Genomic DNA, 71,224 nt, shown 5'->3' on the forward strand with positions numbered 1-71,224 from the left:
TACGCACATAATGCTATGTAAATACATAAAAATGACATATGCATATATATGCACATATCTGAAAAGATTTATGACAAAAGCATTTTGCTAAATAACTAGATTCTTAAAATGATAAGAATTTGTATGCCCATCTCTCATACAAGTTTTGGTGAGGAAATTTTTTAGTCCTATACTCATATAAACAAAGCATCATTGTAGCTAACCATACAGAAATAGCCTCATTATACAGACTAGATAGTATATAAGACTCACTAAAATCAGATACTACTTCTAAGCCACTTTGATTTTCTGTAAAAGAAATATAATATTGAAAGAAACAATATCAAAAATAACAAGATAAAAACTAATTCAAAATTTGAAATGAGATTGTCCTATTTGTTATTAATAAGGTGCATTTTCGACCAACCTCATGTCTAGCTGTTACGATGAATGCATTAGATAGCAATCTGAAATGTTTCTAACCAAATGATGCTATGTATAGGTATTCAAGTTCATGTACATGTGTGTACCTGAATATTTTAGAATAATATTGTCCTCTCTGGTAGTGCCAGAAATAAAAATACTGAAATTCTTCCATGAAATAGATGCCTTCTCTCAGAATTTAACTTTGTAACAAGCAACTCATTCATGTTGATGCCTTCAATTTCTTTTGAAAGAGGATAACAAATGATAAGTCCCACTTATTAAACACCTACCCCATCTCAAGCGCTTTGCCTACATTTTAAAAAGAGCTCTAGTCAATGGGCAGCATCACCCGCGTTTTACAGATGAGGAATCCAAAGTAGCAGGTGCAGCCTTTGTGATTAAAGCTGGGATTTGAGCCAGTCTTTGTCACCACACTCACGTGACAATGTAGCCTCTATACCTGTCACTTGAAATCTCATTTCATGAGTCCCAGATGTTCTCCTGAGATGCCTCAGAGGAAAAGATGATGCAGTTGCTGAGCAGGCAGTGCTCCAGCATCAATCCAAACAGCCTTCCAAAACTACTGAAGCCCACTTCTCAGCATGCCCTTATTCTGATCCTGAGCGTCCCCAAACCCCAGGCCTGACCTGACAGTCAAAAGTTGCTAGAGCTCCTCCACCTGCACTCCACCTCACCCATTTGCTCACTGATCAAACATTTGGAAAGTGGGGCTCCTGGGTGGCTTAGTCGGTTGAGCGTCCGACTTTCGCTTAGGTCATGATCTCGCAGTTCGTGGGTCCGAGCCCCGCGTCGGGCTCTGTGCTGACTGCCAGTTCAGAGCCTGGAGCCTGTTTCAGAGTCTGTGTCTCCCTCTCTCTCTGCCCCTCCCCAGCTCGTGCTCTGTCTCTCTCTGTCTCAAAAGTAAATGAATGTTAAAAAAAATTTTTTTTTAATAAATAAGACATACACAGGCTCCTCAAACATTTGTATGAACTTGGACCAGGAATCTCAAACTCAAAAACCTTTGAAGTCCAAGTAGATAATAAAAATGACTGAACCAAGGCAGATGTAAGCAGTAGGGAGTGCTGAAACACAGGGTGGAGAGGCAACCCAGGCATTTAAAACTATAGGAAACTGCTCCCACCCCTTGGCTGAGAGCAAAGGAAGAAGGTGTTATTAGAACCCCAGAGCCTGGGCATGGGAGCTAGATCTGCAAAGAGGGGACACCAGCGGAAGCTGGAACAACAAAGGAGACACAACCCAGTGGCTTTCTTTCTCCTCCCTTCCTACAGCCTCCCACCATGTCCACCTATCCGCCAAGCCTAACTGGAAGCCAATGAGTAAGGACGTCTGAGAACACAGTGTGTAGAGGGCAGGCCCTGTGACACAGAGCAGAGTTGGAGAAAAGCAGGGATGGATTCAACAGCACATGGGCAAGTACCCATACAATCCAGGATTCTGGTTCCCAGGCCCCCACCCAAGTGCCCTTTCTGCCAACCTCCCCACCGACACACCGACACCCTGCCTTGTACTGCCTTTGTTTGCTGCAGATATTATCTTACTGACTTCCCATCCCAACAATAAATCCCTCCCTTGTTTGACTTGCTTTGCTCTGAGGAACTCACATGGCTCCAAGCTTTGGTTCCACCTTGTCATCTACTACCAGAAGGCCCTCCTCTGTGCACCCTGCCTCCAAGTTTTTCAGTCAAGATTGAAGCTGTCTGCCATGGAGACTGTCACAGCTTCATGTTAATTCTAAGCATGCCGCCAGCAGGCATCACTCAGAGGCTGACATTTTGGAAATATTCATAAGGAACTGAAATAAAAATTAATGCTTCCTCTCCCTCACCAGGACACAATAGAAAAAAAAAGTGGCAAAATACAACCATTTGCATTTAATGAATAATTTATTTACTTTTGACACTAGAGTCTGGACTGTGATAAATCCACTAATTACACATTAAAATAAGGCTTATTCACTTTAAAATTGTTCCCAACTGCTTAGCCCAATTTCCACCTGAACTCTGACCTTTGATCTTCTGTTGAATAGCATTGATGGATCTTCCAAGCAAGAAATGTCACACTAATTATTTTACATTAATGAAACACAGAACCATGAAGGAGAATGTAGACATTATTTTTTTCAAAGTGCATTGAGTCAGAAATCAAAAGGCTTATTAGCAAGTATTTTCAAATTTCATACATAAGAATGGTATCAACCAATATCTTTTCTAAGAAAAAAAATCACCTGCTTAGTATCTTTTCGTACCTTAAAGAATATGGTAATCAACTCCTTCCCAAATTGTTCCTCTCCTGGAATGTTCACTTCCTAGCAACAGTACTCCAAGCACAGGCCACTTCTTCAAACTCCAATTTTAGAGCTTTCTAATTTTTAATTACTTTTTGGCTTATGGAAATAACTCCTTCACAGGTGCACTGAAATTGCGCCTAGTAAAAAGGAACTTGGACAGGAACCATCAGACTGCACAATCATCAATGAAATTCAAAAAGGACAACTCACTGACAATTGAGAAAAACTGAAATTGAGGCAGTTACCTACAAATTTAAGAAATTAGTAGCAAGTGACTTCTTGCATCTATAGGTCTTAGCTGATGTGTTTAGAGGCTCACTCTGGGGAGATAAGTATTCAATAGCATTGAGACTCCTTAATCAAGTCACAATTATGGTGTTTGGAACTCCAATGAGACAGCTACAAATTAAATATAAGTTCCCTTAGTATGATACATATTAGTGTATATCGGTTCAGATAATGTAATGAAAATGCTTCTCTTGGTTCTAAGAAAGGCAAACCCACAGGGTGTACTGATGTTTCTCCCCAAGTCATGCATCCTTCTAATACTTCTGCAGCCTCTCTCAGGAATAGAAGTTTTCTCAGTGGGAAACATTATATCTCATTGTACTTCCGAACTGTGGGGAAGACACTCACCCTACCCTCTGAATCATCCAGAAAAGCATTCCCTGATGTGCATTCCACAGAACTCTGGTGCTTCAGGATATTAACAGGTATCCTACATACACCCCTAAAAATACACACAAAAGAGAATAGTCAAATAATTCCAAGAAATGTTAGATCAAATAGTTAAATGGGATTATTATTTTCCTGCGGACTTCTCAGGGATTTTAATATGCTAATGTATCCTGTGAATCTCCACAAATAGAACATAATCAACCTTGTTTATTAAGACTGACCTTTCTGTCACATGGCATCTCTTAGGACTAATGTGCTATGGAAACACTTTGGCAAATGATGCTCTAAGATCCTGTTCCATAAGGTAGGATAAAGAAGCTCACACAAAAATCATGAAAACCAACCAGTAGGCACACCAAGTAAAGAGAATAATGGAAAGATGATCAGGCTAAACGTAAATAGGGACAAATGAGGAGTATCGATAAAAAGGGCTCCATTTATTTAGTCCCTCCTACATGCTCAATATTTTGTGTGTATCCTAATCAATACTTCCAACAACACTCTAGTGTAAATCTCTTCTCCATTTTAAAGATAAGAAAATTGGGGCTCAGAATGATTAAGTGGATTGCACAAGATCACCCAGCTTGCACATGGCAGACCTGAAAATTAAAACTACATGTGTCTTGACCTCTAGTATGCCTTCTCTATGCCTTTTCCCGCTAGGAAAAAATAGAAGGCAGAATAAAAGTAGAAAGTGGTGGTAAAGAAGCAAAAGAAAAGACCATTTCTCAAAAACAATGTAAGTTGCTTCTGGCTAGACTATTTCTAAGCCTGCTTTTTAGGGCTCTCTGAGATTGGAAACCTTTCAAGGTCCATCGTCTTCTATCCCCAAAGGGAGCAGCACGCAGCCATCCTTCTCTGAGGTGTGGCCAGAAGCACAGTCAAATCCCATGCTTCTCCTGGAAGCATGGGCTTCCCCCTTTTCAACTTTCAAAAATCTAATTTTGAAGTCAGATAAAAATGCTTCACCCATCCTATTTCTCTTAGAGAAATAGTCATCGACTTTATACATTGGAATCACCTGGAGAGCTATAAAAAAAAAAACAAACACAATACTGATTCCTGGTTCCTGCCTCCAGAGATACTGACCTAAGTGGTGTTCAGTGTGGCTGGGACGAGGGCTTTCAAAACTCCCCAGATGATTTAAACATGCAGCCAAGGTTGAAAACTGTCATTAATTGTGACAAATATATGAAAAAATGTTAACAATTTAGGGAAACTAGGAATGAGTATGTAAAAACTTTGTGTACTAACCTTGAAATTTTTCTCTTACTTTAATACCATTCTAAAATTAAAAGTTGGCTAAAAATAAAAACAAAAAAGCAAAAGGCACAATACCTCTCTCTCTATATATAGATATATAGATATATAGATATAGATATAGATATATAGNTAGACACATAATAAAAATTTTTTCAACTATTACGAAAGGCTAAAAAATGAAAAGTAAAAGTAGAAATAAACACAAACTCTATAGTAAAGGAGTGAGACATCAAAAATTATGTTGTTTTTAAAAAGTTTTTACTCTTAGAAAGTACTTTATGCCATTTTAGAAAATTTGTGAAATGCAGTAATATATGACAAAGGTCATCTGTATTTTGTACTTTTGTACAAATTATATAATCAAATGTTAGATAAAGAAAGCACAATCCAGCGGTGCCTGGTGGCTCAGTCGGTTAGGCATCATACTTCGTGAAGAACATGATCTCACGGTTCGTGGGTTAGAGTCCTGTAATGAACCCTGTGCTGATAGTTCAGAGCCTGGAACCTACTTCAGATTCTCTCTCTCTCTCTCTCTGCCCCTCTTCCACTCATGCTCTGTCTCTCTCTCTTTCTCAAAAATAAACATTTAAAAAAGTTTTAAATAAACATTTAAAAAAAAATTTTAAAAAGAAAGCACAATCCACAAATGTATTTACAGTCATAATCCCAGCTATATCATGAGGTTATATATCTTGAAATTCTACTGTGTGTACTACACTCAATTCACTTCATTTTAAGAGGTTTGTTTTTTGGGGGGTTTTTTTGTTTGTTTTTTGAGAGACAGAGAGAGAGCACATGCAAAAGTGCAAGCACGGAGGGCAGAGGAAGAGGGAAAGAGAGAATCTTAAGCAGACTCTACTCTCAGCACAGGGTGCAGGGCTCCATCTCACACCTGTGAGATCATGACCTGAGCAGAAATCAAGAGTCAGACTCTTAACCAACTGAGCTGCCCAGATGCCTCATCAACTCACTTAATTTTAAATATTTCCATTTATCTCTCAAATACGCATCACTATAAAAAGAAAGTTAAAGGGGGCTCTTCATGAAGTATGGAAGATTGCAAATGAAATGGCATCTCTTACCTCTCACTTCCAATCTTTGGTCCTCTGGATAGGATACCCTCAGATCCCAGACAGCTCTTTCCTCAGCTAGGAAAAGCCTGAGGGGTTGGGCTGAACCCCACGGCACCTGCAGCCACAGCACTGCCCCCACCCAAAACCCAGTAAGGGAACTCAATCCTTTTCTAAGGTTCCATATGCCTTCCCCACAGCCCATCAGAGCAGAGCCAACCCCACCCCCTCCATACACACACACACACACACACACACACACACACACACACACACACAGGCTCATCTCTCCAAGTTCCATGTCAGAATAGAAGCTAACTTTTTTGGGTATTTTGACTCCTAACACACATTCCAAAAAAACAGGGGCTTGATTTATTTTCCTTAAGGATGCAAAGTTAAAATAATGCTAGGAATCAAAATATTTTATGTGACCAGGTTATGATGACCAGTACAAAATTGTCTGTAATTCATTTTTCAAAAACAGCACATCCTAAACCAAGTAAATTCTGTGTGACTTTTAATTCTTATCCTAAAAAAATAATAATCTTTTTCTGTAAATTCTTATAATCACAGTTTTCCAGGGATCCCTTCCTTCACTTGTGCTGTTTCATGAATGTCTCAGTTATGAATAGATCGTCTTTTATGTACCAGAAATTCCTTAGTATTTTCTTCTCTTCTGACATTTCTTCTCTTCCTGTGACCATCAGTGTGATTAATTGAATTGTATATTTCTTCTGATGATTCAAAGCTAACTGTTGGGGGAGAAGGGGTAAGTGAAGAATTTACCTGCTGATCTGGGCATAGCTGATTCTCACTGAGAGAGAACTCTGGCAGCAGTAAGAATGAGTGGCTGGAATATAAGACTGGGGGTGAGAAACAGTGGCTATTGTGACAATCCAGATGAGAAATGGCGAAAACCAGAATTAGAGCCACATCAGTGACATGAAAAGGAGGGAACATACTGTCCCCTGTTTTTGAGGAAATTTACCATATTGGTGGGGAGACAAAACACAACCTGAGTTTTCAGCCCTTAGATCATATAAAGATCACACAAAGAGTAGTATCTCCAATTTCACTGGTTTCCCTACCAGGTCAAATAAGATCTCTACTCTGGACAAAGTTTCCCTTTGTTATCCATAGAGTTGCAAGGGGTGGCTCCCATGTGCTCACAATGTGTCTATCCCTGCCAGACCCCATTGCTCCACAGAGTGGCTTGAAATAGTGCCCAAGCTGTGATCAAGCTGGAGCCCTTGACAAACCAAGCTTTCTTATTAGGTCTCCTTAGAATGAGTTCTTACCTAATGGGCACGCTCCTACACTGTTGGTGCGAATGTAAGCTGGTGCAACCCCTCTGGAAAACAGTGTGGAGTTTCCTCAGGAAACTAACAATAGAACTCCCCTATGACCCAGCAATAGCATTGCTAGGAATTTACCCAAGGGATACAGGAGTGCTGATGCATAGGGGCACATGTAACCCAATGTTCATAGCAGCACTCTCAACAATAGCCAAAACGTGGAAAGAACCTAAGTGCCAATCAACTGATGAATGGATCGAGAAGATGTGGTATACTTATACAATGGAATACTGCATGGCAATGAGAAAGAATGAAATCTGGCCATTGGTAGCAACATGGATGGAACTAGAGGGTGTTATGCTGAGCGAAATAAGTCAGGCAGAGAAGGACAAATACCATATGTTTGCACATATAGGTGGATTAGGAGGAACTTAAAGGAGGACCATGGGGGAGAAGAAGGGGGAAAATAGTTGGGGAGATGGAGGGAGGCAAACCATGAGAGACTCTTGAATGCTGAGAACAAACTGAGGGCTGATGGGGTTGGGGAGAGGGGAAGGGGGGTTATGGGCATGAAGGAGGGCACTTGTGGGGATGGGCAGTGGGTGTTATATGGAAACCAACTTGACAATAAACTATTTAAGGAAGAAAAAAATAAAAAATCTGAAAATCTAAATCAAAAATCAAAAAAAAAAAAAAAAAAAAAAGAGTTCTTACCCAAAGAACTTCAGATCTCATGTAAATAGATGTCTGGTATGATACTATTCCCCCCCCAACCCCCACTGGATTTACATGGACATAGCTGAATCCCCTTCAGTTCAAACTGTGACCTCTTGCCTCACCTCCAAAATACACATTTAAAATTATACAAAATAGAGATGATAGGAAAGATATGGCTCTTAGTGAACATGTACATTATATGTGGAATTGTAAGAAGCTGATTACTAAAAATTAGCCTCGACTTTGAATCTGAATAAAAAGGAAACTATCAGAAACAAATCAATCAAAACAAAGTGGTAGAGACAATGTAGGTCCTTCCACTACATAAAGACATCAATCTGATGACAACATTCGGTGCTACTAACTTCATCTTACAGAGGATGATATAACATGCCCAAGTTAGGGAAAGTGCTCAAAGGCACACCTTTTTTTTTTTTTTTTTTTTTTTTTTTTNGTCTCATGGTTTGCCTCTCTCCCTTTCCCCCACCATCTCCCCCTTCTTCTCCCCCTTGTTCCTCAGTTAAGTTCCTCCTAATCCTCCTATACGTGCAAACATATGATATTCGTCCTTCTCTGCCTGACTTGTTTCACTCAGCATTAACACCCTCAAGGTCCATCCATGTTGCTACACATGGCCAGATTTCATTGTTTCTCATTGCCATGTAGTATTCCATGGTATAGATAAACCACATCTTCTTGATCCATTCGTCCGTTGATGGACACTTAGGCTCTTTACATGTTTTGGCTATTGTGGAGAGTGCTGCTATGAACATTGGGGTACATGTGCTCCTATGCATCAGCATTTCTGTATCCCTTGGGTAAATTCCTAGCAATGCTATTGCTGGGTCACAGGGGAGTTCTAGTGTTAATTTTTTGAGGAACCTCCACACTTTTCCAGAGGGGCTGCACCAGTTTACATTCCCACCTGCAGTGTAAGAGGGTGCCCATTTCTCCACATCCTCGCCAGCATCTCGTGTTCTCTGATTTGCTCATTTTAGCCACTCTGACTGGTGTGAGGTGGTATCTCAGTGTCGTTTTGATTTGTATTTCCCTGATGAGGAGGGATGCTGAGTATCGTTTCATGTGTTTGTTGGCCATCTGTATGTCCTCTTTGGAGAAGTGTCTGTTCATATCTTCTGCCCATTTCTTTACTGGGTTGTTTGTTTTTCGGGTGTGGAGTTTCGTGAGTTCCTTATAGATTCTGGATATCAACCCTTTATCTGATATGTCGTTTGCAACTATCTTTTCCCATTCCATTGGTTGCCTATTAGTTTTGTGGGTTGTTTCCTTTGCCGAAAGGCACACCTTTTTTAAACTTGGTCTTAAAACCCTTAAAGAAAGGATCACCTCATCTTAAAGTCTTGCCTCTCTGCAAATAGTAGTGTCCCAGGGAAAGCCTCTGAATTACACATATTTCCCTCAAGTTGGACATAGCCTGTTGGGCATTAGGTGGAAGAGGGATTAGTTCAAAATAGCCAAAAGATAAGTTGGAAACTCTCACTTTTGCCCCTTACCTCTCTGCCTCATCTTCCTATCTAGCAGAGATCTCTCCTTTTCTCCCTGCAATGTTCATCCCAGGACAATTGTTCATGCTCTCTGACAGTCCATAATAGCTCCAGCCCAGCTGTCAGGAAAAAACAAGCCTGGTTTACACAGCACCTGAAAGATAGCACACTTCCGCAATCCCTTGGAGAAGGTGAGAAAGGGGCACAGGAATCATTTCAAGCTGTTGCAGCCCTAGCCCACATTTACCAATGGAACTGCTACTGAATGAAAGTCAAATTTGCTTTGTTCTCAGTCCATGGCTTCCTTTTAAACATCTGCTTTAGAATCAAGCAGTGAAGAGAGGGAGGGAAGGACTCAAAGCAAGACTCAGAGAGCATATTGGGGGAAAAGTGGGGAAAACGGCTTTCATTTTTCCTATGGCAGACAGAAGAAGAGGAAGCATTCTCTTCCAATTTGTTGATCTTAGCTCTTTAGAAAATCTTTCAGGAGTAGAGCTTTGTCTCCTTTCTGTACTTAAGGAGAGCTGTTTCCTAGGTGAAATAAATTGATCATATTGAAGAAGCCAGTTTAACATTTTTAGACAAGTTTAGATCAAAGAAGCCAATCTGACACAAATGTTCTATATAAATCATGTGAGAAAATACAAACTTTTTGGTTTAGGCCAGTTTATTGTTTTCCATATGAAAATGCAGCAAGCAATTCTTTAAATTGTTTTTGTAGACATAAAATAAATAAAACAATAAAACATGAATCAAACAATGTTTTTTGGAGGGTGACTTTCTATATTATATGGAGTTATACTGAAAGAGAAACAAAAGCCTGCTATTCCTACAGCACTCTTGTATAGGTATTGCATTATTATACATAATGTACAAGTTACATATATAGAAAAACCCCCACAGAAATACAAATTGCTGGAGTATTGTTGAGAGTAAATTATATTTTAAATTCTTACCAAATGTTAGCTAACCAGCCACCCACCACCAGCTGAGAAGCACTGGAGAAACTAACATCCACATGGAGTAAAAGTGTGAATGGAATAAAGCCAGCCTGGTATTGGTCCTGTATTCACTAGGGTCCAGTCAGGAAAGAGAAATATACCAGGTATTTTAGCAAGGAGAATTTGACACAAGGAATAGCTAACCAGGTATTGGAGAACTGGAAATGAAACAGGGTCTACCCTGAGGTAACACAGAGATGTGACTGCAAAGAACAGCCCCCACCCCTAGAGCAAGGGCAACAAAAGGAAGAGTTCAGAAGTATTAAAACTCAGAAGCTTGAAGAAGGGACCCCACAGAGCTGACATCCAGATCTCTGAGGAGGGGGTGCTGCCTGGCTGAGCTGTCTCCTCCCAAGGGGTGCACTGAGGTTGAAAGAATTGCCTACTGCTGGAATCAATGGTCACTGCCAAGGTGAACCATTGCAGACAGAACACTGACAGGAACAGGAAGAAGCAAGTCTCAATTTCCAGTCTCTTTTAGTGGCCCCTTTAGACAGAGTGTAAAAGAGATCCCGTTGGCAAAGAAGTTTGCAGGGTCTGAGCCGCAGCATCACAGAGCAAAGTGTAGGAAGAATGGGGTTAAAGGTCAGTGACAATGTACCAGCCCAGCCTTGTCCCACATTTTTAAAGCATTCTAATATGCTTAACCTTATATTTCATGCTTGTAGAAAATTTCCAATGCAATTATATTATTGCACCGAATCATGCGCATCCACCTATGTGAAAACAGCTCAAGGGGCACCTAGGTGGCTCAGTCTGTTGAGTACACGGTTAAGGCCATGATCTAGTGGTTTGCAAGTTCAAGCCCTGCACCAGGCTCTGCACTGATGGTATGGAGCCTGCTTAGGATTTTCTTTCTCTCCCTCTCTCTCTCTGTCTCTCTGCTCCTTCCTCACTTGCACATTCTGTCTCTCTGAAATAAGTGAATGAACTTAAAAAAAATAATTTAAGAAAACAGCTCAGGAAGGGATTAAAGGAAGATGAGATATTGCCCCATCATAAATAGAAGAGCTATCCTGGGATTGTATTTCCGTGAGACACTGTTTTCATCTTTAACATTTGCCTTAGACTTTTCCACGTAACTTTGTGTCTGGGGTTAAGGAGAGCCCAGTAACTTAAACTTTCATTAGCATTTGTTTATTTATAAAAATTGGCTTCCAGGCTACTGAAAAAAAATTTTTTTCTTGGTTCTCTAGAATCACCCCTCCTCCATTTTTTTTAAAGAAATGTTTACTCATGAAAGAAATGGATGCTGTTGACAAGGCTGCAGCCAGTAGTGGCAGCCCCCACCTAGTTCATCTTACAGGTTAAAATTTTTTTGTCACCCACGAGGATGGAAGTTCTAAGACCCTGACATGTCATCCCAAACTCACCTCACAGAAATTTATAATGAATAAATCTTTTTTTAAATGTCTCCTAATATATAATGTTATCAAAGACATTGCCAATATTAAGTGAGAGAAGAAAGCAATGGGTACAACACAATCTCATTTTTTGTGCAAATATGTATAGAAAAAAGACCAGAAGAAAATATACCAATATTAAGGGATTATGTTAACTTTTACTCTTCTATATTTTCTTATTTACATATTATAAATAACAATGTGATAGTAATATAGCTATTTGTGGAGTGCATTTTATGTGCCAGGTGTCATCTACTATTGAGACATCTTAAGTCTTAGTTGTACCATTTTACTTGGGGAAGAAATGAAACCTTGGACTAGTAATTCGCCCTGATTCTTCAGCTAGTGAAGACAGAGAGGGATCCCAGTCACAGTCTATCAGCCTCACAAGTCTCCACACTTAATTACATGTATAGCTTTTGGAAGGAGAGGGAAAGAACAATTTTTTAAAGAATTTTGGTGAATAAATACAAATTTTAGCTAAATGAAATAGACCATTTACTTTATTAACATTATATATTTATATATATAATGCAGAGAATATATAAATGATATATATAATGAAATATTACTCAGTTATTTAAAAAAAGAATGAAATCTTACCATTTGCAACAACATGGATGGAGCTAGACAGTATAATGCTAAGCAAAATAAGTCAATAAGAGAAGGACAAATATCATATGATTTCACTCATATGTGGAATTAAGAAACAAAACAAATGAACAAAGGAAAAAAAGAAAGAAGAGAGAGAAACCAAGAAACAGACTCTTAACTATAGAGAACAAATTGATGGTTATCAGAGGGAGGTGGGTGAGGGGATGGGTGAAATAGATGATGGGGATTAACGAGGGCATTTATGAGGAGCATTGTGTGATATATGGAACTGTTGAATCACTATATTGTACACCAGAAACTAACATAATACTGTATGTTAACTCTACTGGGATTAAAATTAAAACTTAATAAAAAAAAAAACAACTACAAAAGCTCACTCAAAAGAAATAAATAGGACATCACTGGGAATGGATGAGTATGAACCTCCAAAAATCCTCTCCTCTTTTTTAAAAATATTTATTCATTTTTGAGAGAGAGATAGAGTGCAAGTGAGGGATGGGCAGAAAGACAGGGAGACACAGAATCCAAAGCAAGCTCCAGGCTCTGAGCTGTCAGCACAGAGCCTGATGCGGGGCTCGAACCCACCAGTGGTGAGATCATGACCTGAACCAAAGTCAGACTCTTAATCGACTGAGCCACCCAGGTGCCCCAAATCCTCTCCTCTTAAAAAGCAACAAGAATATTGGCAAAAAAAATCAAAATTTCGGGGCCTGAGAGGCTCAGTCGGTTAAGCTTCCAACTCTTAATTTTGGCTCAGGTGACGATCTCATGGTTCAGGAGATCAAGCCCCACATCAGGCTCCAAGCTGACAGCACAGAGACTACTTGGGGTTCTCTTTCTCTCCCCTCTCTCTGCCTGCTCCCCCTGCTCATGTGCACTCTCTCTCAAAATAAATAAACTTTTTTAAAAAATCAACATTTCAGTGCTATGGAAATAACCAAAGGCTTGTTATAATCTGCAGAACATTTATTCAAGAGAAAAGGCTGAATATCAGTAAGAACAGTGAGCTTTGTAGCATTTTAACTTGCCCTATTTCCCAGCCACCCCCTCCTTTCCACAGTTGTGCAGTAGCCTTATAAACTTAACAGCCCACAATTATACCTGAAAGTCACTAGAGAGGACAGAATAGGTTTGAAGCTCCTCCAAAGCCCCACTCCAAGAAAATTAACATTATTGTATCTGTCTTGTGGTTCCATTGAAGACCCCACTCACAAGGTTTGTCTTTATTTGACCTGACTCAGAGCTTACCTACTGCAAACAGTCTTTTCTCGCAGGGCATTTGTCAAGAAAAGTCAGCAGCAATTGTTTGACATCATGGCTGCCTGATCCAGTAGATCACAGTTGGCCACAACATATGCTAATCGAAAAGCTTAAAAGGAAATCTGGGGAATGATGTCATAGGAGATATTATGGACTGAATCGTATCTCCCCAAAATTCATATATTGAAGTCCTAACCCCAATACCTTGGCTTGTGTATTTGGAAATGGAGCAAAAGGGAAAAAAAGAGAGAGAGAGAGAGAGAACAAGACAACCAAGAAACAGACTCTTAACTATGGAGAATAAAGTGATGTTTACTTGAGGGAGGTAGATGGAAGGATGGGTGAAATCAATGATGGAGATGAAGGAGCACAATTGTGATGAACACCAAGTGTTGTATAGAAGTGTTGAATCACTGTATTGTACACCTGAAACTAATATTATATTGTACGTTAACTGTATTGGAATTTTCTTAATTTATTTTAAAAATTATTAGGTGTCTGGAGCGTCTAAGTGGCTCAGTAAGTTAAGCATCCAAGTTCAGCTCAAATCATGATCTCACAGTTCATGGGTTCAAGCCCTCCATCAGGCTCTGTGCTGACAGCTCAGAGCCTGGAGCCTGCTTCTGATTCTGTGTCTCCCTCTCTCTTTGCCCCTCCCCAACTCACAGTCTGTCTCTCTCAAAAATAAATAACATTAAATAAATAAATAAATAAATATTATTTGTCTTACTGGTTTATTATGTCTGGCTCCTGTAACTGATCACTCTCCAAAAAGTTTGGCTACATTAATTATAATTTAATTTTTAAGTGTGTAATTGGAAGCTAATTCCAAAGCCAGCTATTGCTACCAATTAAGCAGAAAGCTGGGAGCCCTTTTTTTTCCCAGGAGTGTCTTTGTTCCCACTGAGATGCTGAGCATAAGACAGCTAAGGATCAAAAGACAAATCTTGACAAGCTAATTAATAATAATTGACTTGTTCAGAAATTATTTCTCAACCCAGGATATTAAATTGATTATAATAAACATCTGCAACTTTCCCTCCACCTCTCTCATCCATTCATCCATCTGTCTAAATTCTGTTGGATTTATGAATTTTTATTATAATCATACATGTACTAAGGACTTTTAACTTAATCAGAAGCACACACATTAACATGAATTTATTTAAAACAAAAATATTGCCTTTTTGTCATCTTTCTTCATTAATTCCTGACTGGTTCAAGTTAATAACATTAATGCAAAATACATCTTTAGTTCTTTGCAGACATCAAATAGACTGAGAAAAAAAGCATTACATTAGCATGCCTAAAGCATTTCATATTCAGTCATAGAGAAATGAATAGAAGCAGTTTGAAAATGAGAAGAAAGCAGCAAGTAGGGAATGCAACTCTGAACATTCTCTGTGCTCATTCTCAATCAGAGTTGATGGAAATGAATACTGCACCATACTTAGCCCCAGATAATAGATGAACCTGCTTTCATCTCACTGTTAGAGAGACAGTGGCTTTTTTTTTTTTCTGATTCACTAGTAGCAAGAAAATGTCTAACTGCATTTTACCTCTTTCTTTACCTTCTTAAGAGCTTAAATAAAATGCTCCATCAGCTGGGGCCTCTTTGTGACATAAGGTATACTCTTTAAGAAATTGTTTAATAAACTCTTTGAAAATCTTGATTTATGTCTGAAGAAAGGTACTAAGCCATAGCAACGTCTGTTGGTGGCAATTGCTGGCCAGCTATTGGTGAATGAGATATGGTCTAACGAGATATGGTCTCGTGCTGATTTATACTAGTTCTAAGGATCCACTCCCTCTGTCCGCTAGCTCACAGACTGAGCCCTTCTCTCTTCTGTGGATGGAAATGTGCTTCCCTATTATGCTGACCCAGGAAGTTTACTAAATTTAGCTTAAGGCTTTACTCACATTGTGGACTACACAATAAATGTACAACTTCTATTCTGTCATTGAGAATAGGTGGAAATTTTAATTCAACAAATATTATTGAGTATATAATTTGTGTAGTGACTTGCAAGGATGCTATAGGGCGTTGTAAAGAGAAATAAGGCTTCATGATTTTCTTAATCTTTTCTTAAGCTTAAAAAAGCCATGTATGTGGGGCGCCTGGGTGGCTTAGTCGGTTAAGCGTCCAACTTTCCCTTGAGTCATGATCTCGTGGTTCGTGGGTTCGAGCCCTATGCCAGGCTCTGTGCTGACTGCCAGTTCAGAACCTGGAGCCTGTTTCAGAGTCTGTGACTCCTTCTCTCTCTGACCCTCCCCTGCTCACGCTGTCTCTCGCTCTCTCTCTCCTAGAAATAAATAAAATTTTTTTAAAAAGCCATGTATGTGAAAGCATTTTTATAAGATGTAATATAAAATTACAATTAATTTACTGAAGACTTAAAAGTTATACATGAGAGACTGCAAATTAATGGCCCATTGACTTTTTTATTTTTGGTTTGGCATGCAGATGGTTTTAAAAATAAGAACATATAGGGGCACTTAGATGGCTCAGTTGGTTGAGCATCTGACTCTTGATTTCAGCTCAGGTCATGATCCCAGGTCATGGGATCGAGCCCCACATTGGTCTCGGCACTGAGCATAAAGCCTGCTTAAGATTCTCTCTCTCTCTCTCTCTCTCTCTCTCTCTCTCTCTCTCCCCTGCCACCGCTGCCCCTCCCTACTCACACGTGTGCACTCTCTATATATAAAATTAAAATTAAAAAATTAAATTAATAAAAACAGAACATTTCAAATAAAAATCCATATTTTCAGTTTCTCTTAAATAATAAGACCTTACCTGCTGGCCCCACAAACTCACATGGCAATGATGGGCTCAGCTAAAGAGCAGCTGGTCCTTAGAGAGATCATGGACTCTCTAGCTTGCAGTACACCAACTACTCCCTATTCTCTTAACCCGAACTACTCCAATCACATTGCTGCTCCACTGTGGGGTTTGGTGATCTCTGTGTTAAGTGGTCACCAACTAAGGAATGGTCCCATCTGCCCAGCCATCATCAGACATCAAAGTAACCCCAGCCAGATCCTAAGCCAATGGTAACCAGCCTAGCAATGCAGTGGGAGCTCCGTCCTGACTGGTGATTGGAGTTTGGTGAGTCTGTGATTTACTTAAACCTGAGTGGCTGAATCTCTGTTGCTTATGCACACAATTATGCTGAGTGGACTCACTTCAGATTTCTGACCACAAATCTCAAACAGGCTTACAATTGCCAGAAAATTCTACTTTGTTTTCTTGGTAATTACTCTCCTGCTTTCTAAGTTCTTTATATCCATCTTCATCTTCTTTTCGATTGCCAGCACCCCCTTAACCACACCTTGTAATCATTCTCACCAATTCCACCAGTCTTTCTGTAGCTGAACCCATGCCTGATGTTCCTTCTATTACAGTAGAAGTGTCCCTGCTCCTAAATCCAACCCTCATCTAAGCACACAATCCCATCCCCTCCAGCTTCTTCAAAGACAGTGCTGCTTCAATTATTCCCTCTCTTGCCAGTATCATCAGTTTCATTTACATTGGTGTGATCTCTCTTTTAAAAATAAAAATAAACATATAAATAAATTTTAAAACATCTCACTTCATCCCATGTACTGTTCCAGCTACCATCTCATTTCCATAGTCTATTCAAAACAAAACTCCTCCAAAGAAGTTTCTCTACCTTCTAAACCTTCCACTGTTTCCTCAATTCACTCCCATCAGGAAATAGTTTGTGACACCACCAAAGAGATGGTTTCAATTAAAACCACCCTGATGATCTCATCTTGTCAAAACCAATGTTGAATTCCAAGTAGTCAACTGACCTGACTTTTCAGTAAGAGTTAACAGAATTAAGCGCTCCCTCTCTAGGCTTCTCTGATACCTCACTGATCTAATATTCTTCTCATTCATTGCCTACTCTTTCTCATTTCTTTTTCTCTACTCCTGGACCTATAAATGGTGAGAAGTCCCAAGGCTCAGTTCTCTAGGTACACTTCCCCATTTAGTTCTATGGATTCAGATATCATTTATATGCTAATAACCCTCAAATGCATATCCCCCTCACCAGCTATCTCTCCTGACCTCCAGACTTATATATTCAACTATCTACTAAACATATCACTTTGGATGCCTAATAGGTACCTAAAACTTACTATGGATAAAACTGAAAAGTTGATTCTCCCACATCAAAATTTAAAACTATACCTAGATTCAAATATAGATGAATATACAGAGATGTAAGTAGAGAAATAGACATAGATAAAGCTATATCTATATACACATTCCCACCACCAACCCTTCCCCATTCATTTATTAAAATATTGGGGTGCCTGAGTGGCTCAGTCAGTTGGATGTTCAGCTTTGGTTCAGGTCATGATTTCACAGTTTGTGGATTTGAGCCTTGCATCAAGCTCTGTCCTGACAGCCCAGAGACTTGAGTCTGCTTTGGATTCTGTGTCTCTCTCTTTCTCTGCCCCTCCCCTGCTCATGCTCTGTCTCTGTGTCTCAAAAATAAATAAACATAAAATAAACTATCACCTATAGCACCTATCATCTTCCAGATATGTTCTAAGTACTTGAGATATAAAATAAGGAAAGCTTACACTCTATAAACACACCAATATCCATCCAGTTGATTAAGCCAAAAAGCAGGATGCATACTTGATTTTTCTTCCTCTCATATGTTTCATATACTTGTCAGCTTTAACTCTCAAAAAGCCCAACTCCAACCACATCCCACCAACTCTCTTGCCACAACCTAAATCCAAGCCATCATACTCTGCCACCTGGGTCTCTGTCCTAACGGGTCTTCCTAACTGCAGCCTTCCCCTTACTTTCCATTCACTACACTGAAGCCCTAACAACTCTTCTAAAGCATGAATCAGATCACATAGCTCCCCTGTCTAAGCTTCCCCAGGTTTTGCATTACTTCTAAGAAAAAATACAAACTCCTTATCATGCCCACCAAGTTCTGTATGATCTGGCTCCTGTTTGTTCAGATGGGAAACTTAGAGATTGAGTAAACTAAGATCACACTGCTAGCAATTTGTAGACCCAGGTAGTCAGGCTCTAAAGCCTCCTTTATTGCTACACTATACCATCTCTCTGGATACCTTTTGCTTCTTGGATGGCACCTGCCCCACAATCAAACTCCATTGTGTGTGACCACTTGTCTTGGATGACCTTCTTGAACCATGTCTTTTTAGAACACAGCCCTCATTCCCGTCTCCAGTTTTAGCCACCTCTTTTTCCCAGGCTGCATCTAGGTCTGGTACCTTTCACAGTTAACTTAGATGGACCCTAATCTTAGACTCAGAGACTCAGATACCAAACCCTGAGTGCTAATAATCATTTATTTCTAGAAACTTCAGCTTTTAATGTCCATGACTGATTCTGTACTTTTCATTTAGATTCCGAAGAGTGAGAATCTGAGAGACCTTTTCCACCAAGTCAAAATAGAGGTTGTTGACCAGCTATAGATTGTTTCCTGGATCAGATGTCTTAAAGTCTTCTGCATCCAGCCAACAGATGGACAAAAACAGAGTATAGTCATATTCATTTCATAGTCTTGGCCCAGAAGTAACACACATCAGTTTCAATAATATCGCATTGGCAAGAACTGGTCAAATGCATACTTAGATGTATTTATGATCTTACCACAGCAATTGTTACAAATTTGAACAACTCCCTTAATTATTTTATTTCATGACTTAATAACTTTAATCATAACTTGTTTCCATGAGGTTAATTCTTATTTAATAATCCAGATGTTGCCCTTCAGTAAACTTCTTTTATTATCAACTAGTAAATGGTAAAGGGAGTTGCCATTTTGTGGACCTTTGGTTAATGAAACAGCGGTTCAAAGACTATTTGACCTACTGATCCTGGTCAGATTTATCAATTTGATATTTGGTAAAGAACTACCAGAGACCTGTCACATGATAAATGTTTACTTTTAACTTCTTTTTATTATGTATTCCATAATACCAATAGCACTGTCTAAATACCACATTTAAAAGGCAAAAACAAAAAATCAAGTCACTTTTACTGGTCATTGTTCTATCTGTCATATATACCCATCTCCTGATTGTAATGGCAGGAAAAGAATCTTAATTATATCACATTTTCATAAATAATTCTAAGACTGTAATAGTGGGACTTTTTATTAAGGTAAATATTCATATTTTTAAAGGCAATTTTCTGAACAAGGAAACCATGTATCTAACTGTAGTAAGTCTCCTTTTAAAGCCACATTAAGCTTTCTGACTAAAAGTTGTTTTTAAGCTATACATGTGGAAGAGTTAATATTAGTTCTTGAAAATTATCATGTATTTGGGTGCCTGGGTGGTTCAGTTGGTTAACTGACTCTTGGTTTCTGCTCAAATCATAATCTCATGGTCTGTGATATCAAGTCCCACTCCGGCTCCACATCAACAGCACAGAGCCTGCTTGGCTCTCTCTCTCCCTCTCTCTCTCCCCCTCACTCCCACTCACTCGCTTGTTCTCTCTCTCTCTCAAAATAAATATACAAACTTAAAAAAAAAAGTTTGAAGATTGGGTGCTCTTACCTCATTCCTTTTGACAGTTAAGCATAATTAAGTACACAGTGATTTTTTTTTTAACTTTATTTCTTTTGATAGAGCACACAAGCAAGCGTGAGCAGAGGAGGGGCAGAGAGAGAGGGAGAGAATCCCAAGCAGATTCCTGCTATAAGCACAGCTTGAACCCATGAACCATGGAATCATAACCTGAGCCGAAATTAAATCACCCAGATGCCCAACACTGTGTTTAAACTCATACAACACCTCTCCCAAAAACTACTGCTAGCATTTCCTCTGGGGAAGTAGATTGTTTTATCATTTTATTCTAAAGCAAGTGAAAATTATTTCTGGCTTACTTAACAAATACAATCAGAGTATCTCATGCCGTACTACCTGATTCAGATATATGATTTGTAATCTATGAAGCAATGCACCAATCATCCTTGATATTTGGCCAAATCTCTGTTTGTTTGTTTGTTTGGCTCCAGGCTTTGGAAGTTTGAAGAGCCAAATGCCCATTTGAGCATCAGTTCAGTTATCCCTGAATTTGTGCCTAGTCAATGATCACAAGATGACATAGGTTAAAATATCTAGCCAGCATGACAACATCAGTAATAGCTATGAGGCATGTCATTCTGATTTATCATTATTATCTGAAATTTTACTTCCAAATATAGATAAAACCTTTAGATATAAATTAAAGTGAAAATCTCTTTATATGCTTTTATGCTGAAATTCTATCTAGTTAATCCAAAAATGTATGTAATTGCAAAAATAAAACTCTACAATAATTAATGATAATTGAGTAGACTGTTAATATTACATATCAAAATAATTAAGGATATTCCAATATCAAAACTGACAAGGAAATTGATTTATAGTTAATGTGAATATTAGGAGTGTGTTGACTAAATAATTTAGTAAAAATATTATATCATTTTTGAGCCAACAAATGTTCAAAAACTTAAATAATAATGAATGAAGAGTAGATATACAATATAATCTAGGGGCGCCTGGGTGGCTCAGTTGGTTAAGCATTCGACTTCGGCTCAGGTCATGATCTCATGGTTCATGGGTTCAAGCCCTGAATCGGGCTCTGTGCTGGCAGCTCAGAGCCTGGAGCCTGCTTCAGATTCTGTATCTCCCTCTCTCTCTGTCCCTCCCTTGTTTGCTCTCTCTCTCTCTCTCTCAAAAATAAATAAAACATAAAAATTTTTTAAAAAAAGATATAATCTAATTGTTTGGTATTTAAGCAGGAATAATATGGAACATAAATGTTAGAAAGGTATTTAATTTATACTTCTAAAAATGTCATTCAGCTCCCGAGTTTTTTAACAAAAAGTGCTTTTTAGAATTTTTTTTGAGAGAGAGAGACAGCATGAGCAGGGGAGGGTCTGAGAAAGAGGGAGACACAGAATCCGAAGACAGGCTCCAGGCTCTGAGCTGTCAGCACNGCCCCTAGAATTCTTTACATCTTGTGACAGTGAACTAAGAATGAACATAACTTTGTTACCTCAAATTTTCATGAAGACAAAAACTAGCAAAATCATATATGACAATGTCCATGACAAATTATCTTTTGTCCAGATATCATGAAGAATATAAAGAGCATGAAGGAGGAAGAAAGGAAAGTGTTAGAGAAAAATAAGATTAGACAAGTATTTCTTCTCTTCTACCAGCGTTACTCAGATGTGACAGTCTTACTTAGTATTACTAAGAAAGAAATATGCAGGATAAATCTCTACTGCATGCTAAAGTCAAAGATCATGCTATCATTACTAAAAATTTTAATAATAAAATTTTAACAGTAACTATTTTTATTATAAAATTCCAGAATTATCTTTTGGATGCCAGAAATTCATTCTGTTCAGCTTCAAGCAAATATTACTTTCCCACTCAGCTATTGGACACTGTGAATCTCTGTAACTATTGCCAGAGAAATAAATGAGTCCCAAAGAGGAAAGTCACAGGAGAAATATTAACCTTCTTTGTACGTGCACTTGGCTCCTAGCACCTGCTGAGGTGTATCTTAGAGTAACTGAGCAAGAAAGAAACTGCAATGCAGATAAAGATCCAGAAGAGTATTTCCTTCTCTTTGCAAGTCATTATGCAAAGAGGTAGAAATTTCCAGTTACAGGATCCTAAACAACCACCCACACTCAAAATACCTTTCACAAGAGGAATGAAGGAATCCAGGTGAGAGAGTACAGTGAAAATAAGACACATTGAAGATGGTAGGAAGGTCAGTTTCACATTACCCACATCACCTCTGCTCCAAGCCTGCATAGAGAAGCACAGGGAGAGATACTCTCCATGTGGCAAAGGAGAGTGAAGTGAGTACCTGACCTTGCTGCAGACCCTATCCCAGGCCCTCCTGAATGAATCCTAGTGCAGGCCAACCCCTGAGCCCCAGGCCTTAGACGAGTCCCTGGGACCCCAGAATCCAGGCCCACCCCGGCTCTAAGCCATCACCCATGGACTCAGGCTCCACGACTGTCCTAACACAGCAGGCCAGGCTCCCTGGCCTCAAGTTCCAGTGGACCCAGGCTCCAGGCCCACCCCAGCAGACCTACAACCCGCCCACCACCCATACACAGATTCCAGGCCTGCCCTCAAGGGCCCAGGCACCAATCCTGACCCTTAGACCTAGATACCAGGTGGACTCGAGCGTACTTCGGCACCAGTCCAGCCCCTACAGACTCAGAACAAAGCCCATCTCCTTGCATCCAGGCTTCCAGGGCCCTGACTGCACGTGATCCATCACAGAAATATAAAGGGTACAAGGTTTCAGTTACACAGGATAAACAAGTACTGGAGACCGCATGTATGCCATTTTGACTATAGTTAATAATACTGTATTGTATACTTAGAATTTGCTAAGAGAGTAGATCTTAAATGTTCTCACCACATACAAACTATGTAACTATGAAGTGACAGATGTGGTAATCTCACATTAGCTTGACTGTATCATTCCATCATGTATATACATATCAAAATGTCATGTTGTATACTTTAAATTTATACAATTTTTATTTATCAATTATACCTCAATAAAGCTGGAAAAAATTAAAAATTAAAAACAATATTTTTAAAGTCTCTATCAACAGATGGGTGGTAATGTAAAAAATAGAATACAAGGGGAAAGAAGAGAAGCTACACTTGCAGTAAAGAAGGAATTCAGCATAAATTGTTGAAGAGGATAAATACAGGTGTCTCAGAAAGCTCAGAGAGCAAGTAAATAGTAGAGGTGACGCAAAGGCAGTACTACGATCTGGAAAGAGTTTCTGCAGAAAGTCTGAAAGGCCAAGAAGATAAAGTGACAAGTTGATTAAGTGAGAATTCTAAAACTGGGTCAGATTACAAGGGATATAGGAGTGCTGATGCATAGGAGCACAAGTACCCCAATGTTCATAGCAGCACTCTCAACAACAGCCAAAACATGGAAAGAGCCTAAGTGTCCATCAACGGACGAATGGATCAAGAAGATGTGGTTTATCTATACCATGGAATACTACATGGCAATGAGAAAAAATGAAATCTGGCCTTGTGTAGCAACATGGATGGACCTTGAGGGTGTTATGCTGAGCGAAATAAGTCAGGCAGAGAAGGACAAATACCATATGTTTGCACGTATAGGAGGATTAGGAGGAACTTAACGGAGGACCATGGGGGAGAAGAAGGGGGGAAATGGTGGGGGAAAGGGGGAGAGCCAAACCATGAGAGACTCTTGAATGCTGAGAAACAAACTGAGGACTGATGGATATGGGGGGGAGGGAGGATGGTCACGGAGAGGGGCACTTGTGGGGATGAGCACTGGGTGTTATATGTAAACCAACTTGACAATAAACTATTTGTAAAATAAATAAATAAATAAATAAATAAATAAAATGCATAAACCTTAAAAAAATGGGTCAGATTAGAACCTTAAGACAAGAAGTACACTGAGAAACTTAACTAATCTATCTATCTATTTTTGTTCTTAAGTACCCAAATCCTTAACCTGGAATTCCTTTCACAATAGTGAAAGTCAGATTGTCAGGATGTGCGGTGTGACCGCGTGAGGAGACAGAGAAGGTGGAACATGACCAGAGGTGAAGAATGGACCCGTGCAGCCACAGCCACATGCCGAACTTGGCACCTCCTCCCTGAGAGATGGGAGAGTGCCTGAGGGAAGCCAAGGCGCTGCAGAAACAGGCAGAACAGTGGGGACTCCCGCTTGTCACACAGCAGCCTTGTGCACAGTGGGAGAGCAAAGCCATAGATAAGTTCCGGGTGACTGTCTCCGAGTCAGCCAATGAGACAAATGAATCAGAGTCTCTGGGTAGAAGGAAAACAAAGATTGAGAAAGCCTCATGAACAAAACAGAAAGTGGATGAGAGCGATACCGATTGTACTTAAGTGGGTATTTTTTTCTTTAAATGATGCTATCACTTATAATATTAACTATACTTTTGAATTCACTATACAAAATTATTATGTTTATTATTGACTCAAAGTTCTATGACTATAAAAAATAATAATAACAAAAATTAAATTTAAAAAACAGGCAGGATGTCTTCACCTCCCTGACACCATAAGCCCACCATTTAGGCCACTTGTTCAACTCTGAGGAACTAAAGCTGCCTCTTAAGCACCTCCCCCAAGACTCAGCTTCAGTTCTTAGGAATGGGAACAGCCATTCAGAGGGCATCAATTACTCCAAATACATAAGGACATGATGAAGCCCTCACACCAGTGATGCGTTTATTCCAAAGGTGACCACAGAACAGTCTGAGGGAGACAGGAGCAAGTTCTTGATTTTCAAGGATGAATCTGGTGACCATGCGCAGGGCCACCTGGGAAGCAACACACAGGGAACAGACCTCAACCTGACTGTCTAGAGTCAAGTCTAGAGTCCAGCTTGGCCCAGCCTAGATCAGCCAACCCATAGCCAAGCTGCAGACCCGTGATCCTGGAAACAAAGATTTAGTGTTGTAAGCCACTGAAATTAAAGTTGATAGTTACATAGCAAAAATTAAATGTTATAATTCTCACATGCATATAAACCATGACCCAGTGTGGCAGGTTCCATAATGGTGGATTATCGCACTGAAATTTTCTTAAGCAAAGAATTCTCTTTATCCAATTACTATAATTCAAAATGACTGGGTTTGTGGCCTTCCAAAAGTGTGGAAATAGCTTGTCTTTTAAAGTTCTGTTTTCTCAACAAATATATGAGATTTGACTTAGGAAATAATATAAATGATTTCTTAACAACTTTTCCAGAATTTATGTATGTATCTAAATTATCATGAGCTTTCCAAGATCTTATTCCAGTAAGGCTGCCATGACTGAGAAGATTTTCAATTTTTTGTCATCACCATTACTTTTAGGGCCTATGGGACATTTATTACCTCTATTTTCAGATGAAGGGACTGAGAACAGAGAGAGATAACATAATCACCATAGGCCAGTCACAAGCATCAGGACTTGAATGCAGGCAGCCTGGTGATAGGTCTGGTCTTCTTGACTACAATCCTATGCTCTCCCAACCAGAACTCCTAACCCAAAACTTTCCACTTGGATAAATTCCACTGTAGGCCATGATTAATGAGTAATTGGAACTGGATTTACCTTCACACCCTAAACCACTATGAAAACAGACAAAATAGGAGAAGAAATGTTTTTCGGGCACTGGACAATAGGCAGCATAAAGCAGTGATCCCAGTAAAAAGGGAAACATGTGAAGTAAGTCAATCAATTACAGCTCACAGCCTGGGGGAAACATCCAAACTGCAGCTCAGGTATGAGACACCCAAATTGAGCCCAACAGTTTCCCTGAGCTGTGGAGACAGAGTTCAGAGTTAGGGACTTGAAGATGGGTAGAACTCATACAGGAAGGTAGCAAAGTGGAGAGAGCTCAGAGATCTGTTGGGGATCCCCCTCTTTGGCTGAGTACTCAGAGCACATGCATGATGAAACTCCCAGAAGCCAGGAAACAACTGCTCCAAGGAGGAAGCAGAACAATTCCTGAAGGTTACATAGGACCAGAAATAGATAATGTGCTCCAGAGCCATGGTGAAAAGACCCCCTAATACAGAGCCATCGAATGGAGTCCTTCAATAAGTATTCCTCAGTAATGAGGCCAAATTAGCCCTGCCTAAAGACTGATCTAGACAAGCCTAACAAACCTTAAATGCCAGCTTCTAAAGGATCCAACTGTTTCCAAGTAACCTAATTGCATCTAACAGCAAAACCCAAAAATATTTAAAATGATGCAAAATCTTTGGCACCCAAACACATAAAATTCACAATGTCCAGCATGCAATCAAAATTGCCAACACATAAATAAAATCACTCAGACCTAATAAAATGATGATGAAAGACCTTTAGTAAGTCCTAAAGGAAAATCACACAGAAAATATTCATTTTTCAGAATTATCAGAAAATTATCAGAGATCACATTTGAGGCAAAGGCAAGTCATTGGAAACAAACTGTTCTTTCTTGGGAGTTGTGACCAGGCTCATAACAGGAGAGGAGGGAATAAGAAAAATCAGCTGTGCCCAAGAAGGGACAGACCAACAACCTTCCCAGGATGAACCATGAAATTCCCTGAGTGGTAATGACAGTGGTAGTTCAGTAATTAACTGATTGATAATGAACTGGAAGAGAAGGACATAAAACAGAAAATAAATATCCATTAACTTGTTGGGAAAACGGACTTATGTGAGTGACAGGAAGCTAAAATCAGGAGCACCATGTCCACCAGTGCCGTTTACACGGTCCCCTTAGCAAGCGTACAATTGTTTCTTTGTTCTGCTCCCTTTTTCTTGGTTTTATGGAGAATCTCCAGGGTAGGGACCTCAGGGTTTCTGTTCCAGATGGAGACTTTCAGCAGCTAATTGACAAGAAGAGCCTTCAAAAAAGGAGTTAATATAATACTACTGTGTAGGAGTCAGGACATAAGAGATGCTCCATTCTCGTTACAATTTTCCTCATACGAATATAGAAACTTCCGGACTCCAGAAGAGAGGACTCTTGCATTATATCAACAATTCAATAATGCCTTCATGGACTCCCTGAATAGAATCCTTTTATGTGTGGGTAGACATTATCAAGAGCTCATAGCACTTCTGTGACCATCTCCTAAGAATATAAAATATTTAGCTTTCCTCCCTGCCTTTTTCATTTCATTTTTTAAAAATGTCTTCTAAAGGAAATAGCATAAGCCCTCTGTCAGACATTGATGAAGAGGTGCTTCCACTCACATTTGGCCTGGTACTGCTTTCATTTACTACCAGTGTGCCATGGGAGGAAAAACTCATTGTTGAATCCAAAAAGATGTCTCTGCAAACTATTATAAAAGGACTCTGGGGGCGCCTGGGTGGCTTAGTTGGCCCGGCGTCCGAATTCGGCTCAGGTTGTGATCTCACAGTTGGTGGGTTCGAGCCCTGCATCAGCCTCTGTGCTGAGAGCTCAGAGCCTGGAGCCTGTTTCAGAATCTGTGTCTCCCTCGCTCTCTGTCCCTGCCCTGCTCATGCTGTCTGTCTGTCCCTCTCTCTCTCTCAAAAATAAATAAACATAAAAAAATCTTTAATAAAAAGAACCCTGTTCTGCCACTAGAATATTCAGTACAAACAGACGTAACAAGTGAGGTGGGTGGCAAAACCGCGTAAATTCAAATGAGACGGTAACATTTTATATCCAATTGGTCACAAAGTGTTTTTAAAAAGCCTCTTCAGAAATGGATTACAGGTATAGATTAAAAGGTCGATAAACTCCAGTGGTACGCTCTACTGGGGAATTTCAGCAAGGAAGCATGCCAAAAGTCATTGGCTCACAGTCCAAAATATTGTCCTCATGTCTGAGGACAGAAAATTGTTTGGCTGGTTTTCTCTAGCCCTGCCTTCTATTTATGTTATATTAGTATCTAAAATTTCAGTTTCTGTTGTTTTTCTTTTACATCATCTGCAATTGCAGAATGAAAGTAATTATTGCTCCCTGAGGCCTAGTTATTTGCTAACATTTCACAGGAGTTTTATAAGTTCACGTAATAAATCCTTCACTACAATTATCAAGCCTCATCCGCCCCACTGCTTGCAATGATTTCTCCTCAGCTGCATGATATTTAGCTATGACAACAGCTGTAAGATGAAACAAGAAGGGCAGGCTGTCCCGTCTGCAACACACAGTGTGGTTGATCAGAGAATATGGATTAGTCTGTCATTCTGCTACTTGTTCTTATGCCAACAGTGATGGGGCTGGAGAAACTGGCTTTCCCTTATGGAGGTTTACTGACCGAGTAAGCAGTACTCGCAACATCATATGAGGGACAGACAATCCAACTTTTACCTCACAGGGATGGATGTTCAATTCAACTTCATGTTTCCTCCATACCTACTAACCAAGCCCTGTGCCGGGTCCTGGGGAAGAGAATGGTTGGCTGGACACAGCGCCTGTCCTCAAGAGGCTGTCAGTCTTATAATGCAGATATTGAATAGGGAAATAATTATAATGCACTACATATAAAATTATAAAATGATGTGCCAGATCAAAGCCAGCAGAGATGAGAGGCATATGACTCCATTTGAGAGAGAGGAAGCATCTCAGAGGAGATTGAGTTGAGCCTTGAAATTTGGGGGAAAAAATTTTGAAATGGGTAAGTGTGTTTGGTGGGGGTGCTGCTGGAATTCTGGGCAAAGGGACCAGATGTAGAAGAACTCAGCCTCATCGGGAATCTACACATGCTCAACACTGATGAAACTAAGAAGGGGGGCTGCCCAGGAGAGACGGGTGAGAAGAGAACGAAAGGATGTGTGGGCTTGAAGAGGGCAGGAGGAAGAGCCAAATCATGAAAGGCCTTGACTGAATTCCTCAAAAAGTCATAGGGAACCATTAAGCACTTTCTGCAGAGGAGTAACATGATGGGATTTGCCTTTTAGAGACACTTTTGGCAACACTGTGGAGGCAGGGCCAGACTGGAGTCAGAAGGGCCACGGGAGATTGAATGCAACAGCTCAGGAGAGAGCTGAGGGCCTGAACTGAAGCAGGAGTAGTAGAGGAGAAGGGTGGAAGTGGATGGAGAGAACTTTAGGGGTTAGAATCTAAATAAGTTGGTGATTGGTTGGACACTGAGGGTTGGAGAAGAGATTCAATGAGAATGGGCGCATTTCCAGTGATAATGTCCATGTTTCCCGCTTGCGTTCTGCAGATGGGTTGGTGGCAGCATCTGAAAGATATATTCCATTCGACTTCACCCCGGCACCACCAGGTGGGAATACTCGTTTGGCAGTGGGTAGGTGATGTCACGACTGGGAATGTAAATCTGAAAGTCCACATTATGGGAGAGAGTCGAAAGCGTCGGTAGTAGACAAAGGCACAATGGTAAGGGGCCCTAGAATAAAAATAAACAGTCAATGACAACTCCCTGCGAACCTCAACATTAAAAGATGTAAACCAAGGAAGAGAAACTGTCCAGGACAGAGTTTCGTGCCCTTAGCTCCCAAAGATGTATTTTATTGGGCAATTACAATAAAACTATATGCATAAATATATATATTTATATGTATGCATGTATTTTTGTGAATTCATAGATGTAATCAAATTCTCAAAATAGGATATCTGACCTGACCAAAAATTCAAGAGCTGTTTAGCTAAGAAGATTGAGTCAGAGGAGGAGAATAAGGAGAGAGTAGTAAGTGTCACAGTGGCCAGTGAAGTTCAACTTTTTCCCTCAAAAATTAATTTTAGGAGCTAATTAAACTCCTCCACTGTGATCATTGTGACTCTCCAATAGAAACACTTTAGAGCAAGATGATAACAAGGGGCAGGAAAAGAAGCACAGAAGCCTCTTACCATTGTGACCACTTTCTTTCTACTCTGCTTCGAGTTCAGATATAATTAGAAAAGGAAAATACGATTGCCCGGTACACACCTGGCTTGAGTTTGAACAAAATGAAAAATGCATGAACACAGGTTGGGTTGCCTTTAAAAATAAAGAGTCTGACATTATATTTTTTAAAAAATACTAGAAAATTTACCAGATGCTACAAAAGAGACTATGTTGTACTTGCTGACCCCTAATTCTACCCAATCTCTAAACTGCTTGAATAATTTTTTTTCCCTTCTCTGGTCCATGCTGGAGGTCCCTAAGCATTTTTATTCATAAGTGAACCATATCCTTTCATGGCTTTTAGTCCTGCTAGGTTTTTTTTTCAACAAAGAGCAAGATAAAAGCACATTTTCCCCTTACATTTAATTTCATTTTTACTCTATTTGTGTAGTTCAGTAAAAAAAAAAAAAAAAAAAAACNGACTTAGTAGCTCATGAATCTCTCTCAGCCATGTGTCTGTCCCTCTATGACTCTATCTTCCTATCCAGATTACTCCTGAAATATTCCTCTCCTTATGACCTCCCACTAGAATATAAACTCCACAAAGAGGGGGATTTTTGTGTGTTTTGTTCCCTGTTTATTACCAGTCACTAGACCAGTACTTGATACATAGTAGATGCCCCATAATATATGTTGAGTAAGTACATTAATACTCTTAGGATGTCATTAGTATACTTGATTGGGTAGTTCATATAATCAAATTATTCTGTCAGGTGAGGTCAAATTGTTTTAAAGTTTGAAATTACCCAACACATACTTAGTCGTTCTGACACAGAGGTATTTTATTGGGGAGAGAATTGTCATTAGCCTGTAAGGGTTGTCAACTTGGCTTCGAATCAGGCTTTAGGGCACATACAGGGGAAGCAGAATGATTTGTTTGAGCTTCTGGTATATAGTAATTATACAGGTGTATTCAACTCTAATCTGAGTGTTTTCATTCCTGTGCAGCCATTATTGCAACTGGAGGGACTGTTGGTGAGGAGGTTTTGTGACAGGCTTAGTTCAGTGAAGCATAAATCTGGTATGGGGGCACTTGTCTTAGATCTGTGTGTAATATAAGAATGCCAGGAGTTTGGGAATTGTCATTTTCCACTATAACCTTGGCTTCCTTTGAAATGTGTCTGTGCTAACATGTACCACTTGATATCATCTTGGATGCTATTTTCATATTCTTGTTATAATCAACAGTATCATTAATATACTTTCTATAGTCTTTAAATTTCTAAAAAAAAAAAATACTCTTAGGATGTCATCTGAAACTTATCCCCAAGGAAAAATACTGCTTCTATAATGTCTCATAACCATGAATTTCTTGTGTGCTTTGAAATTTTGCTTTATGCTATTGTTTTGCATGGTAGTTTTTACCCCAACCACGTCTTTCTCATGGATTATGAGGTTGCCTCAGCCCACGCACTGTGCCCAAGCACAGATCAGGTTAGAGGGTTGGGGTTGCTGCCCATTCTAGACAAAGCAATCTCAAGGTCTCCGTCCACAAGCAGCCCAGGCATCCTTTCCATTTTGACTCACATCTCTCTCTTATCTACCAGAGTCCACCTCTAGCTGCAACCCAGGTAATGTGGCATAATTATTTCAGCTCCAACTTGCCAGCAATGTTAGCCTGAGAGGGTTTGGATGTGTTCTTGATTAGGCTTGGAAGCTGTGGGTGCCATAGCCCTTGTCCAATGCCAGCATAAGAGGGCGGCATGGTTTGTCCCCACTCATCACTGTCCGTTCTTCATCTCCTGAACCTCCTCTTGTTCTTAAGCTTGTATATGTACTTTATAATTTTGTAAAGTACATTTTTAAGTATTTCTGTCTGTGGAATAGAGTGGAGGAGATTATGCAATATCCCATCTTAAAATTGGAAGCTCCCATAATTTTTCAAAGCTCAAAAAATTGGGATAGTAATCAATATTCTTTTGTCTTTGAAATTCTTTAATGAAAGGTGCCTATCTGTATTATCAGTATTAGCCTCCTTTCTGAGAGGTAGTTTTGGGTTTTCTTCCAGTGGATCATTTTAATGGTGAACTCTCTTTGCATTCCTGGAATTAACCAGATTGATTATTTGTTTGTTTGATAAACACTTATATAACACTACGTGCCCATGTTTTACAAAGATTCACTCATTTAACGATTGTGGTTGATTGAGTTCAAAGATGGCTGCCTCCCATCCCTGTATGAACATCCCTTTATAATGGGATGTTGTCATCCTCTCTATTAAGAGGTAGTCTATTTCAACAAAACAGAGGAACATAGGCGAAGGAAAGGAAAAATAAAATAATAGAAAGACAGAGAGGGAGGGAAACCATAAGAACCTCTTAAATACAGAGAAAAAACTGAGTTGCTGGAGGGGTTGTGGGTGAGGGGTGGGCTAAATGAGTGATGAGCATTAAGGAGGTGGCACTTGTTGGGATAAGCACTGGGTGTTTTATGTAAGTGATGAATCACTAAATTTTATTCCTGAAGCCAATACTACACTATATGTTAACTAATTTGAATTTAAATTTTTAAAAAAAGAGGTAGTCTCTTGCTCTATCCTTTGAAACTAAGTTGCTTTGACCAATAAAATGCCACAGGACATGGTGTGACTTCCAAATCTAGGCCTCCAAAGGTCTTGCATTTCTGCTCTTACTCTCTTTCTGCCCTTATGGATGAGAAACCACATGGAGAGGGAGACCAACAGCCAGCACCAACTGGCAGATTTGTGAAGGAGAACATCCTATGCCTCCTAGTCTCAGGTGAGCAACCAGAAGCCTAAAGCCACAGGAATGTCCGTAGCCAGACTAGCAAGAGAACTGTCCAATTGTCCTGGCACAAATTACCAACCCATAGAATCACCAGCTTATAAGTGATTATTGATTTAAGACTCTAAAATTTGGGTGGTATGGTATAAATTAAATGTTAGATTAATGATATTATTATTTAAATACTACTGCATTCCATATGTCAATATTTTATTTAATATTTTAGGACTATGTTCCTAAATGAGATTGGCCCAGAGTTTTCCTTGTTGTGGTGCATCCTCCTTTAGTTTGATATTATGGTCTATTAGAATCATAAAATCAAAGCAGTAATTTCCAGCATCTGTGCTATCAAATAGTTTAAATAGCATAGAATTATCTATTCCTTAAAAGGTTGTTAGAATTTACTAATAAAAATTATCTGGGCCTGTTGGTTTCATTCACCACATATATTTTACTTTTATTTATATTTTAACTTTTCAATTTGTTTTCAATTTATTCTTCGCCTATTCATCTATTCACTTAATTAATTTATATCAAACAATGAGGTTTTCCATTTTACAGACTGTTGAAACACTGAAAATATTGTTATTTTTAATGACATAAAGAATTAAAAATAAAAGCTAAAGTTATGAGATTTTTCTTGTTATCAGTTTCCTTAGTGTTCACTAAAAGAATGTAAGCAACAGTCATAGTTCAAGTACAGTAATTTTATAAATAAGAGCTAACCGAGGTCTGTTCAATGCCATTTTAAAATTCACCAGAAGGTGGCGCTCCAATATTAAATCATATAATCTTTGTTTAATAGTACCACTTTTTGTTCCTTGTACTAATCTCAATTTGTATGTTCAGAAGAATAAACTGTATGTTCTAAAGTCAAAATTGACATCAATTTGACTTTTTTAAGAATTTATGAAGGCCAACTATCCAGGTACACATTAAAATAAAGTATTTAGAAAACTAAATATCTATCAAAGTTAGGTGAATAAAAAGAAAACAAATCACCAAAACCTATTCATATATTATGTAATTTAAAGGAAACAGTTTAAACATATAAAAATATAAAATTGGTAAAACAAATTATAATACACTCATACAACAGAATAATACGAAGTCACTAAAATTTATATATCTGAAGATTTGTTTAAGGATACAGAGAAGGGCTCAGGGAAAAACATACAATAAAATTAATTTTGCATAATTTTTATAAAAATTGTGCACACACACACAGAATAAAAACCTGGGAATATATCAACATGTTGGTATTGAGTGTGCCTGGATGATGAGATTACAGGTGGTCTTCATCATTTTATTTGTACCTTTTTTAAAGTCCAAATTCTCTGCAAAAAAGATGATTTGCTTCACCAATCAAAGGGAAATTTTGTTTAGAATATTATTGGAATTCTTCTTAGAATTGTATCTCATTAACAGTAAATAAATGTAAAAATAATAAATGATACAGGCAATGACCTTCTTACTTAAAATCCTGCTCTGGGGTCGGTTTGTTTCACAGTACTATAAAAATTCAAGCTTCAACATTTCCCCATTCCCCTCACTTTCAGTTACTCAAGATGAATAAGTTCTGGAGATCTAGGGTACAGCAATGTGACTAGTTAACAATACTGTATTATATACTTGAAAGCTGTTAAGATGGTAGATCTTAAAAGTTCTACACATACACACACACACACACAAATGATAACTATGTGAGGCGACCCATGTGTTAACTAACCTTATTGTAATATACACATTATCAAGTCATCATGTTTTACATGTTAAACTTACACAATGTTATGTGTCAATCTCTATAAAGCTGGAAAAATAATTTTTAAGAAAACAGAAAAAGAAGAATTCATTGCTATATCTCCAGGTTCCCTAATAGAAAGATGTTAAGTAACCCCTCCTTCTTTTCTCCTTTAGTGTGGTCCACTTGTCTCTCAGAATGCATGGGTGGATTTATACGTATACATGGCCTTAATGCCGGGAGAAGATTCTCTAGATTTCCTTCTAAGTGGGGAAAAAGGAAGGCTCTGTGACCTGAGTTGCTAGGGCCATCGTTGGCACTAGAGGGGACCCTAGCCCCTAGCGGGGGCCCTAGCCCCTTCAGGTTGCAAAATCTGACTGTGGACAGCTGCTGAATTGAAAAGATCAAGATAACTGAGGCCATTTTTATCATTTTGATTGATACTTTTTTAAAAGACATATTATTATTTACCAGGCCTTAGTTAGAAACTCCACTGCAGGGATGAGCACTGAGTGTTATGTGGAAACTAATTTGACAATAAACTATTTGTAAAAAAATAAAATAAAATAAAATAAAAATAAAAAAATAAATTAAAAAAAAAGAAACTCCACTGCATTTGTGTTTTATCCTTTGCACTTTGATGCATACTCTATTGGTTTCTTTTGAGAGCAGGGATGTGCAGATGTGCTGGGGCCTGCATTCTGGGATGGGGTTGGGGGTGAGGGGTGGGAAATGAAGACACCACAGGTCATACATGTTCTCAGAAGAATGAAAAGTCTGGAAGGCTGAAAATGTGTAAAGCACAATCATGCCACACGGCAACTTTAATGGGAAAATGGCCGTGTCATTTTCCATGGTCAAAACATGTGCTTAATTTTACTATTATAGTGACTACTTTTCAAGAATAATTGACATGAAATAAAATTCATCCATTTTAAATGTACACTTGATGAGTTTGGGCAGCTGTATGTAGCTGTATAGCCAACAGCACAGTTAGGCTATAGAACATTTCCATCATTCCTAAAGAGTTTCCTCATGATACTTTACAGTCAACCCCTTCCCCTGTATTTCACATTTCAGATGGATACAAAGACAATATATCTGAAACAAAATTTGTGACTCATGGGTGACAGGTACAAAGGCATTCATGGGAATAAAATGGTGTTTGAACTTGATATTGTTCCAAAGCCACCAGGTTGCCATACATACAGAGATTAGATGATTTCAAGTTTTGGAATAGCAGAGAAAAAGTGGACAGCAGAAGAACATGAAAAATTGAACAATATAGAGAAGATGGGGGCAGAGAGGAAAACCAAATAAAAAAGGATGTAGAGGAGAGCCTAAGTGTCCATCAACAGATGAATGGATCAAGAAGATGCGGTTTATCTATACCATGGAATACTACATGGCAATGAGAAACAATGAAATCTGGCCATGTGTAGCAACATGGATGGACCTTGAGGGTGTTATGCTGAGCGAAATAAGTCAGGCAGAGAAGGACAAATATCATATGTTTGCACATATAGGAGGATTAGGAGGAACTTGACGGAGGAACAAGGGGGAGAAGAAGGGCGGAAATGGTGGGGGAAAGGGAGAGAGGCAAACCATGAGAGACTCTTGAATGTTGACAAAAACTGAGGACTGATGGATGTGGGGGGGAGGGGGGATGGGCATGGAGGAGGACACTTGTGGGGATGAGCACTGAGTGTTATATGGAAACTAATTTGACAATAAACTATTTGTAAAAAAAAAAAAAAGGATGTAGAGGTAAGAATAAGAGTAAACCAGAACACAGTACAGATTGTTAATTTTTTGTTTCTTCATTTACTGAAATAGTCCAAATTAGGAAGTTGGTGAGAGGAGGAATCATTAAAAATAGAGCAAAAACAAACTAGAATAGGGGTTAGAAGGAAGAGAAATGAACGGGAAATCCAGAATTTTTCAGTTGTTTTCACTTAAACTCTAAGCCCGTCTATTTCCCATGCACATCTAGCAGGCCCGTGTTTTGAAATAGTCAACATTCACTTTGGCATTTTTCCTGTGGTTCCCATTCTTTGCTGAGTTTGTATGTGTTCCTGGAAAACTTTCAAATACCATAATTTTATTCAGCATACTCAAAAGGATGGATCTGCCCCCAGGGTGTTCACTGCAGGCTCAGCTCACTCGCAGCAGATGGAGGGAAGTGTTTGTATGAAAGGCTGCCACCCAGGCTCACCTGGACCCCCGGCTCCCACAACCTCTAGAGGTAAAGAGGTCCTTGACAGCACATGCTCTTTCTTTTGCACCTGCATGATTCAGAGTGCTCCTCCTAGCTCCCACTCAGAGCGAATGGCCGCCTGCTGCGCCACTCAGCCATCTTTGACTGACATCATTGTAAACATGGCTGCTTGACTACAGCAAAAACTAATTTTACAAACTGACCAACATGCTCTCCTCTGTAAAGGTCTTACAGCACATGAGTGCCCCTTGGCATGTTGAATGCCTCCTTACTTCTTTTCAAGCCATTCTCCCCACATTTGCCATCACACTTCTCTCACTGTGGCACCTCATGAAATTTCTAGGCTGCAGAGGGATCCCTGAAGTGGTATTCCACTGCTACACTTTCCTCGCCTTTGCCCTTTCTCCATCCAGGGCTCTCCTGCTTCCATTCATCAGCTTGACTTATATCCCATTCTGAGCCCTGCTCTCATGTGAGAAAATCAGGCAGCTAATGAATGCTAAGGCGTTCTTGGCTGGAGAAGCAGTTTTTCCTACCATTTAACACTTGCATTTTTTTTTTTTAGTTTATTTATTTTAAGAGAGAGAGAGAGGGAGAGCACACACATGCCTGTAGAGGAGGGGTAGAGAAAGAGGGAGAGAGAGAATCTCAAGCAGGCTCTGCACTGTCAGAACCATGAGATCATGACCTGAGCTGAAATTGAGTCAGCTGCTTAACCTTAGGCTGAGCCACCCAAGCGCCCCACATTTTAACAAGGACTGGTTAGGGTCCCTGAGTTTCTCTTAAAGCTGTGTTTCTCAACCAGGGTGATTTTGTTCACAGGGGACATTTAACAATGTCTGGGGATTTGGTTGTTAGCAACTGGGAGATGGTCGCTACTGGCACATCAATAGAAGCCAAGAATGCTGTAAACACTGTGATGTGCAGCACACCCCCCACAACAAAGGATCTGGCCCAGACTGTCGACAGTGACAAGCCTGAGGAACCAGGACTTAAAGGAATCACTCACCCTGTGGAAATATAAGACTGTGTCAGGCAGGCAAAAGGAGATAGTTTAAGGCGATTGAGGTTCACAGCACTCTTCTATTAACACTTAACTGGGACTATTGTAACTCTTTTCAATAATGGCACAGGCCAGAATCTGCCATTATTGCTTTTTAGTATCAAAAAGTAACCTTCGTGTTACCTAAGCATATCTAAATGCAGAAGTCAATCCAGACATTGATAACACCACAATACAGCTGTTTCTAAAAATGCTTTTCCTCGGAAACATACTGACACAAACCCTTTTGTAGCATCTCATGTTTGAACACAGGACCAACACCAGCCTCTTGCTCTAGCCTATTTTCAGGCTATTTGTCTGAGTTGTTATTTTCCTGCACCTTTGATTCAATTCACCCTAAACCCATCTGTTTTTCAAGGGATATTATGATGTGTTTCTCCTCTACAACCCGAAAGGCATCATACCAATATCCCTAATAGATTTGGTCCTAAACTGGAAAATCATGTATTTTGCAAATACACTGACACTAAAACTGAGACCCATAAGTCATTTCTTGACCCTAAGCTGATGATGCACATTTATACTTCCAACCTGTGTCAAAAAACCCGACAGTATCATTTGATGTCTACGTGAAAATGGACTTCAAAGACTACCCTGTGTTCCTGTTCATTCTATGGGCACAGATTTCCAGCTGAACATGATTACGCCTCTGATTACCTATGCCTATTGTCATGGCAGTTTCATCTAAAGCTTTTTTAGAATTTAATAATTGCCTTTTGTTGACCAGGATAATAGTGCAGAGGGCCCACAGCACATGTGGAGCGACCACACACAATAGCCACGAGTAAGTGGCCAGGGTAATGGAAAATTAGACCCAATCCCCTGGACTTTTGTAACGAAATAAACTATGAAGAGAAGAACAAAATATCATCAATGGCTGGATGTGTATTGTTACTTTGAAGCTTTTCCCAGCTACCACCATCATCAGATCACAGTGGAAGCTAACACCCACTACTTGAAATAATTATTGGATTATTTTTTCTCATTGCTTATCATTCAGACTGTTCTGAACACCACCCCACTTGATGTTATAATTAGTTCTCTGATAAACCTTTTGCAAAATAAATGGTTCCGCTTTTGTAGTTACAGATGTATAAAAAGAGGGTACATAGGGCAGGAGAAACAATGTAGTCTCCATTTCATGTGCCAGGAAATGAAACTGTTTGAACATTGAACATGGATTCAAATGTGCTTGGAAATTATGAAATTAATAATATGCACATGTGTAGAGCATTATGACCAAACATGTTTATTAACATTTTCAATTTGAATACCCATTAAGGATTCAGTTACTAAATATCACAAATGCTAACTGAGATGAGCACATACAAGTAAATCAACTTACCTCTTTTTGGTCATAAGGAGTAGATTTATTCTTAAGAGAACTAATTCTGAAAAAGAGATGAAGAAGAAAATGAAGTCACTAGTTATCAATGTTACTGGATAAAATATTAACACTGGGAGAAGCTTTAGAAATAATGTATTTTGGGTGGCTCAGTCGGTTAAGTGTCTGACTCTTGCTTTCGGCTCAGGTCCTGATCTGACAGTTCCTGAGTTCAAGCCACACATCGGGCTCTGTGCTGACAGGAGGGAGCCTGCTTGGGATTCTGTCTCCCCCTCTCCTGCTCGCTCTCTCTGTCTTTCTCAAAATGAATAAATAAACTTAAAAAAGAAATATTTTACCAGCTCATTATACAGATGAGAAACCTAAACCCCAGAGATATTAATCAATTTTCATAAGTTCCCACAACTAGTAAGGGGCAGAATTTTGTTTCCAAATATTTAAGAGGAAGAAGTTGACTTTTAGCAAATTGTTGTTAAAGAACTTTGAACAAATCAAAAAGGCATCCAAGACAACTCAGATTTATCAGTTATTTGGTCCCCAAGTTAACTGCTCTTATTACTTCAAGGTCTTTTCAGATCTCGAAACTCTATTCATTTTGTTTGCTCCCATTTTGACCATGTCATTTTTCTATTCAAAAAAAATCTCAATAGCTCTGCATCCCCTATAGATAATCAAGTTCTTACTTAACTTTGTTTTCAAAGACTGCTTCTATCTAATCCTGACTTATCATCATTATTTTAAGGAGCTACTCCACCCAGTGAAATCCTCTGTGGGATCCAGGATACACCATATATATTTCAGTCTGACCATTTGCTATTCCAGTATCATCCACATGGAATGTTGCCTCTCACCTCTCTGCCAATCTTAAAAACAGATGCCCTTATTGGGACAATATGCCCTATATGTTCCTATTCCTTCTCCCACCCACAGAAACATAACAAGTTCTCCACTGCCCTTCTCCCACTGAAATTAGGCTCATACCAAAATGTGTCTCAACAGTGACTTCCAAGCTGCTGTGTTGGTTGAAGATAATTTGTCTTTCCTTGCTGGATCCTCCCTAGTCTTCTACATCTAGGTCAAGTCTCCTATCTTCTCATTAGTTTCTCTGAACACCCAAGCCCGTGAAATGCTCTCCATCCTGTAAGTTTCTATCATGTGCAGCTCTTTTTTAACCTTTATTTACTGCCTATCTTCTTGGTGATAAGCCTCTCGAAGCCGAGGGTCATTTAATTTCATTTTTCGGTAACTACATGGTAACATGCACATCATAATAACTACTCAATAAAAGCTGCACCATCGGCAATATGTGATACACAATGTATGTACATTTGTGTGCTTTGGATATTAAAATAATAGTCTGGGGTGCCTGGGTAGCTCAGTCAGTTAAGCATCCAATTCTTGATCTCAGCTCAGGTCTTGATCTCAAAATCGTAAGTTCAAGCCCTACATTGGGGTCCAGCCTGGACATGGAGACTACTTAAAAAGAAAAAACAAAGTACATGTGCACCTGGGTGGCTCAGTTGGCTAAGCATCCAACTTTGGCTCAGGTCATGATCTCATGTTTCGTGGGTTTGAGCCCCGCATCAGTCTCTGTGCTGACAGCTCAGAGCCTGGAAACTGCCTCAGATCTGGGTCTCCCTCTCTTTCTGCCTCTCCTCTGCTCATGTTCTGCCTCTCTCTGTCCTTCAAAAATAAGTAAACATTAAAAATAAATAATTTTTTAAAGTACAATAGTTTTCTGGACTGATTAATATTCAAGTCAAATACTGATTAGGAAAAAAGTTAATGTTTACTTGCTATTTGAAAAGCTATTAATTACATATGTATGATAGTCATGTGTATTCTTTTCTTAACCCTTATTGACTGTCATTGGTATGGTTTTCAGGCACAAAAGTTGGGTAAAGAAAAAGTAATTTTCTTAAAACCACCATAACTAAATTAACAGTTTTCAAGCCCCCATGTCTACCTCATAACAGAAAAATATATACTGACCAAAGTAACCCAATCTCTTCTATTTAAACTTGGCTTCCTGGGGTACCGGGATGGCTCAGTGGATTTAGCCTCTGACTCTTGATTTCGGCTCGGGTTATGTTCTCATGGTTCAGTTTATGGGACAGAGGCCCATGTCGGGCTCCATGCTGACAGACTGGAGCCTGCCTGGGATTCTCTCTCCCTCTCTCTCTTTACTCCCCCCCAACTCCCCATCTCATGCACACACACTCTCTCTCACTCTGTTTCAAAATAAATAAACTTGAAAATAAAATAAGTAAATAAAAATAAATAAATAAATAAACCTGGCCTGTTAAGTTCTTGCCAGTCCCACTCAGCCCCTGGCTTCTGCTCCTTGTTGGCAACTGGGTTGTGGACTGGCTTGACACCACCATAGAGGGCTTGGGAACGGAGTATCTGGTTGCATGTCAGCCTTTTTTATCTGGCCTCCACTCAGTGTCCTAACCTGATTGGGGACACAGTATCTTTGTTATTGTATCTTTGCTAACATCCTCAACCCTGACATAAACTTCAGCCATCAGTCCACATAGGCTTCATCCAACTTTTTCCAACCCCATGGTCCTCTAGGGGGCACTGACTCACACAGCACCCTTTGGAGTTAGGAGGGAGAAATGCTAACACACTCAGCTGCTTTCCACCCACACTGGTATTTGAGGGACTGGAATTTGAGGTCCTCTGAACCATCTGCCTATACATATTCCCAAGTTTTTCCTCTCTTATTTTCCATCCTTTCATCCTTTTATTCCCCTAACTGAGAGACATATTCAATGTCATCCCCACCTAGTGAAATTTTAATTTTTATATAATATTTTCAACTGGCAGGAACTCTTTCTTATTCTCTGAACCTTCCTATTCTATTTAATTGCCTCTTATTCTTGTTTCAGTGATGAAGTATCCTCTCTCGGAGACTATTAACTATAGCTTGTTTTTAAGTTTTCTTCTGTTCCTTGCACTCTTTTCCCCAGAGGTTTTTGTTTGTTTTGTTTTGTTTTCATGTTTTGATCCCTTTATGCATGTTAGAGGCATTCTTCAAATGTCTATTTAAGACAGAACTTAAAAACTAAATGAAAAACCAATATGTGGAGGCAGACCTCACCAAAATGTCTGTGTCATTCCCCTGGAGGTACCTAGTTATCAACTTCTGATATAGGACGGCTATCCTCTCTGTGTCTTGGCCCTTGTGGGCTTATGCCCTCCTATTCTTTAATGTTATAGAAGGAGAGAGGAAAGAGGTGGTCAGGAAGGAATGGAGATAAATTCACCAAGTTTCCCCTTGCTGGTGTTAAAATAAAATGGGAGACCAGACTTGAAGATCCCCAAGCAGACAAAACCAGTAAAGCCATGAAAATAAAACTTAATTAAGCTTATTTCATGGCCTATGAAAACATGTGTTGGTCTCTGTCCTCTATCCCTGGCAGAGAGCTCCTAAAACCCTTGTCATTTCCTAAATGTTAAGAGCACAAGGAGCGTCTCTTGTTCTAAGATTTGTCTTTGACCCTTTTCTTACTACAGGGCTCCCAAGACCTTTGTAAATTCCTAAGTGATAAGAGCATTCGTAGTATCTTTTGTATTAATGAGGTGATTCTGGGTGGGATGTAGGCAGACAAGTTAACCAGGAGGGCCAGCAATCCACCAGAAACAGGCAAATCTGCCCAAAAAAATTGTTTGGCTCTGTCAAGTTCATACCAGTAGGCTTGGGCCTTCCCTGTGGTGTGTTCCCTCCATGAAGAAGCCCTCGAATCGGGATTCTCAGGATCATCCAATGAAATGAAAAAACACGAAGATTGACAAACACACTTTTATACCAACTGAACAACAATGGACACGGCTGAGACCTGCTTTCAACAAGGGTAGCATTTAGTTCCATGATGGTGAAGACCCAACCTAGAGCATGTTTGGTTCAGGACAACAAATGTATGGTGAACAGCTGGACATTTAAATTTTGAAGATAAAGACAACTTCCTCTTTGTTCTCAAAAATAGACACTCTGTGAAGAAATCTCCACTTCAAGGAAGAGTCTCATGAAGAATAATTTTTAAAGAGAGAGAGACAGAGTGTGAGCAGGGGAGGGGCAGAGAGAGAAGGAGACACAGAATGTGAAAAGGCTCCAGGCTCTGAGCTAGCTGTCAGCACAGAGCCCAGTGAGGGGCCGAAACTCATGAATTCAGATCATGACGTGAGCCGAAGTCAGACGCTTAACCGACTGAGACACCCAGGCTCCCCAGCCCTGCCCGTATTTGAACCCTGGGAGTCTGGCTACTCATTCTATGCTTTTAAATGCTTTGTTCTGTATCTTCTAAGACATTTACCTTTTGGCACTAAGTAGTAGTCCATACGTGTGACAGCTTCTCTACTATAACCTGAGTTAAAGTACCTCCTCCTGTGTCCCTCCTTCTCTTCCATATGCTTCCTATGGCCTACTGTCTTCCCTCCCTGCCTCCTAATAATGGCTGCCTGCCCAGCCACAGGGAAAGCAAGAGGAAAGGCAAGGAAGGACTGGGTGTGACTCTAGTCATACAGGTTCCAGTGAGGAATTGTTAGGGCAGTGAGGGCAATTAGGTGAGGGAGAGAGAAGAGAGATGGGAACTCAGAGCTGAGACCAAATCCCTGCTTACCTTTTTTCCCTTTTCAGTATTTTTGAGAGAGCACAGCTAAAATCTAGACAGTACTAGGAGATACTGACTGATTTTCATTATAATACATGTGATCTTTCTTTAATGTTATGAAACCTTTGTAAATGTCTTAGAAATTGACCCACCCAGGCACCTCGCATGAAGAATAATTTTTATGGTTCAACCTAAATGTCCTTATCTTACAAGACTGCCTCTAGGTTATGCAGGTACCTACAAATATATTTTACAATCCCCTATATATATAATCAGTTAGATTTTGAAAAGTATAACTGGGGTGCCTGGGTGGCTCAATCACTCAAGCATCCAATTCTTGATTTTGTCTCAGGTCATAATCTCATGGTATATGAGATCAAGCCCTGCATCAGGCTCCAAGCTGACAGCACAGAGCCTGCTTAGGATTCTCTTCTCTCTCTCTCTGCCCCTCCTCCTACTTTTGTGCACACACACCTGTGTACACACACACACTCTCTCTCTCAAAATAAATAAACATAATAAAATAATAAAATAAAAGTATAACTAAATTCATGGGCCTATGTGAAGCATAGTGATTTATGAATGGAATTTAGAATGCTAGTTTGAGAAAATGTACTTATATATTTGCTTATTGTCCATTTAGTTCACGAAGAGTCTCATAAAGTCTGGTCAACATCTCTTCTTATTCAGGTCCAAGAATCATCTCTCCATTCTTTATTGTCAAATGTGCCACTGCTGGCTAATTTTATAACTCCCCCTAAGATAAACTTAGCAGTGCTGTTATTACTCACAATAACATGGCTCTTCAGAACGTATTTGCAATGAAATGATATAGATCTTGTCCCGGCAGTTTCCTAATACCATCAGCCAATGCTGGTCACACCTTTACACATGGCGCTGCTTTGTTTACCATGCCACCTGTGAATGCCTCCTTCCAATGACTCTCAAACTTTGTTACTATGCCTTATTGACAAAAACACAAATGCAAGTCTTACAACACACACAAAAACTCACCTTCTGGCCATGAAAAATTCACTCTTCAGAATTTTACAGGATAAATGTAAAACAGTATCTTCCAATCCCATCTTCTCTTAACTCTTCAGGCCATGATCACTCCATTCTTAGAGCATTATCACTTTCAAACTATACTCCTGCCTTCTATACATGCCACCTGCCAGAAAGATAGGCAAAGGACACTTAGAAAAAGCATAAAGAATGGCTCCATTTGCTCTAAGAAATGTGTTCATCATTTGGCATGCCTTATAGTAAACTAGGGAGAGCAACGTCACGAAATCAATCTTATTGGCAAGAGAGGAATTTGATTAAAGGGCCTGTTAAAATTGAAGAGTTACAATCTTGAAAAGACACGGGAAAGGTCACCTCAGAGGGACTGCCTGACATGTAGCATAAAGCCTGAAGAGGAAAGAGAGTCACAACCTGGGTGCCAGGTTCAGGGAAGAGATCAGTCATAGGATGCACTGCTATGACCTCGCCACCCTCACCATCAGGTGATGCAGCCAGAAGGCAGCCCCACAGCCAGAGCACAGATGGGGGCTGAGACCCAGGCCTGTACAGGCCTAAAGGTTGGCAGTTGGTATCAGTAGTCCAGAGATTTGAGCTCTTCTTGCGTCCACATGGTACTATCCTGTGAAAGAAATTTCAGACCATCCAGAGGGAAAAGGGAAATTAATTTCTGCTAAGTATGCCTCCCTGCTGAGACAAAAGTCCAAAAATGGGGCCTGGGGTGACCCAGTAGGCTCAAGCCCTGGAGCTTCTCTGGACACCTAGTCAACTTCATATGTAGGTGGAATGAGGAGACAGAGGAGAGGGTTAGAAGTGTCCTGAAGAGAAAAATGGAATAGGGTCCACATATCAGTCCAGGCAAGGACACCCTGCCCAGATGGCACTGGAGGAGGACTTAGAAAAATTTCAGAAAACAGGCTTCCGAAGACCCAGAGTCCAGGGCAGGGACTCCACTTGCCCAGGTCTAAATGTTGGTATCATACTAGGACTTGGCACCTATAGAAAAAATGGAGACTTTCTGATGAATATAAAGCTTTTCTCAAAAAGCTGTCATTTATTCTCACAAATAAATATCCCATCTGGGGATCAGGGATACTGTCTCATTCACTAATACCTGGTTCTTAAAAAAGAAAAGAAGTGTTTTCCATAAAAAAAAAAAAAAAAAAGCTTCTTTTTAAATTTCGGGATGGAATTAAGACTAAAATTGAAAAAAAATCTACTGAGGTTACCTTGGAGTCAAAGGGATGGAGTAAAATCTTAGTTGCTTCATACAGGATACGGTTTGGGGGAATTTTATTCACTTCACTGAGTCTTTTTCCTTATCTGTAAAATGGGAATAATATTCCTCCTTCACAGATTCATAAGAATTAAATAATTGTCCAGCAATGCACCTTACACAGCCCCTACCACATGAGGATCAATAACTGTCTAGGTCTATTTTCTCTTCTTTTATAGAAGAGGGACTTTAATGAATAAAACAATATAAAGCCAAAATTAGTATTCATGTCACATTCAATTTTGTCCCTAGCATGTGTCCCATTTGTTTTTCCATGTGTTGGTTCCTCACAATACTAATTAGGTCACATCAAATGCACCGTAATTGACCATGGCACTTGTGCAGGTTTACATTTTCACACACAAAAACCGAAAATAAATTAATAACCAGCAATTTTGACAATTATGGTCAATTAATTTGTCAACATAACATTTGACACATATACCTTCTGTTTAAAAATAAAAACTGTCTATTAAGATGCAGATTAGCAACCAACTATGAACTTCTCATATTTTTCATATGAAAAAGGAAGTAGAGATAAAAAGCATAAATGTCACTGTGGTATAATCTAAACTTTTATGCTTCATTTCCCACCACCCCCAAAAGTCCTGTCAGTTCTCAATAAGGAATCAAGTATTTACTGTGTATTTGAATTGAAGTTATTTGTAATACATTTTCCTTTTCATAGAAACAAAACAAAAAACAAAAAAAAAATGTGAGGGACAGGGATTGAGAGGAAAAGCCTCAAAAGAAATACAACATTAAGATATTTACCTTAATTATACAATTTAATAATAAAAATATTAAAAATTCAATAGAATAAAATGAACAAAGGGCACAGAGAGATAACACAAGCAGAGATTAACACAAGCAAATACACAGCTTACTTAAAAAGATATTATCCCGAGGGGAGGGGGCAAGATGGCGGAGAAGTAAGGAGCTCCGTACTTGCACTCGCACCCATACATCACACAGAAAAGATCTGAAGCCATTGGAAACCTTACAAAACCTGAGAGATTGGGAGACAAAGGACGCAGAATCCACTGAGAGAGCCTTCTAACGTGAGTGCGAACCGGGGAAGATAAAATCGGGCCGGGNAAATGAAAACCAGAAGATGTTATTTCTAAACTATTAAATTAATTTTATTTAAAATTTTTGAGGATATGCCATAACCAGTCATCTATACACTACAGCTGCACATACACCTTTTCTGGAAATTGATTAATAATATTTAAAACCACTTCAAGGATATATAATCTTTGATATAGTGATTCTACTTATAAGAATGTACTTTAACAAAATAATTGAAAATATGGAAAAGGCTGTTTACATAAAATTAGATTCCCACTATATTTTAAATAAAGTATAAGGAACTTAAATATTAAATAGCAGGATATTTTTATGTATATTATAGTACAACCATTCTGTCGCATTAATGTTTTATAAAAAGCAGGAAGTGGGGCGCCTAGGTGGCTCAGTTGGTTAAGCGTCTGACTTCAGCTCAGGTCATGATCTCACAGTTCATAGGTCTGATCCTGCATCGGGCTCTGTGCTGGCAGCTCAGAGCCTGAAGCCTGTCTTCAGATTCTGTGACTCCCTGTTTCTCTGACCCTCCCCTGCTCATGCTGTCTCTCTCTCTCTCTCTCTCTCTCTCTCTCTCTCTCAAAAATAAAAGATCAGGAAGTAACCTAGAAAGTTAGGGGTCCAGGAATGTTTGATTGAAAAAAGCAAAATACAGAAGTATATATTTGCTTTCCTTTCCATTAAATTCATAAAATATATATGACAAACAGTAAAGAAATGGCATACCATGAAGTAAAAAGATTGTTATAAATTAGTATGTACAGTGATCTTCATTTATATTTCATATGCATATTATGTGTTATTTGAGCTTTTATTTTCCAACTTCTCTACAGTGAATGAACATTTTGAAATCAAAAAATAATCAATTATTTTAAAATATGAATAGGAAAAGAATTAGAAAGAAATATCTCCCAAAATACCCATGGTAGTTTGAGGGTGTTTGGGATTCAATTTTTTTTTAATATGTGTCAATACATAGTGACAATGCTAAGCCTCAACAAAGGAGCGAGGCCCCTGTGAAGCCCAGTGGTCTCCTGAGAGAGGCTGAGGACTCCTGCAGTCCTGACCTACCCACACTACCGCAGACACACCGAATACTCTACCCAGTGCCTCCCTGGCCCTGAAGAAGAGAATCAAATGTCTCTTTCCATCACCATCCACAAGCCAAGATGGAGACAAGGCTGAGTGTGTCTTTAAGCAAGTTAATATGTGTATTTGATATGAAAGACTATTTTGAAATATAATGACAATAAAATATAAGAAAGGATTAAGTAAAAAGTAAAATAATCCAAAGAAAATTAGCAAATACACTAGCTTCTACATACCTGGTTTAAATATACCTTCTTCTAAATTGCAGGATTTAATGATGTTGAAAAATAAGCTCAGTTAATGACTTTCTACACTAACTAATACTTGGTAATAAAAAAAATGAAAGAAAAATGACAAATAAATACTCCTATGACCTTTTCCACTGATCTCCAGCAATACTTCAGCAGAACACAGGAGCAGTAACTATGAGTTGGAGTTGCTATGAGTTATTATCAAGCTCCAGGAACAGACCCAAAAGGCTTATCACAGGTATTTTGAAAAGCATTAGCTTAGCCACCCTGGTGGCTCAGTCGGTTAAGCATTGGACTTCAGCTCAGCTCATGATCTCACAGTTTGTGGTTTGAGCCCCAGTTCGTGGGTTCAAGCCCGGCATCAGGCTCTGTGCTAACAGCTCAGAACCTGAAACCTGCTTCAGATTCTGTGTCTCCCCCTCTCTCTGCCCCTCCCCAGCTCATGCTCTGTCCCTCTCTGTCTCTCAATAATAAATAAATGTTAAAAAAAAATTTTTTAAAAAGAAGAAGAAGAAGAAGAAGAAAAGAAAAACATGAGCTTAATATCATGTAGCTGACACCGTGCATCTGAGGCAGAACTGTCGTTAGTATTCACATACAGTTGTCACAGAGAATATTTCGCACAAGCTTGTGGAAAGTCTACTTGTATAGCTACGTACTATATACCAGGCTCCTCAACTGCATTATTTTACTTCATCTTCCAAAATCGCTAAGTGTTAGTGCATGCTACTCATTTCGCAAGTACGGAAAGTGAGGCTTAGATAGGGCAAATTAACCAGAATTCAGCCTAAGAGTGTGGAGCTAAGTCCTGAATTCACCGAAGGACATCCATCTCCAGAGCTCTCACTCTCAGCCATATGACATAATACCTAATTTTTTTTTTACCAGAAATTAGCCTTTAATAAAGATCTAGACAGGGATAATACTGAAATCTAGCCTCAGCTCTCATTGAAAGATAGGCTGATAACGATGAGAATCTTTATCCCCTGATACTTATGAATATACAGACTCTACTCATATTAAACTATGTACTGTTTTCGAAAAATGTACGATTTCCCCAAAATGCACTATTTCCCAAAAGTGTCTGCTTGTAATGTTTCCTCCATCTGGAACACTTTACCCTTCTCAACATCTGACTAAACCCTGATCATCTTTCAGAGTTATTCTCAAATATCCCCTCTTTATTAATCCCACTATAGGGTTCTGTTTGTACCATTTGACATCCACATTTAGTTTGTACCATTTGTTATATTCTGCTTTGTATTTTAATTATACTTCTAAATAGAACAGGAGCTATGTCTTCTTCATGTTTGTATCCTCAACAAAGATTTGACAAACAAATCTTAAAGGCAAACAAATCTTTAAGGCAAGGTGCAAAGAAAAAAAATGTTTCCAAGTAAATTAACTGTATCAAAAAGGGAACTCAAGAATATTTCTGTGAATACAAAAATGTCCAGCATAACCAGGTAAAAGCTCTGGTGTCTGGCACCTAATTAAAAATTGTCCTATATATATATGAAGAGAAAAATCAGTTAATTAAAAACAACCCAAAATTGGCACAGATATTAACATTAGCAGACAAGGAAATTAAATCAGTTGTTATGACTTTATTCCATACAAGGTAAGCTTCATGAGCACGAGACCTGTGCAGTCATACAGAACCCCATCTTTAGAAGGACTTCACCCCTTGGTTTCATGCTTTTATGTCACCATCTTGAAACTTTATTATTTTTGAACAAGGGGCTTCACATTTTCATTTTGCACTGGGCCTCACAAAATATGTAGCTTACCTTGATTCTGGATACTCAAAAAGATTTTGAGACATGAAAGATATTTTCAAAAGCCCAAATTGAACTTCTAAAAATGCAAACTACAGTATGTGAGATGAAAAATACATTGGATAGGAATAATAGTGGATGAGACGTTATAGAAGAAAAGACTAGAGAAATTAAAGACATAGCAATAAGAACAATTAAAAATAAGAGGTGCCTGGGTGGCTCAGTTGATGGAGCATCCAACTGTTGATACCAGCTCAGGTCATGATCCCAGGGTCATAGGATTGAGCCCTGTGTCAGGCTCCACACTCAGCATGGAGCCTGCTTATGAATCTCTCTCTCTCTCTCTCTCTCTGTCTCTCTCTCATTCTGTCTCCCTTCATCCCTCTGATCCTCTCCCCCATTCATTCTCTCTCTGTCTCTAAAATTTAAAAAAAAAAAGTTTTAATTAAAAAGATACAAAAGGGAATTTTTAAATGAACAGAACATTAGTAAGCTGTGGGTCAATCACAATAAACCTAACATATGTGTAATTTAAGTATCTGAAGTGGAAGGCATAGGAAATGTTTTTAAGAACTAATGGCAGAAAAATTTCCAAATTTAATGAAAATGATAAGCCCACCAATTCAGGAATGTCAAAAATTCCAAGCATAAGAAACAAGGAAAACTCCACCCAAGGCACATCATAATCAAATTGCTCAAAACCAGCAACAAAGAGAAAATCAGAAAAAAAAAAAAGCAATCAGAGATAAAGGACACATTATGAAAATAGAAATGAGGATCAGAATGACAGGAGTTTTCTCATCAGAAACAATACAGGCAAGAAGATAGTGGAATAGCATCTTTAAAAAACTAAAAGAAAAAATCTGTTAACTTGGAATTCTATAACCAGTGAAAATATCTTTCAAAATAGAAGTGGGGAAAAAAAGATGTTTTTAAAATATTTATTTGTTTGTTTGTTTGTTTGTTTTGAGAGAAAGAGCACAAGCAGGAGAGGGGCAGGGAGAGAAGGAGAGAGAGGATCCTAAGTAGGCTCCACGCCATCAGCATAGAGCCCAATGCGGGGCTTGAACACACCAATCATGAGTTGAAACCAAGAGTCAGACACTTAACCGACTGAGCCACCCAGGTACCCCCAAAAGACTTTTTGAGACATTCTAAAACTGAAAGAATTCACTAGCAACAAACCCACATTACAAGGAATGTTAAGTGACTCTTTAGGAAGAATGAAAATGATATCAGATGGAAATAGGGGCTTATACAAAGTAACAACAAGCAGCAGAAATAGCACCTAAATGGATAAATATGTAAGTTTTTTTCTTATTATTCAAATTTCCTTAAAAGATAATTGCTTCGAACGAAACAATAACAATGTAGTGTAGGGCATATAAGATTTGTAGAAGTAAAATGTATGACAACAATAGCACAAATATTGGGAAGGAAGAAATGGAAGTATACTATGGTAAGGTTCTTATACTATATGTATAACATCACTTGAAGGTAGACTGAAAAAAATGTATACTTGTGGGGATGAGCACTGGGTGTTATATGGAAACCAACTTGACAATAAACTACTAAAAGATAAAAATAAAAAGTCATAAAAAATTTTTAAATATATACTATAAACTCTAAAGCAGCCACTAAAACAAGACAAAAAAACAATAGCTAATAAACCAACAATGATAAAATTGAATCACAAAAAAATATTTATTTAACTCAAAAGAAGGCAGTCAAATAAAGGGAAAAGGGAATAAAGAACACATGAGGCAAACAGAAAACAAACACCAAAAGATAGATTTAAATCTAGCCATATTAATAATCACATTAAAGTAAATAGTCTAAATGTCAAGCAAAACCAGAGGTTGTCTAATCACTTAAAAACATAAAACTTAACTATATGCTGCCTACAAGACATTTTTTATTATTTAGACACTTTTTATTATTGATTTGTAATTCCATTGTTGTTAGAAAACATACTTTATTTGATTTGAATTCTTTTCTTCTATTTTATAATATTTATAATATTGTCCTGAATATGGTTTATCTTGGTAAAAGTTCTTAGTGCACTTGAAATGAATATGTACCCTGCTATTGTTGGGTGAGGGTATCTTTATGAATGTCAGTTAGGTCAAGTTGTTTGGTAGTGCTGTTCAAATTTCAAATATAAAGACACAAATAGGTTAATATAAAGTATGGAAAATGATATATAATGATAACTCTAAAATAAAGACAGTATGGCTATTTTAATATTAGACAAAGTAAATTTTATGACAAAAATATTGCCAGAGATTTTTTAAAAAGGTCATTTTCATTATGATAAATTGGTCAAAAAGATATAAATTCTGGATGTTTATGCATCTCACCAGTTTCAAAGTATATGAAGCAAAAATTAATAAAACTGTAAGAAGATATAGACAGAATTACTGTCAGAGATTTCAAAACTCTTCTCAACAACTGATAGAACAAATAGACCAAAAAAATCAGTAAAATTACAGAAGATTTGAACAATGCTATGAAACTAGAAATCAACCACAAGAAAAAATATGGAAAGAGAAAAAATACATGAAGCTTAAAAGAAAAATGTTACTAAATAGTGAATGGGTCAATCAAGAAATCAAAGAAGAAATAAAAAATTACATGGAAACAGGTGAAAATGAAAACACAACAGTCCAGAATCTTTGAGATGCAGCAAGAGCTGTTCTAAGAAGGAAGTTTATAACAATGTAGGCTTACCTCAAGAAGCAAGAAAATTCTCAAATAAAAACAACATAACCTTATATCTTAAGGAGCTAGGAAAAAGAACAAACAAAGCAGAAGGAATAAAATTATAAAAATTTGAACAAATAAATGATATAGAACCTAAAAAACAAAACAAACAAGCAAACAAAATAGAACAGATCAATGAAATCTGAAACATGGTTCTTTGAAAAAAATCCACAAAATTGATAAACCTTTATCAAAATTGATAAACCAGACTCATCACGAAAAACAGAGAAAGGACTCAAATAACAAAATCACAAATGAGAGAGGAAAAATAACAACCAACCCCACAGAAATACAAACAATAGAAAATATTATGAAAAAATGATATGCCAACAAATTGGACAGCCTAAAAGAAATGGATAAATTCCTAGAGACATATAACCTATCAAAAATGAAATGGAATAAATAGAAAATTTAAACAAATCTATTACAGACAATGAAACTAAATCAGTAATTTTAAAAAAAATGCTCCCAACAAACAAAAGCCCAGGACCGGATGGCATCATGGGCCAATTGTTCCAAACATTTAAAGAAGAGTTAACACCTATTCTTCTCAAACTTTTCCAAAAAATAAAAGAGGAAGGAATCTTCCAAGTTCCTTCTACCAGGCCAGGATTACTCTGATACCAAAACCAGATAAAGACACCACAAAAAAGAGATCTACAAACCATTAGCTCTGGACATAGATGCAAAATTCTTCAACAAAATATCAGCAAACAGAATCCAACAATACATTTAAAAAATCATTCACCATGATCAAATGGGATTTATTCCTAGAATGCAGCAGTGGTTCAGTATTCAAAAATAACCAATGTGATACATCACATCAACAAGAGAAAGGATAAAAACCATAGACTCATTTCAATAGATACAGAAAAATTTTGACACAGTACTACATTCATTTGTGGTAAAAACCTGCAACAAAGCAGGTTTAGAGGGAACATATCTCATCATACCCTATGATCCAGATATCTCACTACTGGCTATTTAACCAAAGAATACAAAAACACTAATTCAAAAAGATACATGCACTCCTATGTTTATAGCAGCATTATTTACAACAACCAAATTAGGAAAGCAGCCCAAGTGTCCACTGACAGATGAATGGATAAAGAAGTGGTATACATATAATGAAATATTACTCAGCAATTAAAAAATGAAATTTTGCCATTTGTAACGACATAGATGAAGCCAGAGAGTATAATGTTAAGCGAAATAAGTCAATAAGAAAAGGACAAACATCATATGATTTCACTCATATGTGGAATTAAGAAACAAAACAAATGAGCAAAGGAAAAAAAGAAACAAGAGAGAGAAACCAAGAAACAGACTCTTAACTATAGAGAACAAACTGATGGTGATCAGAGGGAGGTGGGGTAGGGATGGATGAAATAGATAATGGGGATTAAGGAGGGCATTTATAAGGAGTATTGTGTGATACATGGAACTGTTGAATCACTATATTGCACACCTGAAACTAATATAATACTGTACATTAACTCTACTGGGATTAAAATTAAAACTTAATTTAAAAAAAAAAAACTACAAAAGCTCACTCAAAAGAAACAAATAGGACATCACTTGGAATGGATGAGTATGAACCTCCAAATATACTCTCCTCTGAAAAAGCAACAAGAATATTGGCAAAAATCAAAATTTCAGGAACGCCTGAGTGGCTCAGGCAGTTAAACTTCCAACTCTTAATTTCAGTTCCAGTGATTATCTCACAGTTCAGGACATCAAACTCCACATCAGGCTCCAAGCTGACAGCACAGAGACTACTTGGGGTTCTCCCTCTCTCCTGTCTTTCTCTGCCTGTTTCCCCTGCTCATATGCGCTCTCTGTCAAAATAAACATTTTTTAATCGAAATTTCACTGCTATGGAAATAACCAAAGGCTTGTTATAATCTGCAGAACATTTATTCAAGAGAAAAGGCTGAATATCAGTAAGAACAGTGAGCTTTGTAGCATTTTAACTTGCTCTATTTCCCAGCCACCCCCTCCTTTCCACAATTGTGCAGTAGCCTTATAAACTTAACAGTTTACACCACAATTACACCTGAAAGTCACTAGAGAGGACAGAATAGGTTTGAAGCTCTCCAAAGCCCCACTCCAAGAAAATTATCATTATCATACCTGTCTTGTGGTTCCCTGGAAGACCCAACTCACAAGGTTTGTCTTTATTTGACCTGACTCAGAGCTTACCTACTGCAAACAGTCTTCTCCCAGGGCATTTGTCAAGAAAAGTCAGCAGCAATTGTTTGACATCATGGCTGCCTGATCCAGTAGATCACAGTTGGGCACAAAATATGCTAATCAAAAAGCTTAAAAGGAAATCTGGGGAATGATGTCCATAGAGGATATTATGGACTGAATTGTATCTCCCCAAAATTCATATGTTGAAGTCCTAACCTCAGTACCTTACACTATGACTGCATTTGGAGATAGGGCCTTCGAGATAATTAAGGTTAAATGAAGTCATAATGTTAGGACCATAATCCAATATGACTGATGTCCTTATAATAAGAGGAAGAGATACCAGGGATGTGCATACACAGAGAAAAAGGCCATAGGAGGATATAATGAGAAGACAGCCATCTGCAAGATAAGGAGAGATGCCTCAGGAGAAATCAAACTTGCTAATAACTTACTTTTGCACTTCTAGCCAACAAAAGTAAAAAAAATAAACTTCTGTTGTTTAAGCAACTTGATCTGTGGTGTTTTGTTATTGTAGCCCTAGCAAACTAGTACAGGACCCTTTGAAAAGTTCTGACATACCAAGATATCTAGAAGTCCATGTATGTGTTAAGTGTTCCCATGCATAGAGCCATGTATGTGCTCAGGAAAGACCTGAAGAATCTATAAGCTCTCATCTCTAGCAGACTTTGAGATTCTACACAAGAAGTAAAGGCTAAGGTAAATTGAAAATTGCCTAACTGAGTGTTGAAGTCATGCCTCAACATGCACACAGGATTTCTTAGGAAAGGCAGGAGATTTATTGGTTCCAGACATTTAAAGGAATCACCATTCCAATACTAACTGAATAGAAATTTCAATGGCCACACATGACAAAGAATAAAGGCTTTGTTCATAAACACCATTAAATAAGCAGCAATGATGACAAACCTTGGGGTGGAGTGGGGAGGAAGGAGGAAAATTTGATTCCAAAGTTCCAACATTATATTATTTAAAGTATATAAATTTCAACAAAAAATTACAAGACATATAAACTAGAAAATATTCACTTAAGGGNAAGCTGGCAAGAATGTGGAAACTCTCATAGACTGCTGGCAAGAATGTAAAATGACTAAAGCACTTTGGAAATCAGATTAATAGTTTCTTTTTTAATTAATTTATTTTTTTGAGAGATAGAGTGAGACAGAGCATGAGCGGGGAGGGTCAGAGAAAGAAGGAGACACAGAATCTGAAGGAGGCTCTAGGCTCTTAGCTGTCAGCACAGAGCCTGACGCAGGACTCAAACCCACCAATGGTGAGATCATGATCTGAGCTGAAGTCAGATGCTTAACCGACTCAGCCACTCAAGCACTCCCAGATTAATAGTTTCTTAAAAAGCTAATCACCTACCATACAATCCAGAAATTTCACTCTAAGATAACCACCAGTAACTCCACCAAATCACTCTGCTATATTTTATTTATAGTACTTATCACAAAAAATATTTCTTATATGTTTGTAGTATTTGTTATAACTCTCTCACACATTGTCTCATCCCACTAACATCTGTGAAAGATAAAATCATGTATATCTTATCTACTACTGTATTGTAGAAGCTTCATCTGTGACCAAAGTTCTCTTGATTAAATAAATGAATGGTGAACAAGTAGGCAATTTAAAATGTAAAGAGTCTGTGGGTGCCTGGCTGGCTTGGTCGATTGAGCATCTGACTCTTGATTTCAGCTCAGGTCATGATCTCGGCTCAGGTCATGATCTCACAGTTCATGGGTTTGAGCCTCATGTTGAGCTCCGCACTGACAGTGTGGAGCCTACTTGGGATTCTCTCCTTCTCTCTCTGCCCCTCCCCCACTTGTGTGCACACATGCACTCTCTCTTTCTCTCAAAATAAATAAATAAATTTTTTAATGTGAGAGTTGAACTAAATAGACATAGATATGATTATGGATATATGGATGCATTCCTGCATAGACAGACAGATATACACATAGTTAAAGATCTTCAGCATATATAAGTGTAACTGAAATAATGAGTTAGAGCTCCTAACAGAAGAGTCTAAGTTGAGAATAAATGTCAGGATAAAGCCCTAGAAAATATCAACATGTATTCCCAGGAGCAGGGAGAAAAAAAAGGAACCAATGAAGGAAATTGGGGCGGGGGGGATATTTCAGAATAGTAAAAAAGAAAAAAAGAACAATGAATGATTGTGTTCCAGAAACCAAAGAGAGTTTTCTAAATCAAAGGGTGATCAAAAACGTCAAATACTGGGGGAAAAACAGGCTAGATCATGAACAGAGACCATCAGACTTGGCAAGTAGGTAGATATTAAAAACCTGGTGGGTTCTGGGGCAGAAGCTTTAATTTGCTCCAAAGAAGGAATGGAATTGACGAAATGGGAAACAAAGGTACTCTTAAGGTATTAGGCTATTGGACTTGGGCACTGGTCCAGCTGGAAAGACTGACTCAAAAGTCAAAATGTTTGAGAATCTGAGTGGTAGGAAAGGTGTGTCTTTGGCAGATGAAAAAAAGAAAAAAAAAAAACAAGAATTATCTAAAGCAGGTTTCTAGTTATTAGGGAGAAGAAAACATCAAAAAGTAGGGTTTTAGTTGTTTTTAGTGATTTGTCCTACATGATTTCAAGTTATCAATTTTCTCCTAAAACATTCAAGGCTAAAGCAACCATGATCTCACAATGATAGACAATCTGGTGAGCTCAAGCACAATCAGTGGACAAACACAAAGCAGCTTTGTTAACCACTTATTCTGACTCTCCATTGGTCTTTAACAAGGGTTAAAAGAGAAAACATGTACCAAAGTACATTACCAGTTATAAAAGAAATATAAATAGAAGGTATTATTTAAGCTCTACTTGGTTAAATTTTTAGTTCAGAGAATTAGAAGCCTGGGTCCATGACCATCTTTGTTGAATAGAGTCTCTTGGCGACCAGAGGCCTGGCATAAAGAGCAGACAGAAAAACCATTGCATTTCTTGCTATCAGTGCCCTAGAAATAAGTCCTGGTTTCCAGTGAAGAGCATAGGCAGTGCCTGCCAGGCCCGTCTCCACCACTGAGTCTCTTGAGATTTGGGGACATTGTTGCTTCACTGGCCATGGGTCATAGTAAGGCCATCAGAAAAAAGTCAAGGGGAAATTCACCCATCAGTTAACCTCATCAATTGTTCTGAGTGCCAGTTATAGGTAAGACCCCCATCTAGGCAAATTTTTGTGACTGAAAGAATGTGAAATTTGGTCAGGTCGAACAGATCTGAGTTCAAATTATCTGCACCATTTTGATCAGCAATACAATCTTCAACAAATCACTTCACCTCTCTATCTCTCTGTGTCTTCAACTATAAAATGGGAATAATAGTACCTATCGAGCAGGACTATTGTCATAATTAAATGAGGTGGTGCATCCAGACCCCCAGCACAGTGCTAGTGTAGAGCAGGTGGTCGGTCAGTGAACTCATTCTTTCACTAGGCAATGTGGGAGACAAGAGCAGACAGCATGATAAAGTCTATGTACATAATTGGAAGAGGATGTGATGGGGCCCTAACAGAAATAAAGACCAATCACTATATAAGTTCACAGGAAGGTAAAATTACACCACACCCATGGTTGTGAAAGAAACAATATGCAAGACATGCATTAAAAGGCAAAAATGGACTTGAAAGATGAAAATGGCTTTCTCTCAAAGGGAATTCAAGCTCTTACACTAACGTGTCCTCAAGACCAGCATGATGGAGGGCAGACATGTGAAAGTAGCGTGCAAAGGACACTAAGAAAATCAGGAAAGTGAAAGGTGGTACGAGTCCTTTCATAGTATCTCTGGAAGAATGGGACCCAGACACTGTGGCAAAATTAATTGCAAAATAAATGCCATTTCAGCCTGAGGCTTAACAGTTTCTTTTCTGCATGTATAGTAGAAGTAGAAATATTATTTGGAAAAGCATAAAATCATCATACCTCATTCTTTGAACAGTAGTCAAAATGAGAGCCAGCATTAATGTTAGTTAGCATGTTTTTCAAATTCTACGTGGAATTGGATGCATCGTGCTCCAATGGAATTCTGAAATGAGGTCAACTTCTGGCAGGTCACACGACTGACTCTATTAAGCCACTGTTCTGTGATCGGCTCCATATGCGTCACCCTTCTGCTGGGTAATTTTGTGCTTGGTCTAAAGACATTATGAAAAATAGCAAAACTTTGGTATATTAACAAAGGTCAGAAAGTATTATTTAAAAAGCCCAAGACACAAATGTATAACTGGTTCAAAATCTGAGAACAAAGTATCACCTCACTTAGAGTTTATCATAAAATTATTTTAGTCCTCCCAATGAAATCACCTAAGAAAACAAAATCTATCCTTGTAAGCATGAGCCTTGATTGTATCTTGGATCAGGAAAGAATTGAAATAGATAAAAAAAAGAAATTGGAGCTAACTGGAAAAATTAAAATATGGAATAGTTATTTTATGTAATAACTATTCACTTCTTAAATAAGATAATGGTTTTCAAGTTATTCAGGGGAATTTCCTTATTCTGAGAAAATGCAACTGTCCTGACATCTGCAACTCACTTAAGTTTAAACAGCTCAGAAAAGAATTACATATATACAGACATATTTATATTGTATATATGCATAAATGCATATATACACAGAGATAAAGATAGAGAGACAGAGTCCTCAAATGTGGCAAAATGTTAACAATTGTTGAATTTAGGTAAATACAGGTATTCATTCTACTATTCGATCAACTATTCCTTATATTTGAAATTTTTCAAACAAAAAAGTTGGGAAAATAAAAATATTCTATTCTTTATTACATCTAATTTTAACTCAAACAAAATGATAGGATTATAAGAAATCTGCTCAAATGATAAATAGAGGAGATTCATGAACATTTGTTGCATGCTTTCTAGATAAGTACGAGATATGCCTGGTGAAAAAAGTCTGAAGTTGAAAATACTGTACCCTTTCCTATGCTGTACTGGTATTACAGAGCTATGCAAATATTCATTGATGAATTTTGATAATGAATCCCAAGTTCTCTGTAACCATCTATCTCTGTGTCATGTGGACAATTTTTTGTATTGATATTTTGGCTTTAGTTTTGCTATGAAACCATCATTTATACTAAAGTATACTATCAGTTCAACAGAGATCCATCTTTCTAAGAGAAACCAATATTATCCACATATAGGTGTTCTTCAATAAAGAGTCTAAAATTTAGGATTAGGTCAAACCGTGAAACAAGGGAGTTTATACAACAAATGTGCAGGACAGAGGAGAGACCAGGAGTGTAACGTTCCACATTGTACACCATTCTTGTGCCACAATGCAGTTGCAGCTATAGAGTGGTATAAGAGTCATCGTGTGGATAAACATTCATTAGTGCATGCAAATATTCCTCAAGGTATGTATTCTTTTTCTGCACAGTAATCAGTGCTGCTGGGAAATAGTATAAATAGTATATACAGTTTCACCCATAACATAGCATTTAAAGTTACTCTAGTTTATCTAAAAATTCAGGGACCAAGTTTCTAAATTCTTTTTACTACAGAAAATGAATTTCAATTAAGGGAGTAGACATACATTAGAATAAAATACTCTTTGGGGGCAAGGATATAAAGGTCAGAAGAGTAATGTTTTATGACAGTATTCCAAAATTCTCTATATTCACTTTGAAATGTAGAAACATAAAAATTATACAATAGGCTCACATAAATTATCAGGCCAATGTGCAATGAATTTGAATTTTGTTTAAAATATCTAAATATACAATGAGTGAGCAAATGTATCATGCTGTGTTTATGATATAAATTATTAAAAACAAGATGATGTGATTCTCCATAAATTAATGTTCATATCTTTTTTATTAAATGATCAAAGATTACTCTTACATGTAAGAGCAAAACAGGGGAGTACACAAAAACTTTATGTGATTTTTCCAATTTTGTTCAAAAAATAAACACAGCCTAGATAGAAATCCTTCATAAAACTCCTGGAAATGGAAATCTAGGTAGCAGCCTGATTGCCTGCTGTTTGCATATATGAACATATATAACATTCCCTTACTCAGGACCTCCTTTGTCTAGAAATGTCAGTGTCTTCAGAAAGCATGCTTAACATTTCAGTAATATTTGATTTAGTTGGAAAAATCATAACGGTGAGAAGCGCCCCATAATAAAATGATCTGCACCAGGAATTTGTGATTCCCTTTCATAAGCAGCATTCAAGCAAAGACCAGACAACTTCTTAATTGCAGGGTTGTGGTGGAGATGTAAGTACCAGATGGGGGGATGGATCAGGTCCCTTAAAACTCTGTAAATCTATTGCCTTATGATTCTTACAGGTTTAAAGATAGAAACAGGTGTATTTTTGTGGTTTTGAAAACCTAAGTATTTTTCATTTTTAGAAGATGCAAAAGTTACCTCAATTTTCTAACTTGTATTTCTTTTCCGGAAAGAGGATAGATGTTAAAATGCTCTTGTAAGCACTTGATATTCATTGTATCCATTTGGGGAAAAATAAATATGATAGTTTCTTATTTCACAGTGACAGCACGTTATAATGGTGTTAGAAATACATCAACACACTGTGAGAGCAGACCACTGACTTTCAGATAGTGACATACATGGATTTATAGGTGACTGAGATAAATGATCTGCTATTGCCGAGGAGTAAGTGAAGCTACTTGCTCTACTGGTTTTGGGAAGTGACTATCATTGAACCAATGGAGCTTGAACAGGAGAGCTTGATTTAACATATTGTTTCCCAACACTTTAAATCAACTTGCAATATACCATTTAAATTTTTTTTAATGTTTTATTCATTTCTGACAGAGAGAAAGAGAGACAGGGTAAGCAGGGGAGCGTCAGAGAAAGAGGGAGATACAGAATCTTAAACAGATTCCAGGCTCTGAGCTAGCTGTCAGCACAGAGCCCAACGCGGGGCTCAAACCCACGAACTGTGATCATGACCTGAGCCGAAGTCGGACCCTTAACCGACTGAGCCACCCAGACGCCCTGCAATATACCATTTTAACAGTTATTTCCAAAATTGCTTTGTTTGACTGTCCAGCATCAGCATAGTTCATACAATGTTAATGTTTCCAATATTCCACAAATACCTCTCACATTTGCCAAATTCAAGTCTTTACCAAAAAAAAAATAATAATAATCAGTTCTGATGGACAGTCAAGATTAAGAATCTTCCTGCATACACTAGAACAGCATGCTGATATAAAGTGAAAAGTATGATCATCCTGGCTCACCCAAAGGTCTCAGTTGCTTGAAAATAATTATGATGGAGTTTTTACCTTTCATATTGTTTATCTACAGCCAGGGAAAGGATAAACCACTTGGCCCAGATAGGTTACTGGTCCACAAGACAATGATTCAAATTACCATCCAGAAATTTCATTCTGTTTCTACCTGGCCTTTGAATATAGGCAACTGCTCTGGCAATTTTCTCTCCATGAGCATAATGATTTTGGGATTTTGTCTTTAACATTTCATTTTCTAGCTCTTGTCAATTTTTTTCCTATCATAATTTCCTCTCAATTTTTTCCTCAAAGTCAAAACTGCTAAATTCATTCTAAATTGCCATTTTTTATATCTGACATTTCCAGGGAAGAGTCAAAACTACCTGAGACTCAAAGAAAACATGTCAAAAATCTGTTTAGTTTGGCTTTCTGAACACAGGTGATTTCATTTTCCACTCATCAATTCATCAATATTTTTACCTCAAAGACATTTTCATGTAAACTTTCATTATAATATCTCATAATTTTATCTCAAAATGCTATGAAATGCCAATAACTTCTACATCTCTCTATAAATTGTTATAAATGTAAATATACATTCATATTTTAACTTCATGAAATGTTCATTGCACTTAATTCAATGGAAACAAAAAAATGAATGTTTCTTTCATATCTCTTTCATACTCATTGTTTTTCTGTTAAGAATTCATAATAAATATATGTGGTACCACCTAACAGCCATATATTTAGATAATCCTAGACATATATTACTGCATCCTAAACAAACCTAAAATCATTTTACTATCTTTTCAATTTTAGGTGTAAAATCAAGAGGATGATAGTAAGATGCTAACATTAGTATTTAGGACCAAATACACATGCATACAATATATTCAGACACCAATCACATGTCATTTGAAATAATTCAATTCCCTACCAATATCATAATAGAAATTTTTTTCTTCTAAGACATTGCCAAGAAACTCAGTAGCTGTTATTCAAGGCCAGAGCTTACTAATGAAAAGTGGAAATTTTTATCACATTTAGATACCAAAAGACATTGACCATGATGGGAAAATTTGAATACTCCTTATACTCCTTCCCAACTCAAAAATTTATATCCTGGTTTATAAGGCAAGAGATTCAGACCTTTTTATTTCCTTCTTTGGATATTTAAACACCAATCATATGCAATCATAACTTGATAATTTTAGAATATAATAAAATTTTAAAACAATTTTATATTTAAGAAACATACTACTCATGTTACCAATAAGAATAAGGACATAAATCATATTAGTTTAAGAACCAGTATTTGTTACTTTCATCTATATTTCTCAAGCATCCCATAAGAGATTACTTTTTTGAATATATTTCTTAATATACTATTTAAGGACTAGAATACATGCAACTCAAAAGTAAGATTATTTTTAAAAAGTAAGAATATCACTATGAAAGAAGTTCTACCATAAAATTGTGAGATTCTTTGAAACCAATTAAATTTTTATTTCAAAAATCAATACATATGTTAAGTTCATACACAGCTTATAGTTTTTTAATAACATACTTATGAATTGTAAGTTTAAAACAACACTAAATTTGTTAGCATAAAATAGAATATAAGCATAAATATACCTAGCCTTATATGTTTGTATAAAAAAACATTTGACCATATAAAAAGGTATAAAATTAAATTGGGCTTTTTAAAACAAATCATATTCAGAACTTAATCAATATTCAATTATCATTACAGAGTTGTCTGAGAAAGACACACTTACTGCAATGATTTGCCATCACACAAAGTATTTGGAACAATAATTTAGAACATTTTTTCCTCTCCTGAATAATGGCAGATCTCAGTCTTTGAAAGAAAATCTGATTTAGAGATTTGACAACCAAAGTTGTCAAATCAATACCATTTTTAAATATTTACATAGGATATATTTGATTTTTGTGCATTTCCTAAAATTGTTTTAAGGCATTTCTAGAAATGTTTTGAGATATTTTCATCATTAGAACAAGTGTTCAGCTTCCTAAAGAGGTCACCTCGAAAAGAATATTTATATGGAATCTTTGTTTCCAACTTACTTTGTAAATGCATAATACTTTATTTCTATATTAAGAAAGGACAAGAATGAGATAAACATCCACTGGTGTTTTCTACAACTATAATTTGTTAATTTTCTACATATTTAAACATATTGTTTCACAGTAAGGATGAGCTACCTCAAAGACAGGTAGCTGAACTAAGTCAAAGTTTCTCAACCTTGCTACTATTGACATTTTGCACTGGATAATTGTTGTGGGGGCTGTCCAGTGGACTGTAGGTTACTTAGCAGCAAACTTAACCTCTACTTACTAGATGCCAGTAACACCCCCTCAGATAGACCCATCAAATATCTCTCCAGACATTACCAAACATCCTCTGGGAGACAAAAATCACCCCTAATTGAAAACCACTGGATTAGGTGATTAGAAATTCCTTCCAATTCCAAGAGCCTATGATTCATAAAACAGTATAAAATATATGTAAAAAAAAAAACATTGTTACACATTCTAAATATCGAACTGAAGTATAAAAAATTAATGTCATAATTTTTCTAGTTACACACATTTTCAAAAACAATTTGTAGTAAGATGATATTGTAAACATGTTTAAAATTTGTTGTCATAAGGCATTGCCTAGTAATACACAAAAATATTAAGATGCATATTAATATATGCACATACATAAAGATACAGCTATAAACAATATTTGTATAAATATGTAAATCTATGCATACTCTTAGCAACATTGCCTTAAAACAACATAACCATTTACTTCCTATTTAGCAAACCTCCGACTCTAGAATAGTGTACACTTTGTTATGATCAATACATAAATTTAAAATGACCTTTCTTAAGGGAAAGCTAAATATAACAGATGTGGTGTCCATTTATATAGAACCCTCCCTTGACTTTCAACTCAACGAATAATGTCTTATGTTCCTTGCTTTCTCTGTAACAAGCACTTTCTGAAGAAGTGCTGTCTCTTTTTAATCTACCGTCATGGCTACTCTATAAGGAACTAGATTTCAATCAAGTAAATGATACATTTCCTAAGGTTTAAGATTTCTTTCTAGTTACCAATTTTTTCTAAACATATACTTAACATAAAAATCACTTGTCACAAATTAACATTAAAGCACTATTAAATACTCCAATGCAATTATATTTGAGTGAAATAAAACAGAATTACTATGAATAATAATAGCCTGACATGTTCTTTTTCTTCAAATAAACTTACCTCAGTCCTGATTTAGCCAATATAATGCACCCGTAGATTACCTTGTTGGACATTTCCACTGAGCAAAAATGAACTGCAAACCTCAGTTTAGATCAACTGATTACTGAGAAAACATTACTACTAAAAGCCTTTATCATAGATGAATAAAAGATTCCCAGTGGTTAGAATTCCCTGTATCCTGGAGAATACCATAATGCATAAGTTATTAAGAATATAATATTATGGATTGTGACTGTTCCTAAATAAACCTGAAAGCTTGTCACAAAGTTGAAATGATATTCTGGTAAATTGACAAAATTAATATACAATTTTAAGTCACAATTGTTTAACCATAAAGAGGCCTCATGGGTGTACTGCTTTTCTTTTAATTAAATTAAAAAGTCTATTCCATAGTTATTGATGTGTGAACATATTTCCATAGAGAATTATTTAAATGAAGAGCAAAGCATTCAAATACAGTAAAATATAATTGTTTAAGATACCATACATTCATTCATTAGCAGAGTATTCTAATGTAAAATCAAAAGTAAAGCATGCCATAGGTAATTATTACTGACTTAGCTGTCAGGTACTCAAATCAACTAAAAGGCCAATTATTCTTAAGATACCCAGGATGGAAAGCTCATTGATGGGCATTAGGTCATTTTGAGATAGTTACATTTCTTTTTAGAGTATAAATTAATTTCACAGTGAGAACATATAACTTCACATACTATAACTTATCCTCCCTAACATTTGAAGAGAAATAGATTACCTTTAAAATGCAAATAAGATATTAAAAGAAAACTAGAGAATAAAATAATAAGTCAGTTTATTTCCTAGTTTGCCAGTTTCATCACCAATATAACTCAAGAAACTCAGTATCAAAGGACAAGTTTTCATTCAACTTAATAATCATATCCGTGGTTTATTTCTTAACATGGAATTAAAACTTATAGGTGTAAGATATGTTAGAATGGTCCATTAAGAACACTAAAAAATTTTTTAGGAAGTGTTTTCAAACTTAAACAAGCACTAAACTGCCACCTACAGAAAATCTAAGATAAGTATCAGGAGTAAGAAAATGCCATTAAGTGTCTAAAACTGAGATATATATTTGCAAGTAGTCTTCCTCCCTCTCAGAACTAAAACTGTGCAGTGGCCCTGGTATATTAAATTCCTCCCCTAGGTTCTGCTTGTATTTAGTATCTAATTATTTAAATATAAGCTCTGGAGAAATTGTTTCACACTGTCACCCCCTCCCTACTCCTACCTGGGGTCCCTATTCGCTGCTCCATGGTGGTATTCCTCACCAGATTGCCATTGAGGACCTTCCTGGCCATCTCCCTGTGGGCTATACCCTCTGCAGCAATGACTGTGTCATATTTGTTACTCTATCCCCAGCACCCCCACTCTTAACATGTGTGCATTGGATTAAATAAAATAAAGATCCAAAAAGCATGATATTCAATGGTTCTCAAATCTAGCTGCACAATAGAATTACCAACAGAGCTTTTCAACTGTTTATGCCCACACCACTTAAATCAGAATCTGAGGGTTGGGAGACCCTGGGATCTGTTTTGTTTTAAAATCTTCCTAGATACCAGGATCTGAGGGAAGGGAGAGGGACAGGGCTGTTTAATGTTTCACTTCTGCAAAATGAAAAAGTTCTAGAGATCTGTTTCACAATAGTGTATATATATATTTAACACCATTGAACTATACGCTTAAAAATTATCAAGATGGTAAACATTTTGGTATGTATTTTGTTCCATAATTTTTAAAAAACACATATTTTAATCTTCCCCAGTGATTCCATTGTGCAGCCAGAGTTGAGATCTACCGTAAGTACACAGAGGTTTCCCACACCACCAATTCTGTTTATGAAGTGGGAGGGAGGGAGGGGAAAAGAGAGACTTCAGAGTCATTTCCCACCAGTTTCCCCAACTGTCTTCCAAACATGACTTGTCCCTAAAAGGAGTAGTCTAGGGCTAAATAAATTTCAGAAAATCTAAATACCTTGCCAGGATCAAAATGCGTATTAGAGTGTTGTAAAAGTTCAGAAACCCTGCAATTAAGAAACTCGTTTAACTTAGTTGTTACCAAGACTTACTTGACTGTATTATGAAAGAATGCTTCCCCTCAAAATGGTGTCTAATACTTGAAAATGAAACGCAGCACAGAGCAACGCCCTTCAAACTTTGGATGTCCACAGCACACTTTGGAATCCCTAACAGCAGGCTTGAAGGAATCAAATGACTCAAAGAGCAGTAAACAAGACACAGTAATTACAAACCATCACTAATGCAACATAAGATCTACAGTACCTAAATATGCATTCAGCTTATTTTATATGCTGATGTTCTACCTACCTAGCTGATGGAGCTACCTACCGCTCTTACCTTTCTCTTATATGTTCATGAGGCAAAGTTCTCACATGTCCCGGTAAGCATGCACTGGCCTGACCTTAAATGATGCCTCTGCCCTTACTCACAGCAAGTTGCATACTGTGCCATATTCCATTTCAGTTCAATGTTTCTTCCTATATACATCACAGGATAGCATCTTATATATACCCACAATATATTCCATATGCTGATCAAAATTCGGTTTTGAGGTACATGAATGTGCAGTGAGACATAGCTTGAGAGCCACAGCTGGGGGAGGCCAGACTTACTTTAGATACAGCTATATTCACTCCCATGTGTACATGTATAATACACATTGTGGGAGGTTCTTGAAAATACAGGCCTTGCATCCATCCTTGTGATCCTTAAACCAGCACTTCCCTGAGGAATGGCTCTGCAACAATTTGCTTGATTCCGTGTAATATAGTTCAGTAAGATAAACAGCATTAGTATTCTAAAACCAGAAGCACTGTAGATGTGAAAAGGAACCTATTTTAACATTTCACATTGATACTTTATTCCTTTTGAAAAAAGAAAAAATACATTTTTCAAATTTCATGTGGTCAAGGCATAAATCTGAAGAAAACTATGGGGCAGAATGACAGTATTATAAAATCTGTGCACTGCTAAATTCTGTGGTGTGTTTGAGAGAGACATAATTGGGCTCCTTTAATCCAGGCTGCAACTCATTGTGTTCTTTCTCTCACAGTGAATTGCATGTCGGAATAGCCACCAAAAAAAAAAAAAAAAAAAAAGGCAACACGATAACCCTATTTTTCTCTAACTGTTATTTTGAAAGGTGCTTGATGGTGCAGTCAACTTTACAGTGTGGTTATTCAGTAAGAGTGAAATTATAACATTACAACATAAAAGAGTCCTTACTTGCACTCCATTTGACTAGCATTAGGAAAATCTATCCCAAAATACAATTCACTTAAAATCTGTAACTCCCCCGTCACCATTGTAAGTAATAATGACATTCATAATATAATGTTAAATATTGAACATTTATTCTAAGTAATTTTAATGATAAATGATGCTATTAGAATAAAATTCAGCTATAGCTCTCCTTTTTTTGCCACTTCTAAATTAATAAATAGGTTTTACTATTTTTTATTGGGTTGATCAGTGAAGTTAGCAAAAAGAGAGAGCTAATTATTTATCTAATGTAACTATTATAAAGTTATTTCACTTAATTTGAAACATATCAGCTGAAGTTGATATAGTTTTGTTGATATAGTTTTATGTCTTAGTATTGTTTACGTTTCTAATACTGACACCTTTCTTTTATAGGATCTTATGCAAATCAAAGGTAATCCATTAAAATACAATTCACATAATTCATTGATTAGGAAAAGAGATAGTATTAGAAAACATAATCATTGTTCATTTCACTGCTGTTAAAGAACTAAAAACTCAGTCTATTTATACTATGAGCTTAAGTCTTGTTATAAATCATGTATATCTTCTCTCATTAAAAAATATACAATATTGGAAATTCAACTAAATGAAGGCTCGGGGGCTTACGTGTGTCTTAACATGTATACAATTCTTACTTGAGGACTCTGAGTACACTGGTAACTTCACTATTGAGATCTGACTTAGGACCTGAGGCTGTTACTCTTAATTGTTAAAAAATATAAAAATAAAACAAGGATCTGTTATCTTAAGTGATGGGTTTGCTCTTCTTAAGCTATGTTGCTCGTGTCTCTGAATGCACATGGAAAATGAGGAACAGAATGTTCTATATTCTCCCCTCCAAAAAAACTGGGAAGTAGAAATTTTTAAAAGAAGGGATTAGTAGTAGATTCTTAAACTAAATATTACTTCAACACATTAATTTCTTTGCACTATAAATGTTACTCTAGATCTACTTACCTGAAGTCAATGTAAAGACAAGTATCCCTCATCATTACTATATTGAAGGGCATTTTTCTTGCAGCAAAGCACAAATTAAAGCTTTTACACAGTAACCTTAACAAATTTCACTTACATAGTTCCAAAATCCATCATCCAATACAAGAAAAAATATTTCTTTCTCAAGGTAGCACACACCACCCTGGGAGGGGTCAACAATTTCTGGCTCTGCATACTAAGGCACACTCTAGCTTGCTCCCCAAAAGGCCATGTCATTCTTATACAAGTTAATCAGCAGCCAAACAGAAGAAAGCAACACTGCAATCTTTGTGATCATTTTAATGAGGACCCCTGGCTATTCAGTCATTGAAATATAATTGACTTGCTTTCATCTTATTTTCATAATAGACACTCCAACCTAGACCACGTTTATTTGTCTATAAGAAATGTCAGGAAGAATTGGAACTTTTCTGAGTGTCCCCATTAAAACTGAAAACATGCCACCTTGTCTTTTACATGAGCTGCAATCATTTTGCATGGGTCTCATTACGCAATACAAGATGCAAATGTTCCAGGCACCCTTCTCACCAAGCTGCAAGACCAAGAAAATAAACACACCAAGAATGTCTGGTTTTATCTATCTGTACCTTTTTCTTACAATGTATTACAATTTCTTACAATTATTTATCCAATGTTTTAGAAAACAGGCAAAAAGAATAATAAATGCAAATGTTATTTATGTGACTGATCTTTTGTAAGATTGCAAATAGAATTGATGACTTTCTTCTTAGTAATTAATCTATTTTTATAAAATGTCAATTTTTCCTCCAAGAAACTGCTTAGTAGGTTTAAGGATTCAGTAAATGGCATTTGCAAAATAACATTTGCAAACTCGATGTACAAAATTAATTATTGTAATCTTTGAAACAATGTGAGCCCTGCAAATTATTATTTTATATTTTGGAGCTTTTAAATTTACATTAACTACGACTCAAACATTTTAAAACTATTTGATAATGTGGAACTTTACAATATAAATTTAAAAGTTAGTCCACCACACAAATGTCAATAAATTCATAAAACCTTGTGCAGGAGGCTAAGCATCTTGCTATCAGAAATTTTTTTCTTAACATGCAATATTCAGAGTTGAAATGCCACTCATCAGATTAACTAACAATTCCATTCATTTATTTCAGTTAAGATAAATTTCTATTCATTATTGACAAAAATGTTGGGGAAAAGGAATTCCCATATTGTTAAATAATCTTGGAGTGAAGTTGAGGAGGGGCAAGATGGCGGAGAAGTAAGGAGCTCCGTACT

At 37.6% G+C, this 71,224-nt stretch overlaps 1 long non-coding RNA gene across 1 annotated transcript; it reads right to left on the bottom strand.

The window, feature by feature from the left end:
- Positions 1-25,896: 25,896 nt before the first annotated feature.
- Positions 25,897-44,824, bottom strand: LOC144222426 (uncharacterized). Its single transcript, XR_013332401.1, has 3 exons — positions 44,668-44,824; positions 39,038-39,083; positions 25,897-29,428 (listed from the first exon to the last, which is right to left on the bottom strand). It is a non-coding gene; the product is annotated as an uncharacterized LOC144222426 (long non-coding RNA).
- Between the last annotated feature and the right edge of the window lie 26,400 nt (positions 44,825-71,224).

Source organism: Crocuta crocuta, unplaced genomic scaffold (assembly GCF_008692635.1).
Source record: "Crocuta crocuta isolate KB4526 unplaced genomic scaffold, BGI_CrCroc_1.0 scaffold1840, whole genome shotgun sequence".
Classification (NCBI taxonomy): Eukaryota; Metazoa; Chordata; class Mammalia; order Carnivora; family Hyaenidae; genus Crocuta; species Crocuta crocuta.